We start from the raw sequence: 72,089 nt of genomic DNA on the forward strand, positions 1-72,089 counted from the left end.
GTAAGATATTAAAAGCTTGTTGAATTTTTCTCAATACCTGGTGCAAAGCACAGCCCACTTTTACCATCAGTGGGCTGTTCCGATGAATCTCAGTAAGTCTGTACATGAAATATCTCTCAGGAAACAGAAAAAATACACTATCTCTAAATCTAACAGAGATGTTCATTACTGTTTATGAGAAGCTATATGCTAAAGTCACAAAGATTATATAAGTATTTCGAGAGAATTAATACCATTGTATTTGATAAAATGTCAGTATAGAGATAAAATGCAATGAATAAATAGTAAAGGTTCTAAAATCTGTCTGCCTGCTTCATTTCCTTGGAGAGGCAGGGATCCTCGGGAAACAGCTCATGCTCATGTATTAATTAGTATGCCACCATTTACGTTAGTCAGAGCACATGTAGAAACAGCTGAATTAAATCCGTCTAAATCTTGTCATTGCCACACTTCTAAGTGCCACACTTTGGAGCAACAATATCCTTTGAAGTACAATATATTATTCTGCATATAACTTGAAATGGAACAATTCTAATTTAAAGCATTTCCAATGAGCACTATTTTTCCAAGACACATAAAGATGTTATAAAAGTGAGCTGCTACTACTACTACTACTGTTGTATTAGTCCATGTGTCTGGCACCACCATTTTTGTGTCTTCAGGTCAGGAAATAGTAAGATGTTCTTGAGCCTTTACTTCTCCAGGCTCAACAATCCTACCTCTCTCAGCTTGGCTTATACAGAGTGTTCTGACCATCCTCATTGACATCTGCAGGACTCACTCAGCACGACTGTACCTTTCCTGCACTGGGTAGCCAAAATTGTGGATAGAGCACTCCAGAAATGGTCTTACAAATCCTGAATCACCCTACTGGACCTGCTGGTTGTGTTTTTACCAAGGCAGCCCAGGATGCTGTTTGCCTTCTTCACTGCAAGGGCACATTGGTGGTGCTTGTTCACCTCACTGCCCGTCTTGATCACCAGGTTATTTTTATTAAGAGCTGCTGTACTGCTGTGTGGTATAATCCTCTCTATGGTGCAAGGTTTGCATTTGGATCCTTGACCTTTGTGAGATTCCTGCCAGATCGTTATTGCAGCCTGAGCAGCTCCTTCAGAATCCCAGTCCTGCCCTCCAGTGCACTGGCTGCCCCTCCTCTGGCTCAGTACCACTTGCAAATTTGTGGAGAGTTGCTCCTCATGCCATCCTAAGTCACAACTGCAACAACCATATTCCTTGTCAAGGGTCCTTCCAAGTCAAAGAGCTGAACGAATTGGCCTCAATATGGTGGACACTGCATAAGGAAAAGTGAGGGATTCAAGCCTTTTCCCTCTTCTACCACGAACAAGACTCTTACAGGAGAGCAGTAGCAAGCAAAGCCCAGTCCCACGGCTGCCTCTTAATATCAATTTTTGCAGACTCAATAGGAAAAGCTGTGTGATAGAAGTCCCCTGAGATAGTTCCAGCCTTGCAACCTTTATACAAGAATCCAAGCAAGCAAGATGTTGATTTCTGTGGGACCTCTATCCCACATACTATCTTATCACCAGACTCTGTGATAATATCAGGAGCACTGAGGCAGAAGTTCAGTTAGTTTTCTCTGAAGTGGGGTAGGGTCTGAATTATGCATGGGCTGAGGTCACTGCTGCTAACATGCTTGGTTTTGAATTAGACTCTAAAGCCAAATAGCACCCAAACTGGGCAGTACAGCACCACTAAGAGCTGCTGCATTTCCCTTATCCACAGTGAACCTGTCACTACATGGCAGAAGAAAACCTTGGGTGGTTTGTGACACAAAGTGCACAGTCACTATGAAAAAAATGAGGCAGATATTGAAAAGGATGTGAAAAGTTTATCTTAGTAGGAATGGAAAATAGTGTTATGTCCATGCAAGAAAACAAAATGTGTTTTGAAAACTGTGATGAAATAGAAAACGACATATCAAAGAAAATAAAAAAGGTGAGTAGAAACTACTCTTTGCAGCAGGTGGTACACTCATACCAAGGGGAAATATATGTTTAAGCTAGTGACAAATAGAAAATTCAATGTGACTGATTCATCCAAAACTAAGAAGAGGAGCATCATTGCTACAAATTTTAATATCCTTTTCATTTCTTTTTCTTTTTTTTTCTTTCCTTTTCTGCAGTGGCTGGGATTGTAGGAACATTATCTCCTGATATATTGTCACCCCATATAGCCAAATGAGCTACTGTGCAACCTCCCAGACATCATATCTTGGAAAGTATATTTGTTCTGCTTGTTGATGCCTGTTGGAATTTCTTTCACAATGTTTTGAATCTTTCCCCAAATCGTTGTCATTTGTACATCTGACTGAGTGCATTTCCTCACTCATATATTTTAACACTTTTCATATGCCCTCGAGCATCAACAGAAATGTATTTTTCATTGGCTGAATTGATGTTGCTGTTTTTTCGTTGCATTTGTAATGTGACATTCGTTTTTGTTTTGTTTTGTGTTTTTGTTTTTTTTTTTTTCTTCTAGTACTCCACTTTAAATGACAAAGTATTTAAAGAGGGCAAGCTGGTTCATTTTATTCTGCCATATTAAGAGAACGCTTCTAACTTCAATGTTAGAGCTAATCTAATTAAAATTAATGACAAAACTCAGCAAAAAAGGGATAAATTGCTGTGCTCTTTGATTACTTTGGTTAACATTAAGGTCACCTAGAAAACCTTTTTCCCCCAGCATCCATCCTTTGGTTCTAGCTCTCCTGCTAGTGGGAAGGACAACCAAGCCTGGAAGTTTTGCTGCTATTCCAGGTGTGACCTATCCCAGTTCTGTGCTCCCTCAGGCTTCTTTTTTACCTTTCTGTGGTCCACTTGGCATTTGACAAAGGCACCAGGCCTGTTCTCCAGCAGTGGTCCTGCAGTTCCCTCTCCCTAAACTCCAGTCCTTTTGTCCCCTTGCATTTCCTCTCTTTCTGTATTGCCCTTAGTAGAAATGCAGATGAGGAAGGGGAAGGCTGATTGTTGAGGACAATCCTATTACTGATCTAGTGAGGCTATTGTATTATTATAATATGTCAGAATTTCAGTCATAGGCTTTGTGCTGCCTTCAAGCAAATTGCTCAGTTTTTTCTCATAAATGAGGGAAAGGCCACTCACCTGGCTGGGGTGTTTTTTCAAACCCTGTCTGTCATTTTTTTGGATACCCTGAGATTCTATACAAAGTGTTTTACACCCATTTCTTGTAATCTCCTCTTCTGTCAGACTAACTTCATGCATGTTTAACATTTAGGAAAAAGAAAATTGAGACCTAGCAGTTCCCTTTCCTCCTGCTCCCTCCTCCACACTGTACACTCACCACTTGTTTTTAGCCAAGAAGTGGTGCTTCACAGCTCCAGTTGCTTTGTTATTCATATTAAGACTGCCAGTAAAAGAGTTTCATTTGGTTTCTGTCAGTCATACAAGAAGTAGTGAAAATAAAAGTGAAGGGAAGCTTGAAATCAGAAATACAGCCAAGAAAGTTTTGCATTGAGAAGTCTCAGAAACTTCATTTCTTAACAGAATTGAATGCAAAGCAAAATAAGGTCGTCAATTTTTAGAAGATTGAGAAAATAATGGCTATTTATGAGGACTTTTCTCTAGATCTATTTTTAAGTGGGTTTTTTTTCCCACCAAAATGCTCTGTTTTCATAAGGAAAAAAAATACACACAAAACCAAGATTCAGAATGAAACCAGAAGAATTGTTTTGACTCAAAAAATCAGTTTTAGACAAAGAAAATAAATTAAAACTCTCTCTTGGAAGGTGACTTATATTTTCCTTTAACATGTGTGTCTCTCCACTAGCTGGCCAGGTAAATTGCTCAATCCCCTAGTCCACTTAAATCTGGACAGTGAAATTCCACTCATAAAATCACTGAAAGAACAGTGACTCACTTTTCCTAAGTCTGTTTACAACAGTCCTGTGTTTCTTCCTTTACTGGATGTCTCCACATTAAGAAATATGGAGAATGAAAGGCTGTCATGATCTACTGAGAGTTGTCAAGGCACCTTTGATGTTTTCAGGATCCTTGTTCACTTGAAGTAAAACATTAGTTATGAAATGATGGACCAAAGAGCTGGTGAAGAATGTGAAATTAGTAGAAATGATAGTACAATGCATCTTACAAAAATTAAATTTGTCATTCAAAAGACAAAAATAGCTCATTCTGATGTCCAGTGTATTAAATCTACCTTCACTGGAGCACAAAGCATGTACCAGTCAATTACTGATTAAGGGAAAAGCTGTATGTCAAATACAGTATATGATAGATTGAAGAAAAATCACTTTGACTAGCATGAAAATTAAACCCAGTCCCAGATTCTTTGCATACCCCAGTCTCTTACTGAGTTGAGTAGATGAATACATTAGGAATGCACGCTAGTTCAGAACAAGCACTGGTAATAAATAACCCATACCCTTCTGCAGTATCAGTTCATTCCCCTTTCTCCCCTCTTATCCCGCTACAGGGGGAAACATTTGTGTTTTGGCGTTGTTTTTTAAAAAAATCAATGAATTTTTTAAAAAATCAACTTCCTTTTCAGTTTCAGGAGTGCAGGGCTGCACCGAGGTTTTCCTTTTTCGTTTATCACTGACAGAAACATATAGTCCCCACAGCTTTCTGTCCTTATGGGACCACAGTGGGATGGCAGCCAGCTGCTGGCAGTGGTGCGGCTGGTGTTGCCCTGCTGCTGGAGCCTTGGCTGTGAGCAGTGTCTGCACAGATACACACAGAGCAGATGTCTGTGGCACGCCACTCATTTGGAGATGAACCATTACAGACCTTTCACACTGCTCATCCCCGTGTCTCCAAAACGTGGGCTGGAAATTGCCTCTCTGTTTTGAGTGGGATTCATCTGTCTGAAGAGCCCCATTGGTGCCAAGAGTGAAGGGACTGATTCACAAACGGATGCAGCCTGAATGTACAAGGAGCATCAGGAAGCCAGGGAGCCAAGTGCTGAGGGCTTGCCTCTGCCTGAAGGCAGCTGCAGGTTGGCAGTGCAGGTCTGGGGGCTGGGAAGAAAAGACTCCATGACTTTGTTACATCACATGTCTGGCTCTCTAAAAATGGCACTTGGGACCCAAAACCCAACGGGAAACAGTGACACGATACTATACTGAAAGCAAATTGATTCCGACCACTGTGAAGTAAGGGTGTGAGATGGGAGTTGGTTGAAGAGTTGGATCTTCTTTTCAGCCTACATCACACCTATCCCACTACCCTGCCTCCCCACTTAAATAGCAGGCCTGACAGGGAATTCTCTGTGGGAATGCCAATGATTTTACATCACTTTTGGATTCACCCTCTCATCTATAGCAATTCACTTTGTTTTGGTGGAGAAGAAAAAACTGTCTCGCCTCTTTCAGTGCTTTATAGCACCCATTCCCACTCTGCAAGGAGTACTCACATACTTTAGGTTAGACATGTCTTCAGTGCCCTGGCAGACAGAGGCAGATGTTTCCCTCCTTGTGCTCCATCTGCCAGGAGAACAGGGCTGGAACCAGTCTCACAGGCTGCCAGAAGAAAGCTAGCAGAGAGCAGACACTTTTAAATGCTGAAGATTTTGGCCTGACTATTACCAAAGAAAACAGAAATTAATTTCAAAGTATTTTCCCATAAATCTCCATTCCTTGCTATTTCAAGCAAGCTACACTGTTTTGTTGTGTACGACCACACAAAGTTTTAAATTTATGGGGTTGTTTTTTAGGAGTTTTTTTTACTTTTTAAATAATTTTCAGCTTTATGGAAATTGTGTGACATCCTTGAAGGCTGGGATCAGATCCAAACTGTCTGCGCCATAATTATTTTCAAAACTTGCTGAATTTTGTGGCAACTTTAACTCAACGCCAATATTTCTATTTCGCACAAAAGCATCAGATGGTGCTGTGTATGAACAAGTGCATGTGGACATGATAAACTAGCACCTCCATAATGACTTGGAGTGACTCCATATCCCTGGCTTCAAAAATATGCAAATTTGGGTTTGTCATAGTGAATTTTTCTCTTCTTCCCACTCCAAGAAAGAAGCAAGAAGAATGTGAATTTCAAAATGTAGTAGCAAAATGTGTTGGTTTTTACAAATTGACTACTTTATTAAAATGGATGGATTCTATGGCAAGAAAAATGCTTCCCAGTGTGGGGAGGACACGAAGGACTGTTGTGAGAATTAGAAATACTCATCCAATTTGGAGACAATAATTTCTGTCCAATATTCAGGAGTCTTCCTATCTCACATCCCTTTGAAATGATGACTCTAACTCTATCCATTGGTTTATTTTTTGTACTAATGAGTCATATGGATTTGTTCTTGCTTTTGGTAGCTGTTATATTTGCATTTGGAAACTTTATAAAACAACCTAATATGTGGCAGGAATTTAATAAGATTTTATGAAAGCTCCTGGATCAAGCTGACCTTTCCTACTCAGGTGTCTGGGAACTCTGCCTTTTTTCCATGCTTCAGAACTATGTGGTTTTCCTTTGAAAAGAGACTACAGAGAAATTAAAAGAAATACAGCCTTCCAAACAGCCTTCCAAATCCCTTTGCACAGCTAGTTATGAGGAAAGCTGATGAAATGTTGGGGAGGTAATGGGGAGAAATGCAATGAAAAATTAAGAAGGCTGAAGTGGAAGCTGAAGATGGGTGGGGACTAAATGTCCAGGATACTGTGCAGGAATTGTAAAAAAAAAAAAAAAAAAAAAAAAAAAAAAAAAAAATATATAGAATACCAGAAATACCTTCAAAATGATGAAAAAATTAATATGTTCAAGGAGGTATTCAGACTGTGCAAGAAGTGGCAGCAGGGTTCAAGTGATAACATGAAACTGCAGAAATGTCACTGCAGTACAATGAGATTTGTAATCCATATCCCAGGGGTAAGAGTAGTCAGTTGTGGAAACTCAAGATACATGCAGATGTTACTGAATTCAAAGGTTTGGACACCTGATTGCCTTTGTGCTCTCTGTGCTTTCTGTCTCTCTCGACATGGAAAATATGGATTACTCATAAAGATGCAAAAATTAGTGCACATTTAATAGGCATATCCTATTAAAATGGAATGTTCAAATGGGAATGGAATGAGTGAAAAGACAGATGGATTTTTTTATTATTATTTTGTAATGCAGTTCACAGTGAGATCAAACTGTGAGTATTGTGCTTTAAGAAGGATATGGGCTAGGATAGATAATATATGAAAGGCATCCTAAGTTGTCAAAGTCTAGTACTAGTGAAAGCTGTAATTCAATTGAAAGTATAAAATAAACCAAAACAACATAAAAATGCAGCACTGGATTGTATATGGGACCATCAGAGGAGATACCACATCTGATAACAGCGAGGCTGTAAATATGAGGATGACAGAACTGAGAGAAGCAATGGGACTAAGCTCATATCATGGCAATGAAAAGCCATAAAGTGGGAGGGCAAAGAATATTTATGGGAGGAAAGACATTGAAAACTGCAAAAGATATGGGAAGACACCAGCCTATATTTTAAATAATAGATGTGTCATGCAAAAGAGGCATAATGAAGGAGATGAAATATTGTGCAATAACACATCCGGGTCACCTAGAAACCCACAGAACTGTCGTGGATTAAATGCTGTTACTGGAGGATTATTCTATATCTCTTTATGTGGTACCAGGAAAAAAGAAGAATGAAAAAACTAGTCTGCATTTAGGTAAAGGTGATTAAATTTTATTTAAAATATGAAATTGCAATCTGAACAGCTATTAACCACTGTCAAAAATACCAGCACACAAGGAAGAAAATATGTAAAACCCCAGTGTGACTATTCACTAGCCTATTAACAGATTAATTTTTTTAAGCTTTCAGAATACTAGGCAGTGTGGCATTGTCTATAAGATTATCAGCCATATAAATTCTTCACATATCCCCTGAAGAATCTACAAGACAGTATAAAGCAAAATATCCAAGTGATGTATGTGCAAATCTTCCAAGGGTTTGAATGCAGTGAAAAAAGAAAGGTGATGCTATCATCACTGTCTTTACTTTAAGCTTCCTTGATTTCTATAATAAAGGTGCTTAGAATACCATTTTAATACTAAGAAATAAAATATCCTTTAAAATATTTTATTAAAAATTAAAAATTATTTTATTCCATTTGCATAGCTGAGGAACTAAAAAAAAGATAAAAATGTTTGTAGAATTAAAATGAAATTATGAAATTATAAAATTAAAGGGTCTTCAAGTTTTTGGAAGATAATTTAGGATTGATAGACATTGATAGAGTGAGGGACAGGAAGGAACCTTTTACAAAAATAGGAAGTTTCTTTGTCAGGGGAACAAGAGCTACAGCCTATTTCCAGTAACTTATCTTATCTTATGAGAATGAGGCCAAGAAATAAGGACTAACCTCTTACCAGAAGATTCCTCTCTCTGTTTGAAGCAGCCAAAGAAGACTAAATAGGAGCAGAACAATAGGAAGAGAGGAAAATTACTATTAGCTGCTTATGTCAAATTTCTGGAAGGCACATTTAGGCTCCCTTTCTATATGCTGAAGAGATCAATGTAATGAATACTTGATTTCCTTTCAGGGACTATGAAGTCTAAATGACTTTTTTAGCCATCCTATATCTCTAGGTCATAAAGTTTCTGACAATAGCCATATAGAAGATGATGAATTGATAGATTCCAAAATATTGTAATTGAAATTATGTACATCCTCTACAGCCAGAGAGGAAGATAATGCAGCAGGAGCTTTTAATTAGAATTGGTTTTATTTTGCATTAACAACTCGTTTAAGAAAATATGGGTTCTTCTATCTCTACAAAATGAGACCTTTATATTATCCATATTCTGCTATATTTAAGAGTGATAATACAGAGACAAAAACCAATGCTAATTTGTTAGTCCAGAGTCTTTCTACAACAGATAATGATGTGCCCTTCCTAAGAGCTGAATGTTGACTCTGCTCTGAAAACAGACTTGCAAAAGCCCTCAGTAAATAAGAATTTCTTCTATTGACTCTATGCCCTAAGAAGTCTGTGTTTGCTATTTACTGCTACCTGCATACTGAATAATTACACTCAATAAATTCCTTCCTGCTATGCTTTTCTCAGATGGTTGGATAAGATTAGTCACAGCAGAAGGTACCTTCATCCTTTTAAAAAGGCAATCTATTTTTTTCCAGAAATACAGGCATTCATTTAGACGAGGGAACTGCCTTATAATTTATTTTAAATTGCAGAGGGTTTTTTTGATCACCTTTTCACGTACTTATTGTTGTGAAAAACAGTGTAAATAAATGCAAAAATTCATATTTCATGGGTTTACTTTAATTTTTAATGTATGTATGCATATGCATATAAAAAACAACATATATTTAATATGCTTATAATCTGCCTATCAATACGTATGTTTACCACACATTTTCAGTGGAGGAAGAAAAGAGTCAAAAATTCATGTTCTTCTGTCTTGCTTGGTTAATGCCCCAGATGTTTGCATAATGTAGAAATAATTTAAATAGCATTGATGCCCACTATTCCTTTCAATTTACTTCATTGTGGTTCAGAATCCAACATTTAATTTAAATGGTAAAAATGAATGTCTGCAGGGAGGTTCTAATAGAGCAACATGTACCCAGCAGCAGGATGTGCTAAAGGTTCCTGTCTACCAACATATCAATTTCTTGGTAATTGCATTCATAGGCAATGAGACTTAGTATAATTCAATTAACCTTGATATAGTTCAAGATAAACAAATCAAAAGATATGGGCCTGTATATAAATGGCAAAAAATTTCACAAATGACTGATAATTTTGTAACTTCGTGCATCTTTATGGAACTCCTAAAAAAAGATCAGATATCTTAGGCTCTCTAAAAAGCTCACTTGGGATGAAGGTAAGCTTTAGTTTTCTTGAAAGTGGGATTATCATTGAGTAGCTACTATCCCTGTGTATTTAAAAGGTGTGGGACAGAAAGCACATCTGTAGTGGTTTGAAGGCAAAACAAATGAGAGGCTCCAAGTCAGAGATACAATTTAATAGGAAGAAAGGAAAGAAAGTAAAATAAAATAGATGCAATAATACAAAAGACCACTGACAGAGTCAGAATACAACCTGAGCAGGGTGATGGAAGCAGTCTAGATGAGGTGGTCTTCCTGAAGCAGTGATCCTGTAGAAAGGTCTGGTAGCTCGGGTCCTCTGGGAATCCAGTGGGTAAGGGCCCGCTGTACTGTCCCAAACCTCAGATTATATCCAGGTGAGAATGCTTGGTTCCTCCCCCTGGGCGGAGCATCTCACAATGGGATGATGGGTCATGCAGGGGGTCCTTGATGGCTCATTAAACAGAGATAGCTCCCGGAGGGAGTTATCTATGAGTCATGGGCAAGGCATCTGATGGGCCATTAACAGAAGATAATGGCCCAGAGGGAGGGGGTCTGGGAAAACACTGCCCCACCTGGATTCAACAGTTCATGAAGATGGTGATAGAATACTTTGTGCACATCCTATACTACAACCCAGGACAACATCCCACAGGACAGACTGAGAGGAACTTAAGTCCCTTAAATGAATCATTAATACATCTTCCTGTGACCACTGTGGTACTCTAGTCCTACTGAGATAAGTTTAGCCACAGGAAGTACAACTATTAGCAGGGATCCTGGTATTGTTATCTTCTATCAGACTTTGTCTGTCAGCCAAAGTTCTTTTATAATAGTTGAACTAATAATTTTAGACCTGAACATTGTGCATAGATTGCTATCAGATGGTTACAATGAAGAAATAGATTGCAGTGCTTAGCTCTGATGCTTGGCGTGGCAAAAATTAATCATCATTTCTGCTAAACGTCAGTCTCTGAAACAATCATGGCTCCCAGATCAGAGTCCTTTCTAAGTACTTTTCCCCATGCAGAATCCAGTATGCCAGAGAAATAACAAAAAGTACTTTTGATATCTTAGGAAGGCTGACCTGAAACAGAGACTGGGCAGAGCTACAGAATAAAGTAGGTATTTATTGAAAGGCCTCCAGGATCCACCTTGGGCAGGACAGGAGCCTGACCAGGGCTACACCCAGGGTAGTCTAAGAATTGTCACAAAATGGCTGACCTATCATGAGATCTTACATTTTTATAAATTTTGGTCCATTTGCATATTGGGGTTTAATTGTCCAATTACAGCTTCAGGTTATGAAGTCCCATCCTTCTTGTTTTCTCTCTTTAGTCCACCACTGTTTGTGGTTTTGGGCCTGAAAGTTGTCCTTGTTCTGCAGCAGGAAAAGGATTTGATATGTCTACCTACTCTGTGAAGGGAGCTCAGAACTTCATCCCTAGGCAGCACAGAATCTGAAAAAAACATGAAAGCTAAAACTTAAGGCATCACTTTGATGACGGGCAAAGAGGGTCACAACGTTGGTGCTTCAAGACTTTTTTTAACGGCAATAATTTTGTGCAGGCAAGAGAATATGCATATATTCTTATGTACCAGTGGTAGCCATGCATACTACCAATGGTAGGCTCATTAATGCATCTCTTGTCAAGGTTTTAATGTTCTAAATCTTTTTGCAGCTTCACACATCTTCTAGTTAATTAAAAACCACTAAGCAGAAGCTTGGAAGGTCTCTGTGTATCTCACTTTAAAAACATTTGTTTGGGTGTCAGATATTTATATAGTTGGAGAGTCTTAAAAATATTATTTTTTAAATGCTTTCTTGTAGATATGTACAATCAGACTCATTATGATTAGGGGTCTAAGTCTGCTAATTTTAATGGCAAAACTCCAATTAAAATCACTGGAAAGAACACCAAGTCCTGGTGGCTTTACTACAGCTTATGTATACACACACAGAAATTGCTTTCATCCATCACTGATGCTCAACTGTCACTGTCTGTCTAGAGCTGGCATCATCACCAGTAAAACAGGGTTTTATTATTTGTCTTTAAGAACAATCCCCAGACTTCTTGATGGATTAGTGGTTGCTGTATTATTTCCAGTGTTATAATGTCTTTAAGTGTACATCTTCCAATTTGAGATATGATACTTTTTCTCAAAAAAAACCCAAAACCAAAATAACAGCAACAAAAAACTAAAATAAAATCAATCTCTTCTGGAAAATGAATATTTTTTCTTTTGCTGTATGAAAATAAATACAAAGAAAGTAACTAGGTCTGATTATGTGAATACTAGCACTGGCAGGCAAATGCTCTATTTAGTTGCCCATAGAATGAGGACAAAAAGAATTTGCTCAGAGCATCGTCTACATGTTGGGATTCTTCTTAAAGAGTGCAAGAAACAATTCTCTACCAACCCTCTGGGCAGCTTTAAAATTATAGTTTGTGTTGAATGAAGGGGGAAAACTGGCCCAAAAAATACTGCTGGGTGAAGGCATCACCACCCAGCCACGCAGAGAAGAAGAGATTCAGATGCTGGATGAGGAGCTGGTGGATGTGGCTGCAGCCCCTGCTGAGGCTCACATGTGAAGGAAGCAGAAATCCACTCTGCACTTGCTGGTGACAGCTCTTTGTTGGAGGAGCAGAGCATTTTGCCACAGCAGGAATAGAGCAGCACATCTCCTCAGACAGGCGCCTCTCTCAAGCTCCAGCCCAGGGCTCCTGGGCAAACACAGCCCAGCTCTGGGAAGGCAGCTCCTGGAGACACGTCCAGCAGCACATGGGGTGCAGGATTGAACCCCTCACTGCAGCAGTCAGAACTTTCACTCCTGGGAAAGGAAGATCTGTTTGATAAATCCAACTGTGACCAAAACACAGGGCTGTTTCTCTGTAATCACTTGTCTGTTGTCTCATGTTGCAGCATTTACTGTGTGTTTTTTTCTTTTTTGCTGTGTAATAATTATCCTTTATCGGAAAATTAGAAACAAGCTTCTTAAGCTCTCAACCTCAGCTCAGCTCCACAGGATTAGATATTATCACTATGTTTTCTGACAACTATTTCAAATTTTTCATTAAAAAAAAAAAAAAAAAAACCAACAAAACAAAAAACCTTTTCTTCTTTGAAACCAAAGGAGGCATTCTTGACTTTATTTTCTTCTCCACTAAATGAAGAGTAATGCATTTAAGATTAACGGCCTGTTAGGTCAGGCAGAGCAACCAACATTCCCATGACTTTGGACACCAGATGGTCTCTAGGAAAATGTTGTGACTTTGAGTTTAGAGAAAATAGTGTGATATAAGCCCGGGACCTAAAAGGAGAGTTGAGCAGAGTAGAAACAACTGCACTGGCAGTTGACATCAGGCAATGCTCATGATTACTCACTGAGATGGGAATTTGTAGTGTTCTACAGCAGAAAACCTTCATTTCCTGCCTATCATTTAAAAGGTTTCCTGCAAAAGTTGTATCACAATGAAACCCAGTCATAAAAGGTACTTATTACTTCCTGATTTGATATCATCTTTAATTTGCAACTTACAACACACATTTCAAAGACACAGCTAGGGACTTGAATTAGAGGTTGGTTATGCATTTTCTAATTCCTGCTTTTGTGAATTCTATTAGTTACAGGGCAAATTCAAATGAATTTGACAGCTTATCACAGGATTTTGTGCTAATAAATCTAATTTAGTAGTATGTTCTTCAGTGCAAATACATAATTGAGATTTCCAATATTTGGTCTGCTGGAGTATTTTGAAAGTACCCACTCAGATCTAACAAAAACTACATGCATTCCTCACTTCAGCAGAATATGCATTATTTATAAAAGGTTGGGTTTGGTTCCCATGTCTAATATTTTCATTTTGACTACTTGGGAGATCTTTTTTTAAAGCAAATACTATCCAGATTGCTTTTTTTTTTTTTTTTTTTTTTCTTTTTTTTTTTTTTCTTTTTTGGCTCAATTAAATCTCAGCCATGGCAAAGGTGATTATTATATATCATGGAGCTGGAGCACTAAGTTGGCTTACTTAATAGTTTTTGAAGCTATTTACCAGTTGCTTACATCTGAAGAGAAAGCTAAAGGAATAACTGCTTGCTTTCTTTTTAGAAATCGAATCGGAATTAACTGTTTAAAAATAAAAGGTCAGAATTAGATAAAAGGAAACATTTCTTAGCAGAAAAGCAATTTGATGATGGAAAAATGCTTTCTACTGATGAACCTGAGTCACTTTCACTAATGGTGTTCAGAAATAAGTTAGGTACATTTCTTGTTGGCGTTCTGCAGAGGAACACTGTGCTCCGCACCGGTCGTACTGTGTGATCTGAGAAATCTTCTCCAGCTCAGTAATCAAAGCTTTTGCAAGAAACAGGAATCATTACAGATCAGTGAGTTTTCTTCATTTTTTTGTTCAACTAGAATATAGTGATTTGCCACAAATACTACTTGAAATAATCACAGCATCTCTCATTTGGCTAATTAAAAACTTTTGCAGTCCTTCTATATGAATTCACTGCTTTCAGCTAAATTCCTAAGGTAAATTTAGGGGTCATAACCTGTGGTATGTGTATAGTACTAGTGGTACAGAGCTGATTAGCTGATTCAGAAATGAAATAAGGCCTAACTGAAAACCTTCACCATGCTGCATACTGCCTGCTGCCATCACTACTTCTAATGGTGAGAGTTTGCAAAAACAAATCTGCCAAGAGGTTACAGTTGGAAATTAATATGATAGCGTGCTGATTTTGGCTGGGGTAGAGTGAATTTTCTTCCCAGTGGCTGGTGTAGGGCAGTGTTTTGGATTCGTGGTGAACACAGGGTTGATTGTGTAGAGATATTTTTGTTATTGATGAGCAGGGCTTGCACAGGCCAAGGCCTTTGCTGCTTTTCACACTGTCACACTGGTGAGGAAGTTGGGGGGTGAATGGGAATTTGGGAGCAGTCACAGCTGGGACAGGTGACCCAACTGATCAGAGGGATATTCCAGACCATGCGATATGATCAGTGTAAAGTGGGACCTGCTCTGGCATTGGTTAGCGAGTGGTAAGCACTTGTATTGTGCATCATGTATTTTTCCCTTTTCTCATCATTCTTATTACTATTTACCTTTATTACTATATTTTACTTTGTTTTTGATTATTAAACTCTTCTGATCTCAAGGTAAATGTTTTGCTTTGATTCTCCTCCCCATTCCAGTGGGCTCAGGGGAAGAGAAGGTGGTAGAGTAAGCAGATGAGTGCGGCTCAGTTTCCAGCAGGACTGAACCCATGACAGCTGACAATTTCTGTACTGACATCTCCGACATTGTAAAAAGTACATTATAAAAGTGATATTTCCTCATATCCTGTGCATTAAGAAGTTGAAAAAATGAAGTATTGGAGACTCAAGAAGTTCTTTTAATCTTTTTGTTAACTTGTGTTCAATGCTAGTGCCTTAAAGTCTGTCTGTCAGGAAGAGTGATAGAACTGAACAGAATAAAACCATTTCTTTGTGATAATTCTGTCACTGTTTTTTTTTTTTCTGTTACAGTAATACAACAGAGTTACATTTCTAAAATTTTACATATCTGCTTTTCTTTCCTCAGTCTTTTGTATTTATAATTTTACAGCCAGATACCATGCTTAGAAAAATGAATTGTGTGTACTAGTATGGTTACTTATTCTTTTTTGCTACTTGGTAAGCAAGAATTCAAACTTGGACTCCTATGTGAACATGCAGTTTTTGTCCTTGGATCAGAGGGCATAATTTTTACACACTTTTCTCTGGTACTGGGTGTTTATATAAATCTAGATATATTTGCAAAAATATGAACCTTTTTCAGTATTTTCTAAGACATCAATTATGAGATTTTGCATGAAAACCTAATTTTCTCATGTTCACTTATTGTATGTGGTAAGTTACAGATCCATGAACTCTCACATTACATACAACATTCACAGAATTCACAGAAAAATAAGAGATATAAACAGATCTATGTTTTCACTGAAAACAGGGCTATAAATTTAGCAACTCAAGGAAAAAAAGAGCAGCCTTCCTCAGTTTTGATTTTTAAATGAAAGATTGTCTTCCTGGGTTTATCTGCCTTTTTGAATTATAGGAGAGTAGGATATATAGAGAGATAGATGTAGATACAGATATTTTCACTTCTGTATAACTATGGGCTGGAAGACTTGTCCCATTTGAAAATTGTGAAAGTGCATTGAAGCTTTAGAAAGCTTTAATTTCAGTTCCATAAAAGTTTTAATTTCTGTTTCATAAAAAATTTTGATCTGACATCCTGTATCCACTGCTGGAACTGAGTAGCCAGCTTCAACTGAACTGAACAGAAAGTCAAGGCACTGAAAGGAAAGACAAGACAAAGTGAAAGACTGAATTTACTCAGCAGGAAAATCAGTTTGGGGGAAATCAGGAAATAATTTGATCTCAGGGGAAGGAGACTTGAGACCTGCTATGCTGGCTGCCAGCAGAGGTGGGAGACAGGGCCCTGCTACAGCTGCCATGGAACTTGTCCCTCTCCCAAGTCCTAAATCCCCCTACCCTGGCTTCACATTCAGCCTCTCCTTTCTCAGCACAACCACTGGGGCTCCTTGCTGAGGGAAGGCTGCTGCCCCAGGCCATGGTCAGGCAGTGGAAGTCTCTTTCCCTTTCTAGATCAGCCTCAGGTTAAGAGGTTGCTCAAGGCAATGAATCCCTCATGGGATGGATGTTCTATGCCTCCTGTGCAGTTCGCTCACCCTTCTGTTTGCACAGCAGAGGAAACTGCACCAAAACACAAAATCAATGTTGTTCAGCTGCTCATAAAATGTGGCTTCTTAATGCACATATAACATTTTTATAGGCAAATGTATTATTTACATGTCTCTGAGAGTGAGATGCATTATTTGACCTATACCATGCACATTGCCTTGCAAGACCTGGAGCTGCAGACACTTCAGCAGCTCTGCTGAATCTGTACTTGAACATAGTTTCTTCTGCTTTCTTTCAGTCTCAGGAAGATTTTAGGATAGGAATTACACGTGATTTCTTCAGCTGGAGCAGCAGTTCACCCAAGTCAGCCCTAGAAAACAGACACAAACTGTGCAGCCTTTAAAGCTCAAAGCTTAAAGCAGAATAGCCCAACAAGCAAACATTCCAAATAAAAAGCAAAACCAAAAACCACAAGAAACCAAATCAGTCTGAACAATATGGGCTGGTTTTGGCTGGTTTTACATGAAACCTGTGTGAAAATAACTCATTATTTGAGTGGAGTGTTATGAAATTACTATAGCAGGAAGGCTAAGAGCAAGGGGAGGATTTAATTGTAATGTTAAACCTGGCCCAAAAAAACTGGCCCTGACCTGGCCCAAAATGATCAGGAGTGGAGATTGTACTGTATACACCTTTAAACTGTTGGAAAGCATAGGATGTGAGCATGACATAAATGGTACAGAATAAGGGGTGGAGAACTTTACTCCAACCAAAAGCAGCCCAACACATTTCCTAAGCCAAAATGTATTAAGCTAGCTGTGTTTTAAGGACAAATCTGAATTATTTTCTCCTAAGCATATATAAGGATTTTTTTTTAAATTTCTTTTACCCAGATTATGCTGGGGCAGGATGATAAGATCAAAAAAAAAATAGTATTCATATACACATGTGGAAGATTAATCTCTCAATACAAATATTTAGCTCCATATTTAGAATAGAATCAACATTTTCAGATTTTCTTCATATGCATATATACAGATACACGGTCATGTGTACACACGTGCAAGCACACAATTGGTACCCATAAATATTTAAGAATTTCTATATTTAGATGAGGATTTTTCATATAAAACACTTTGCAAGCCATGTTTATAGAATTACATCTACAATGTAACCTGCAGCAGGACTGCTAATCAAGCAGGAAAAGAAACCATCTAATATTTGGTGATGAAAATTGCTTTAGAGTGACTGATTGTGCTAATCAATCTTCGCCAAGTAAATCACCACTAAAAGATAGTCGATAATTATAGGATCTTTCCCTGTAACTGGGTAAGAAGAGGAATAAAAATAAACTCTCACAGGAAAGCTGTCCTCTTCAGTAAACACAGCAGTTTGCTTTGCTTCCAACATGTTGGAAAGAAATTTGGAAAATGTGCCCAAGTTGTCTTAGCTTTCAGAAATATAATTCTTGTGCTGATTGAGTTAAAAGTGGTAAAATTGGCCATTAAAAATAATGTATGGAATGATCCACACAAGACATCTACAAACAGGTTGCAGTCTTACTAATTTCCTCATGATTCACAAAACTTTGACAACTTTTATAAAAATGAGGCCACTTATGGCATTTTACAGTTTAAAAGAAAGAATTTTTCCTTTCTCAACTGTTCACCAAACTCTTAGATAAAATTAATTGTTGGAGGCCAGTTCTAGTAGGAAGAAAACACTTTTTCTAAAATTACTTTGCAGGTTAAGATTAATAAGTATATATAAATAAATCAGTGAGATGATAAGCTCAGAAAAACAAATTCACAGGCTTCAGCCACAAAAGATGTCCCAAGGAAAAGAATTCATTCGATTGCCATCAAAAGTACAGGACACAAATGAATTGTGAGAACTCATACAGACCAGAGCAGAACCGCACGTGAGCAAGACAGAAACACTGAGAGTTGCAACAGGGCAATGGTCTGAAGGAGTTGTGCACAGCTCTGGACACTTTGTACACTTAGGACAGACAAAAGTCTCTTGGCTCAGGCACCTGGGAATGCCCGACAGACCCTTATTCATGTCCATGTCCCAGCACAAAGAGTTCCCATCTGGGTGGTGACATTTACCACGCCAGGGATGGAAATGGAGGGGAGTTTGTACGTGGCTTATTAATGATCCAGGAGAGCTGCTGTGTTGATTACTCTGTGAGCTTCCTGCAGACTTTTGATGCCAACAAAAGGTTCACTTTCAACAGCTTCAGCAAAGCAGGGTCAAACTAGCCAAGTCTTTGACCATAATGTGCCAAGGTGGTTGCAATCTTGTGGGAAAAGTTAAGCTAAAGAGCCTGTTTCAAAGTATTCAAGAGAGGAAAATGTTATTATTTCAGCTGAGATATTTAGTTGATAAATGAACTTCCAGACTGATGATGGCATTCAGGGTGTGCTGAGGGATTCTCTTTGAAGCAGCTTTCTCACCATTGTTAAGCTAATGTGGGATGGAAATGAGTAAAAATGCCATGTTTACCCTTAGCAAAACCTGCTAAACTGGGAAGCAGGCTCCCAGTAAGGAACCTATCTACATATATAATTACCCAGAGAATATCACAAAAAAACCTAGGAAACAAAAAGCTCAGAAGCTGGAAAAAAAAAAAAAAAAAAAAAGAGAAACCTGCAGGCTGTATTGGCCAAACTTCATGGAAGTTTCACCACCCGATATTGTTACAGGTCTGACTTTATTGCATAGTCATCCACTACAGTGAAGTAGCAAAACTCCAAAAGTTATTTTCTTAAACCAGCTTCGAAGGTGGCTACCACCCATAACATTAAAATGCAGATAACATTTTTCTGGATGAATAGCTCACACTGCACTTTTGTGTCGCTCCATTAGTCCACTTCACTTATCTATCATCCCTGGAGATGACAGGAAGGTCATATATCTTATTCCCAGCTCCAGAACAAATGCTGCCTTGGCATCTTTGGACATTTCCTGTCTCCCCTTGTAATTTGTAGCTCCTGAATTCCACTGTAGAGATACCACCTGCATATGTGAGGGGAAATTTCAAGTAGTAATGAGAAATATTTTCCACAAGTGAACCATCTGAGGTGAAAATCTTGAAGATCATGGTCTGCTTTAGCCATTTGAACATTTTGAAGTGTATTGAACATGAAAGAGCTTGGCACGTGTCTGATTCTCTCAGATTAAAGACCTATTTTAATAGGTGGGTGCAAAAATTTGTGCCAGTTTATTTCTAAGAAAACTACTTTATTGCTCTTTCAAGTTCCCATTTGTAAAGGTGAGAGAAAACCCCACTGTTATTTTTTTATTTTTGGTGTACTGGAGTTGAAAGTCTGCACTTTCCCTTCAAAAAAGTAGCAGAATTTCCCATTTCTGTTCAGCTTGGGGTATGAGCAATGATGCATATTTCCCCTTTGTCCTTGTGGAACAAGCCAAACATCATGGCTTTTTTAAAAGCAATTCCAGTGCTGACAAGACATTTTTTCCCCATACTGCCTTTTCAACTGTCATCAGACACAAGATCCTGGTTACTGCTTTTGGATGACAGCACTGACACTTTCTTGGAGGCACCTGCTCTGCTCTTGAGTTTCTGTTGCTGATCACTGTCCTTTGTCAAAGCTGCTGCTGAAACCTGGGTCTGCAGAAAAGCTATCTTACAAGAAATTTATAGCTAGATTACAGCTCAGATTTCATTTTCTTCAATGGATCCCTTTTCCCTCATTCAACTAGCCCTTGACAGTGCCTCAGTCCAAATTTCATCACTCAAAGCCAAAACGATTTGCATTTTTAGAGATCTAACCCCACCATCTCTAAAGACTCTTTTTTCAGCGTACACAGTAATAAGTGTTACATTTCCACCTGTGACAATCAATTACATGCCCTTGTCAATTATCAAGCTCATCCTGCTGATATTGGCAACTAAGTCAAAAAGACCATTAAACAGGGCAACATTGGATGCATTAAAATTAAATTTCTTAATGTGCAACAGATGGTTGGTGTTGACTTGTTGTTATTTATGCACCAAAGAAGTACATGAAAAGAGTTTTAAAAGCCTGTTTGACAAAAAAAATCCAGAGATGAAAGAAATTCATAGCTAAGCCTGGGTCTTCCAAATGTGAAGCATTCTCCACACAATTCTCCACATGCCTCAATTTATTTGCATGATCATATTTTAACTCTAAGTCTCCAACATTTTTTGTATCTTGTGTCATGTCCTTATATGATTGCATAAAATATAATCCCAGGTAAACGACTTTCCTTGCAGGCAATAAAACAATCACAGCAGAGCAGTCTAAAACATTTCCTTTCTCAAGGGCTGAGCAAAACCTGGAGTGTCCTTAACGAGATCAAGAGAAAAAGACCTGTCTGTCTTATGGCTGCTGAGAGCAGCAATCATCCAGGCACTAGAGGAATCTTCTAGGCTTTATATTATGCATCAGATTCAATAAGAGGCTATATTTTGCTTTATGAAGGATAACCATATTGCCTCTGACTTCTTTAGGTCTTTGTCAGGGAATTTACTTCAGCCCTGGTCTTCTCTGTTTTCAGATTGCATTCTATTTTGTCAACACAAGCACATAATTCCCAGAAAAATATTTCCATTTTTCCTCTGAATGTTTCCTTGTCTTTTAATATACTGACAGATGAAAATAATTCAAATGTTGCAAGTGTGGCAATTAATAAACATTTCAGAGCTATTTAAAATCACAATTTAATAATTTATTAAACAATTGTACATTTGAACATATAGAATAAAAATTGATTTGCAAATTCAAACGCTGAGTAATATCTAAAATCTCTTGATCTTTTTCATTCAGATTAAGAATCTGAAGTTAGACTGTCATCTTTCTGATTAAGGGAAAAGACAAGACGTTTTTGAAATCAGTGGTTTACTAGAATTTTCAGTTAAAGTGAGCAAGGCGTTCATCCACAGGACTATAACAGGTTCTGTAGACAGATTCCAGTGCTTGTGTAATGGAAAGAACTGGCTATCTGACAAGGAATTCTAGTCCCTGCAGAGCTGTAAGCTTTTGCACAATACCCTCTCAACATGACCATCCCTCAACTCGACAGCTGAAAAGGCCACTTTGCCCACACCCCACACCAGGTTTATGCCAAGGGACCTGCATGGGGCCTCTGCAGAGAGATGGGAGGGTGGTGAGGACATACAAGTTCCCAGCCCACAGGCAGGGAGCAGGTAGCATGTTCCTGAGAGGAACACCATGAGCCAGCACCAGTGTCCTCACTGGATGTTCCCTATCACACCCTTAGCTGGATTTTCATAAATGGTCATAAATTCATCCAGGGATTCCTGCAGCTGTTACTGAACTACCCTGAAATTTATTTCCAAATGTTTTTCTGCTTGATAGACACATCTTTTAATCTGCTTTAATCTAGCTAGGCTGTGCAATGCTTCCCTCCAGTTTTGGGATGGGGTTGTTTCTGAAGCACAGCCATTGCAAGAGGAATGGCTTCAGTTTATATGGATAGCTCTTAATTTATAAATAAAAGTACAAATTTTAAAAAAAATATTCAGTATGGAAACAAAATCTAATGTGATGTGGACCTAAGCAAAGCTTGCCTTTATGTCTTTTCTTAATGCATTCTACTCTTTCCTAATCCATAGCTTCTGCTGTCCTGTCTCTCCTGTCTTTCTCATTGTGCTTTTACTCTGCAGTCTAAAAGAAATCGAGGTATCCACCCACCAACAAATCACCCTGCTTCTGTGTAGACATATTTGCTTTCTAATAAAAATACAGAAAAATTAATTATATTTTTACGGCTTCCAGACATGTAATCACAATTTGACAGGTATAGCATGTGTTAATAGGTGACAATAATAAGCTAGTTTATTTCGCAGTGAATGTCTGAATTTGCTGGTCGACTCTGTTATCTGTCCTATGGAGGTCACTTAAACATTAAACAGCCTAATAAGCCTGTTTTCCCTTAAACCTTTTAAATACTCAGGCAGCTTAATATCTTATTTACATTTTTAATTCCAAGGCTTATAGAAATCATATTATTAGTAATAAGTACAGAAAGTAATTAATAGCTCCACTAAGTCATCCAAACACAGCTTTTGAGATGTCATAATAAACTATTCAACCACCAGTATGTAATTCTTTAGAGTTTAGATTTCACCTACCTTGAAGCTTTTATTTGAATGCTAGAGGTCTCTTCTAAATCCACTGAATTAATTCTAAAACGTTACCAAAAATAGTGCCAAAAGTAGAAGACTACAATTTACAGTGGTCAAAATATTAGACTTCATAGGCAGAGGATAAATGCTTACTGACCTTTGGCTTTCAGAGTTCTTTTAGCAATATATCCTTCAAGAGTGGCACCTCTTGAGTATATCATGCATCTGTGTGAAAACAAAACACAAAAAAAGCTCCCCAAATCCAGTACTTCACCAAGAAACATGCAATATATTTCAGTTCTGTACATGCTGAGAGCTGCATGGCTTCTGTTTCAATTTTCAGGCTTCTACAAAAAAGAAAATCCTTCTCTATGAATAATGGCTCCCTCAAAACTGTAGGTTTTCACAGGTGTTGATTAAAGACAAAGGAGCTTAGAGGCCTGAACCAAGCAGCTCAGACTGAAGAACAGAAACAAACTGTTGCAAATTATTACTATTGCAGTATTTCATATTTATGGATCAGAGCATATCCCAGTCTGGACATTTTCACAGTTTGTACCTGTAAGTAACTGTCTGTCAATTTAAACATATTTTAAACAAAAAAAGGAATATGAGATTTTGCTATGTTTTGTAAAATAATGACTGGATTTTTTTTTTCTCAAAAATACTAACTCTAGCACATATATACGAAAATGAAACAACCAGTAGGGAGATAAGCCAACAAAATTATTCTGGAACACTTCAAACCTCTGTGGAAATGGATTAGGATGTCACAAGAGGTGACACCATGGTATAAATAGTTTTGTGGTTACAGAATTAAAAAATCTTGACTTTCACTTTCCATAACAAGATGAATAATAATACATTAGCTACAATCAACAATAACTAACATGATCTTATCACTAAACTTGAATCCTAAGTGTGTTGGAAAGCAATATGCTTTTTTAAAAAAGGTAAAAAAAAAAAAAAAGAAGCAGAAAAAGAGACATGGAGCCAGTAAACAGTGCTGCAGGGCAGATATCAGAGCATGAGAAGATGACAGCTACACCCTGCAGTGAGGCACACATGAAATACACTTTTGTAATAATTTGTGTATTTCATAGTTTTAATATTCATATCTTAAGGCTTCTTAATAATACCAGAATTGAATACAAGCCCAGATTCTTCATATCTAATGCACATGATAAATTGGCCAGTATTCTACTTGCTTTAGGGGAAAACTTGGAAGACCAGGTTCCAATTTTGTGAGTTAGGATACATGCAAATAAGACCTTGCCACATCTCATTTAGGAACCAAAGCTCTTTTAAACAATCTAATTCAGCCAAAACGCTTAAATGCACGTTTAATTTTCAGTCCATGCAACTCCAGTACGAAGTAAACACATACTTAAATAAGCTGATGAAAAGCAGCCTGTGTGTGATCTACTTGCAAAACTACTGGCCAGTTAATGCCTTAGGAGACCAAAAAGGGGCAGCTGATATTTGCCCCCCACTCCCAAAGCACCTGGAAATTTGCAAGTAATTTTCACCTTAATGTCACTCATTACTAAAAACAAAATGAACAAAAACTAACCCCCACCTTTCAGTCTAATATCTCAGCTAACTACTGAGGCAGTTAAGGCAAAAGTTAATGTTCTATAAACTTGGTGTTATCCTGTGTACTGGCTGGCTTCATGCAGATTATTGCTATTATAAACCATACTCAGCTGTTCAAAATAATCAATAACGTATTAAAAACACCCCCAAAAAGCAACAAACCAAAACCAACCGTGATATGTCTGGAGCAGCTCCCATGGCAAATTGATTGTTTTCCTAGACACAAAAGGTGAGATTTGTTTAACTTCCTTTACAGTGTGCAGTTGACTACTTGTATTTCTGATTTTTATGTTTTCCTGCTATCAAAATACCATTAGACACACTGTGAGGTCATATTCTTTCAGGCAGCAAAATCAGTTTGAAGTAATGGACTTTAGAATAATTGCAGAAAATTACAACAGCACAGACAAATTACAAAAACCTATGTGAAAGATTTTTTCCAGGAGAGAAATCTGTTCAATGCCAATCAAAGGGAGAAAAATCTTGTCAGCAATCTAATGGTTAATCAGAGCTTCATGTACTTATTTAATGGAACATTTAGAAAAAGTGCAGAGCTGGGTAGGTTACTAATTATCCAGGGGGGTGTGGGATTTGCATTTTCTTCCCTTGTAATGCTTTAGTTATGCACTGAAGCATTTTGCCTCTAAGTTAGGTTAAAGTCTAGTCTAAAAGCTATTGCTTCTCATGCCTTCTGTGTTAAAAAATTATGAGAACTATATTTCACCATCTATCAGTGTAGTTTGCCAGCCAGGCAGATGAGGGAAGCTCAGTACAGGGGAACTTGTCTCTGTTTCTTCCCTCTGTCTTTTTAACCACTCAGAAAACACCAAACAGGCATCAGGGAAGTGCAAAGCATGTGCAGGTGGCTCTCACAGACATGGTGAAACCTGGGCATTCTAATAATTACTGAGCCTTCAGCCAACAGTTAAAATTATTTTTTTCAACTGATTCATAAAATGTAAATACTCCACTAGTGAGGGACAGTGATAGCACAATGTTTATGCCCTTACTGGGGCTATTATTTATGATGCTCTTTACAAGGTTGTCTCGGAGCTGTCACTTGTGGAAATGCAGGCTCGAAAAATATACAGTAATGATGGTTTCAGTGTGACAATACAAGCCATGTTTTGTCAGAGTACATTGAATCCCTCATCTTTAAAAGAAAATAATGCAGTTCCTTTCCTGTCACTGGATGAGTAACCAGGAGGTATTCACGATGAGATGAAATTCGAATAATTGTTCTCTTCAAGTTAGTCCGTTAAATTAATGGCATAATGAATAAATAAGCATGTGTAAATCATTAATTGAACTGACTAGTTAGAAAAATAACAAATTATCTGCATACATGGTATGAAAAGCAGATCTATAGGAATACCTACATTTAGTAAATGTGCCCATGTATTTTAAAAGAACACTTTCAGCATAGTATAGCTTACTCATGTTTCCTTCATAAGTTTTGATTTCTGTCTTTGATAAAAGGTGACAGTAAAATTGGTCTGAGTCAGCTGGAATTGCAACCTTCCCTTAAAACCAGCTGCCTCTGAGGCACATTCACTCACTTGCTCATTCAAGAAGATCCACATGGGAGCTTGTCACAGCGACTGATCAAAGACGCAGGCATCATGTAATGGCAAATAGCAAACAAAACATGCTGTGAGTTCTGGCTGCTCCGGACTGAAACATCTTGCTCCGAATCAGGGATGCTCTCTGCACGTACACACCGCTGAGAGCAGGAAAGACACACAGGGAGGGAAAAGAGGGAATCAAACCGGGAATCTGCCTGGCTCTCACAGCCTCTGAATTCACACCTGGATGAACAACTCCACAAACAGCAAGTGTTTGTGAGGCTGGGACTGGTGTTTGGTGCACGCCATGGTTTCACAGCACCGCAGCCACAGCTCTGCTCTCCCGTGCTGAAGAAGAGATCGGCTTTCACCATGGCACCCCTGGCTCTGGGGCTGCCTGCTCCCTCCCCACCCTGCGCAGCTAGTCTGCAGGTGATTTGGAAACGTTTAGACCCATTGCAAAGAGAGGTTACAGGAGGAATTAGGGTTCTGTGACCAGCGCTGGGGCAGATGCCTCAGAAAATGCTGGGTGAACAGAGTGGGAAGGACACCCCCACCAAAAGCTGTGCGATGCCATCCATTGTGCACCGAGGAGGGACACACTGAACGGGAGGGCAGCCGAGCCTTATGCCAGCCCCTCTCCCCCATCTCCCTGTCCTCCCCCGGGGTGCTAGAGGAGCTCCAGGTAGGGATATCCAGACAGAGCTGCACCTAGCTCCTCCCGATGCCTGCGTCCCACGTGGAATTCAGCTGGACCAGAGACAGACCCACCCCAAACAGGATTAGACACAGGGATTGCCATGCTGGAAACTGCCCTTTATATTCCTGGCTGTTGGAACCCTGGAGGCTGAAAATTTCAGACTTTCTATGCTAAAAGGTGCTGGCCCTCAAGCAAGTACCACATTTAACCTGAGGCCATGGAACAGGCTCCCGAGACTGAGTGACAGCACGGGGGGTGTGGGTGCATAGTTTGAGTAGTATTGTGTGATCTCACAGGGTGAAAAACTTAGATTTAAGATTTTAGTATATAGTAATGCATGTGGGTCAAGATGGAAGATTTTGGGTGTTGTCTAACCCCTTCTCCTTCCTTCTTCTTCACCTTCTTTTTCCTTCTTCATGGGTTTGGGTGGTTACCTGTAATCGGTTGATGGAGTCCACATTGCAGACTTCAAGTAGTTAGTTATTTGATTTAATATAAAAATAATTTAGGTGGCATTTCATAATTGGACAGGTTGTCCTTGAAAAGACCTGGTAGAGATAGAGAAGCGCTCCATTTTACCTCGTTTCTCTAACTTGCTAGTTGGAGCTCATGCCTCATGAGTCTGTAAATAGATAAGAAATAATAAACATCCAAGTCCGAACTTGAAACCTACATTTCCCGTGTATTATTCATCCTGACCTCAGCAGAGGAAAAGAAACCAGAACTGTAACACCTATCTACCAGGGGAAAAAGACTGGAATGATGGGGGTGGGAAGGTGATGCAGATATTCCTATTCCAGTCCTTGCATAGGGTTTCATACATAGTGGAAATGTATTTAAGGAACTAAATTTCAAGTGCAGCGTATATTCAACAGTCAGTGACACTAACTGCCTTCATTGGAGACAAATAAATAATTGCAAACTATTTATCAGATTAACTTGACCAGGAACTTTGCTTTTGGTTTTCATGTCTTTTTCATCAGAATACATCAGCTGACAGGGGTGATTTAATCAAATTTACATTTGGTAAAAATGTCAAAGCTGTCAAAGTACATTGATTTGTCATTTTCTGAAAGAAAAAAGTTGGGTTAATTGAAAATATTTTTTTTTTATTTTGAAATTTATTTATAGTGAGAATTAAAGCAGACAAAATATGACTGAGAGATCCTTATATTTTAAAAAGAGTAGACATTTACTGATCTTGTTTTATGATAATGTTTCACCATTTGAAGCCCAGAGAGAAAAATCAGGTGATAGGTATTGTATTCTTAGTGACAGATAAAGATGGAAACGAAATCTACATTTATTAATTTTAGTAGGTCACCACTCAGCCCCTTGCATCTTCCTCACTCATTGTACAAATAGGTCTGTGGCTATGCATGGGTCTCTGCTAGATAGATATAAGCCAGATTCTAACATAAATAAAAAATACAGATTAGTAATCCACCACCTCCAGATTTCATAAATCCAGTGCTGAAAGGAGTGTTTTCTCAAACCCAGACATCTGTACTGGCATTGGAGTCCTGGGATTTGCTCAAGTTCTCTGCACGACTCCTAATTCTTATGAGGTGCAAAAATGTATATCAAAAGGCATAAAATCTGAATTTTAAGACTCCTAGCATGACTTATGTAAAGTAAGTGAAAACTGATTCATGACTATGCCCTAATATATTCTCCCCAAAAGAAAAGAAAAGCCCAATTCACTGATTCCCTGAACGGCTGCTGGCGTGCCTAGGCTTCGTCGTTGGTGTTCAGCGCCTGTGGACACGGAGATAACATTCTCTCAGCCCTCCAAACATGTTATGTCAGGTTGCATCATGTCATATGTGAAATGACTTAATGGGATATGACACAGTGTGGACCAGCACTGTTCCTGGCCTTGAGAGATGAGGAGGGAGTGGAAGTGACTCTCAGCCACACCTGTGGTGATTTGAATCCTTGTGTCTGGAGGAAACACATGGCTCAAATGTGACAGGGATTTTAAGCAGGTCTCTCTACTACTACTACTCTCTCTCATATTGTCCTGATGGAAATCAATGGTACTATCTCAAGCTGGTGATGGACATTTACTCCTCGTGAGCTTGGCCACATCATCTTCTCCATTGCAGAAACCAGAGAATAAAGGGAAACATCACATCTGTAGCAAAACATGCTGGGCACAACATTTCACTGCTCCCTGAAGCAGCTGTACTGTAACCCTATACAGCAAGCTGAAGGTTTGAATGCAGTAGCACCTTACTTGCATCAAAACTGTCATGATTACTGTTTTATAAATTTGCATATGATGTTGTAAGATTCATGGTCTGACTGCAGGGATTCGAGTTGTGCTGCTGTTGCAGATTTAGCTCCCATTTTTGCCTAGTACCTATGAGGGTATTGTTGTAGAAGGGCTAAACTAGAAGTCCATCCCAAGTGCATCAAACAACCTGTTTTGTCAGATAACATTTACCGGAATGTAAATATAGCAACAATTTGCAGATTGCTAGAAATAAAATTCACTATCCTCTTCTCCTCAATCCTTCTGCTTTTTTTAATTTTTTATTTATTTATTTATTTTATATTTTTTATTTTGCCTGAAATGTTGAACTATGTAGTGTCAGCTATGGGGTTCTTAATTTTCTCTACCTCCCTTTTCATTTTTGACCTTTCCACAGGGGATCCAGAAAGAGAGAGATCACATATTCCTCAAAAAAAAAGCTGTCCTTTCACTTGGATTACCAGAATTGGGGAAATTTTGTAAAGTTCAGATGCTGACACATCACTAGAGACTTAACAGCACCAATATACACCAGCAGTCACCTTGGCTGCCCCCCTCACAGAGAGAAGTAGGAAATATAAAACTCCCTAATTAACTAGATTAGGAATGCATGGCTCTCCCAGTAAAGCGTGTTTGTAGACAGCACATCTCCGGCTGCCTGAACAGGGACACTTATCGATGTGTGCTGATTACATAAATGTAAATTGTAACTATTCCAGTGTGGCTCCTTACACATGGCTGCCCAGAAATCCTGAAATTAAGGATACTACCCAATTTCACAGGCGAAATAAAGAAACTGATACCAACACAATCAGCTCCAAAAGGGAAAGAAAAAACATCCATCTATGTATAATCTTTTTTGATTTAACACAATCTAAATAATATAGAATAGTAACATATATAAAATAAAAATAAACACTATTCTTAAAAATAAAATAGGTTCAACTATTTTCTGTTTCTTGTGGATAATTCTCTGTATATGTACAGTCTTTTTTTTTTTTTTTTTTTTTTTTTTTTTTTTTTTTTTTTTACCCCAAGGCTCTGTTCCCAAGAGTCCAACAAACTGTTGAAGTTTGTGTTCAAAATTACTGACTGAAACTGCTTTCAATGATTAGGGCAATTTGTCTTATGCTAACCGTGCTCTTGCAAACCTCAAATGAGCTGACTGATACACGAGTGTGGTACTGTAGGATTGACACCTAGGAAACCTGGTTAATAATCAGGGTTGGCATTTTACACTCTGTCCTATTAAAGATAAATAGCAAATCCTAGTTTAGGAGCTGGAGACTCTGGAGATGGCTAGGATACAGCAAAGGAGTAAAAGAAGCAAAAATTCAACAGAAATTGAACCTTTCATTTTGCTACATTTGCATTTCTTTCTAACTCTGCTCAGATATTCATCTGTTGGACTTAGGTTCTCTGTGTAACAGCAACTGAGCCCAGGCCAGGTATACAAGTGTGGGCTTCTAAATTTTTTCAGGGTGAATAATTTTCAGAAAAATTCTTCCTTATTCTGTGGACTATGAAGTATGAAAATACTATACTGCAGATCCCAGAGGCTGGTAGTCAGCGACACAGGGTCCAGTTGGAGGCCTGCTACCAGTGGTGTCCCTCAAGATGTCATCCTGGGCCCAGCAGTATTTAACTTATTCATCAATGACTTGGGTGAGGGCAGATGCCTCCTCAGTGAGTTCTCTGGTAGCACAAGGCTGGGAGGAGGGGCCAATACCCCAGAGAGACCTGCAGCCCTCGGGAAGGACCTCAGCAAGGTGGAGAGATGGGCACAGAACCTCCTGAAATCCAGCAAAGGCAAATGCAGGGTCCTGCACTAGGGAAGAACAACCCCAGGCACCAGGACAGGCTGGGACTGACCTGCTGGGAAGCAGCTCTGGGGAGAAGGACCTGGGGGTCCTGGTGGACAATGACCTGCCCCTGAGCCAGCACCGTGTCCCTGTGGCCAACAGGGTCAGTGGGATCCTGGGGTGCATCAGGGAGAGCACTGCCAGCAGGTCAGGGAGGGGATCCTGCCCCTCTGCTCAGCCCTGCTGAGGATCACCTGGAGTGCTGTGTCCAGTTCTGGGCTCCTCAGGACAGGAGAGACATGGAGCTCCTGGAGCGGGTCCAGTGGAGGGTGACAAAGATGATGGAGGGACTGGAGCATCTCCGTGAGGAAAGGCTGAGGGAGCTGGGCCTGTTCAGCCTGGAGAGGGGCCTCATCCCTGTGTGTCAGTGTCTGCAGGGAGGGCTCAGGGCATGGACCAGGCTCTGCTCCGCGGTGCCCAGCAATGGGACAGGGGAAACAGGCAGGAACTGATGGCCAGGAAGTTCCACCTGAACATGAGGAAGAATTTCTTCACTGTGCAGTGACCAAGCACTGGAAGTGATTGTCCAGAGAGGGTGTGGAGTCTCTTTCACTGGAGATATCCAAGAACTGTCTGAGCACTATCCTGTGCCACTTGTTCTAGAGTAATCCCACTTGAGCAGGGAGGCTGGACCAGATGATCCCCTGGGGTCCCTTCCAACCTGACCCATTCTGTGATTCTTTACAGTCTTTAAGCTCTCATGATAAGGGGAGGTTTTGAGACAAGGGCTTCAGAAAGGAGTATGGTTTCAGCAGCAAGACAGAAGTGAGTGAGCTCTAGTGCTGACACAGCTGCGTTTCCAGCCTTCCCCAGTCCATGACCTCATTTTCAAAAGAAACCACTGATTTATGTTGCTGTTATGTTCCTGTTTTCAGCTTGGAGCTCTGCATGTATTTCTCCAGTCAAGCACTCAAAACTGGTGGCTCCTGCTGAATTATTTGTTTTCAGCCTTCTTAAGGCGGAGGTTTCTCCACCTGTTAACCCAGGATTATGTTTTGGCATTTGACCTGGAGTTTGCAAAATTTATTTTACTAGAACTACTAAAGTGCTTTGAAGTTCAGGTTCATGTCTACAGTCACCTGTTTTGATTGCTTTGTTTTCTCATTCTGGCCTAAAATTCATTTTCCCAATTAAATGAATCTCTTCATCAGGCCTTCTCACAGCTGAAAAAAATACACAGAGACAGAAGGTGGGAAAGGCTCCCAAGGCCCATATGTTCTACAGCATGTTTCTTGCATAAATATGTCATGGGTATTTTAGTAACCTGCTGCCTTCTGGCATGAGTCGTATTCAGCTTTCCATTGTTTGCACAGACACTCAGAGCAGGGGAGGGATGAAAATCCACAGAGGAAAGTCTGATACTCTTCTGTCTTGTCAGGTCATGTTCATTTTTTGGAGAAAAACAGTCATTCTCCTACTTGCAGATATGAACCACGGTCTTATAGCAAGTCATATACCAATATATCTCTTGCTGCAAAGCTTGCAGAGAAAGCAGAACAAAAGCTGGTACTGTGGCCATTTAAATAGGAGAATCTACTCATGCTTCTCTCAGTCTTTAATATGTACTCTATTTGTATGCTAAAGTAGAGACTGAATTTAAATTCAATGCTTTTTTTCTTTAGGATGGGCTTTCTGAAACATGAACATCTGAGGAGATAAACATTATTTGCATCTAATCGAGGGATGTAAATTTGTTGTTTGTTTGGCTACCTCCAACATTTGTAAATCCTTATTTATCATCAGAAACCACACACTTTAAATTCAGTGTTTTAATTTATAGATCTTGCTCAAATCTTATTTAACAGACTGATTTATAAACATTAGACAAAATGATCCAAATTATAAGTGTTAACTTTGCTGTCAGATTTAAGCATTCCAGCTAAGAACATGGATGTATTTCTTTGGTTAGTTTACAAATTATAGCATTAATTAGTTCTCTAGTTGACTGATTAGAAAATACCTTCTATCCTGGCCATTAAGTTCTTATTTATCTTTTTGATGTATAACTACGCCTCATAATTTGTTTTCACAGGGTTCTGATTTATTAATGCAGTGTGCTAAACTGTAAAACATAAATTTCCAAAGCTCTAAAAAAATGCAAAAAATATCTAACTAAACAATAATCCTTGGGAGCACAGAGTAGACTTTTTTTTGCAATTTTGATTGAAACTTAGGGAAGATATTGCAGGGGTTTTCCAGCAAAATTTCCCTTTTTTATTCTTTTTGCATAAAAAGACTCTGCATTTCAAAGCACTGGCAACTGCTAGAGGCAGACACATAATTCCAGTGTTACAAGCAATGACATTCCAGCACTGGATCTGAATGAACTGAGACAATTAGAACCTACTGGACTCAATTTAGGGACCTGGATCACAGTTTGGTTTCAATATACCAGCACCTCCAGTGTTTTCCTTCTTTGGGGGAATAACCAAAGTGTTTTTTGACTTAGCAAGATTTGTGTATTTTTCCCCAGACACCTGGTGCAGATTTATAAGTACCATGCTCTCACCTACTGAGCACTGAGTAACTCTCTTCTGCCAAAGGCACTTGCTGCTCTAGGAACCCTGAGCAGTGCTGGAGAGCACTGGGCAGGGATTAGCCCAGCAGAGCCACTTTTTAAACTGTTTTATTTTCATTCTTCTTCTAATTGAAGCTGCAGAAAAATGCTGTTCTGCATTTAATTTTTTTTTTTCAGAAGATTCTGACTTTCAAGGAGATCAAGTGTTCCTATGCTTTTGGTTTTCACACTTTGCAGAGGATGGATTGTGCTGTTTTGTGCATCTGGTATGTGCCTAGATAGAAAGTTTTTCTGCAAATATTAATATAGACATAACTCTAAAAAAACAATTCCCCATACATGACTAATAGAAACTTTTATAGCTTTGCTACTCCATGATTGGAAAGCTAACGTTGATTCAAGTAGTAGAAAAAATTAGTACGGTCCCAGTTTTATGCTTAAGTAACTAGACAGTTTCTCATGCTTGAGCTAGCACATTTAGAAAGAATCTGAGGTTTCTGTGGGTATGTCAATATTTCTAAATGAAGGAAGAAAGAGGAGGAAGGCGGAGTACTGCATTCCAATCCTCCAAATTGACCACCCAAAACATGATATAAAATTTGATAGACTGCTCATTCCCAGAACTGGTACAAAAAGATACTGCTGAGCAGACGATTACACTGTTTGGTCTTGTTCACCTGAAAAAGTCTTCTAACATGTCTCCAGGCTTTATGTCCTTAAATACACCTATATATCCTTTTGTCATGCCCTACAGCATGCAATTCATACTTTTCTTACATGTTATAAAGAGAACTCTCCAAAGACCTGCAGTGGAGCCCAATTCCTTGCAAGTCTTTGGGCTGCAAAGAGCCACACACAAAATAATCCCTTTGTTTTAGGACCACGAGTCTCAGATGACATGTGGGGCCTCAGGGCACATCAAAGACTCAAACTATCTGCGCTTGTGGGGTCTGGTCTTGTGGCCACAAGCCAGCCCATGCTACTTGGATCTTGGGAGCCAGAAATCAGCCCCTGTTCCTCTTTTATTAGCAGTGTAGGTAAAGTCAAGGTGTGTTATGCAGTGCTGTGACCACTGCCCTGGGCAGCCTGTTCAGTGCCCAACCACCCTCTGGGGGAAGAACCTTTTTCTAATATCCAGCCTTAACCTCCCCTAACACAACTTGAGGCCATTCCCTCGGGTCCTGTCGCTGTCACCACAGAGCAGAGATGAGTGCCTGCCCCTGCTCTTCACTTCATGAGGAAGTTGTAACTGCAGTGAGGTCTCCCCTCAGTCTGCTCCAGGATGAACAGACCAAGGGACCTCAGTCCCTCCTCATAGGGCTACTCCTCCTCAAGGGTCTTTGCCATCCTTGTGCAAAGAAAACCACATGGGGGCAGAGAAAGAAAGGCAGCAGGAGGAGGAAGATCAGGTACCATTCAAATGATTTTTTTTGAATCCCAGGCTATAACTGATCAGAAATTGAATCAAGGAGAACATTGAAGAACTGCTGCTTGGAGAGGATGGAGTAGGAAAAGGGAGAAGAAGCACACTTGTTCTGGAATTAAGGTATCTGGTAGTTATTTCAATTGAACCATGCAGATCTTTTAGGACACTAGCAAAGCACAACACTTCCCAGCCTAAAACAGGTGTCTTAAATAGGTTAAACATGTACTGTCCCATACTTGATTATAAGAGGCTCTTAGAAAACCAGGTAAGACAGAGACATTTGCATTACATTTCCTACTCACACCCCTCCCCGCAAATCCAGGCCACAAAACCCCAATATAATGTCCCTGAGTGAGATGAACCCCACTTGTATGGACTACCAAGGAGATGGTTCAGGACTAAGACTTGGGAAAGATCAACCACAACAGCTTAGAAAGTGTGGGTTGGGAAAGGAGCAATGAGGGAAGTTTCTGTCCCCTAGAACATATCACCCCTTGTTGAGACAGAACCAGAAGTTCAGAGTCCCAAGTCTCACCTTTTCTTTGCTGTCCAAGAAATGCTTATGAAAAGCACTGGCAAAGCTGTTGTGGGCTCACACCAGTACTGCTGCTGGCAGCAGTAACTACTTCATTAGCTTAAAGTGACACGTTCTGCTGCTTTAATGATTCCCATTCTGCTGCTGACCTATGCAAATATCAATATGAATCCCTGAGATGAAAATAGTTTTGAGAAACAAAACACCAAGTAAATTGCACACATGCACAGAAACACATTAAAGAACATTATTCATCTCCACAATCTTAATAACCATCTTTTAATGTTGTTTGTGTGCACAGTAATGGTTTAAATTTCTCTGGCTCTTGAGCATGGAATTATAAGTTTCCAAAATAAGATTGGGATTTCAATGAATATCTATCACTTCAAAAACTATATAATGAGATTCAAATCCAAAAACTGAATAGAGCTACAAATTCATTATCAGCAAATTTTGAATACTGCTGCACAAGGTTATAAACTGGTTCCTTCTTCCTGATCTGTTCTCTCTGCCCCTGTGTCCAGATGGCTTCATCAAGAATCTTGTACTGTGCTCCAATCCTTCAGCATTGTCCATGTACTCATTAAGGTAACTGTCTTTGCCTGCAAAACCTGCTACATTTTACTTGTCCTCAGCCTCTCAACTCCTTAGTGCCAAAACTGTCTCAAACTCCAACGTGTGTAAGCACAGCGGCTGACTGTCATCCTTCTCCAATGCTAATGGAGCTTTTTAATTCCTTTGTTAACCCTTTGAAAATGCCAAGTAAAGATTTACAATCTCCCTGTCCCTGCAGGGCCTCTGGAAAGGAAACCATCCAGATGGCAAAATGCAGTTCTGCCGTAACCCTCTCCCACAACTGCCAAACGCAGGAATGTGCTCAAGGCACTGAATTCTCAGCACAAGAAATTTCACAACTCATTAGCAATGCCACATCAAAATAATAAAGAACAAAACCCACACTGAAACCCAGCAGGCTGTAGTCCCAGGGGTTAGCTGGCAGCAGCCTAGATGAGAATTTCATGTCACAGTTTGCACAGATAAGGTTTCTTGACCACTGTTTAGCACTTCAATAATGTTACGGGTGTAAATATGCAAAAAAAAGTTTCCAAAATTATTGACTCAGTCACCTTTTGAGGATGCAGCAGCTGAAGGATTTAGGACTCCCATGGTATCTTTTTAAGAATTGGAAGCCAAATCATTAGATTCTCTTTTCCCAAAGTGAGGGTACAGCTGCTTTTGCCACCCTAATTCTTACATTACTCTTCCCTGAAAGAATGCTGGGGGAGTGTGAAACTGATTTTAAACTCCTTTTGGCAAAAAGAAGCAGCAACTCAGCTCTGGGAAATCTGAATTTTTTTTCCCCAAGAACTCCGCGCTGTAGTCTGACCTTTTCTGTATTCAGCACTGAGGACACCATGCTATCCACTGGTTACCCACAACAATCTTGTTTTTCCCTCCTCTCCAGATTTTCTGGAGGGAGAGAAATCAGTACATTTTAAAACAAGCCAGAATATTTATCATTTGTATTAGCTACTTGTGCTTCAAACTTCAGATTTCTGAATTCAATTAGGATTGAAGGTGAGCCAATAAATACCTTCTGCAAATGTATTTCAGAAAGTGGGAGGCTCTTCAGCGGCTCGGTACAGTCATTTCTTGTAGAATGCATGCAATTATAATTTAACTTTCTCACTAAAGGGTTAGGGGGCCACTCACAAATCCCCATCCCTGATGTTTCAGTGATTATAGAGTTGACAGCTGGCCAGTTTCCAGGTATTCATCTGAGCCACTGCATGCACACAGCTGATTAGCATGGGGCCATGGACCTGCATATCTCCTGGTACCCTCTGATTTACTATTTATTTGATTTGCAAGGTAGGAGCCTATACTGGGTAGTCAGTAAAACATTTTTTTTGAGCACAAGACAAAGTTATCGGTAACACAGAACTGCTTGTCTGACAAATTTCAAAACATACTGAATTTTAAGACATACTTAATAACATACTGAAGTTTGTATTTACACATTGATTTCTTGAAGGATTACCTGAAGAAAACAGAGCACTCTGGGTGCTTCAGAGTGAAGCAGTGGGTGGTTTGCATCATTATGGAATTTGTACGGCACTTAACTTGCATGAGCTGAGGATACTGACACTTTTTTCTTGTTTTCCTGCTTCAGTCCCCACCCTCCTCTGGTTCTCTCTGTCCTCCTCGCCTCCTTTGCTGCCTCTCTCGATCCCTGACTCCTTCATTTCCACTTCTGATCCATCTCTGGGATTCCAGTCATCTTTGCCCACTAGGCCTTGCCTCTGTTCACTGGCACAGAGATACCATGAGCAGAAATCAGCTCCTGTGTCATTCTGGAAAGTGTGAGCCTGGTTTCCTGGGGATTCCAGTCATTACAGACTCTATGGCAAACTTCATTATATAAACCAGTTGCTAACAAAAAAATCTTTGTAGGAGTGTGGGCTGGTTTGGGCTGGGGTAGAGTTAATTTTCTTCATGGCAGTCTGTATGGGGCTGTGTTTTGGGTGTGCTGGAAACAGCACTAATAACACAGGGATGTGTCTGTTGCTGCTAGCACAGCACGGAAAGGTGCTCAAGAAGCTGGGAGGGGACACAGCTGGGACAACAAAACCTAGCTGGCCAAAGGGATATCCCACACCCAAGTCACCGTCACAGGGGGCAGAGCCCTCGTCTCCTTGGGGTGGCTGAACATCTGCTAGCCAATGGAAAGTGGTGAATGCTACCTCTTTTCCTTTGCTGGCATACAGGACCTTTATTTTACCTGCTAAATTGACTTTATCTCATTCACCGTTTCAATTCTCTCACCCATCCTGTCAGGGGACAGTGAATGAATGGCTCTGTAGGACTTAGCTGCTGGATGGGGTTAAAACTTGACAGAGCATATCAGTTGATTTCCATGATGGAAAAAGGGGTAATTCCTACACTGCACTGTGAAAATCAGCTTCTCACAACTTCTAAGTAAGCCCTCGTGTTGTGTGAAAGCTGGTATTTAATTGCTGTCTGCAGTTTCACATGTGCCTCCTTGGGGAACTCCTAAATTACCCTAATATTTTGGCAGGCATGACAAGGACATCCTTGAGGTAGGGTTTTAATTAGGTCACATAACAGGACCAATAGTAGATTATACAACAGGGGGGCTGCACCTTTTTATCCAGGTACATGATCATAACATTAGAGTAAGGGTTGTTATTTCCATTATAAATCTATTTATGCTCGGGGTTGCTATCTTGGTTGCAAATATTTTCTTCAGACGAAAATCTGACTGACAAACCTACAGCTTGGCAAGAAATATTTACACTGTATGGAAAAAAAAACAACCTGCAGTAAGGTGCTTTGTTGTTTCATTCATTGCATTCACAGACAAAGAAAATCAGCTTCCATTTAATACAGTGATCTAAAATGATGTCTCTCTGGGGAAGCAAAGAAAGATATTCATAAAGGTTAACATTAGCCTTGGGAAGAAAGTCTGCTGTATTCCCTTTAAGGCCTAAAGTAATGAAGGCTTCTCCACAGGATGATTTGGAGCAAGAGACTAACTTTAGGAATGTTGAATCCAGCCCCCTGCAGTAATATCCCTCTCTGCTGCCTGTAGGCACTTGTAGGCTGCAGAGAGTCTCTCTGAATATGCTTCTTAATGTTCTAATAATGCCCTAATAAGAGACAGCATCCAGTATTGGAAGAATTAAGCCATTGCAGCAGTTACAAGGGTTTAAGGAATAAAAATGAAATTAAAAAAAAAAATTACTCCTTTTTCTTCCTTTGTCTCAGGTGTGGGCTGAGAACCTGCCTCACATAGCACTTGCCATGCTCTTACTCTTACAGATCAGGCAGTGAGGACTTGCCAAGTTTATTGATCCTCAAACACCCATTTCCATTAGCAAGCTGAATATTTCGGGGAGAGGGAATATATCCCAAAGTTAATCAGGTCTGCCAGCTTGCTTGCCTATAAAACCTGAAATGACAATAAGGTGGCTCAGTTTTTAGTATTCTTAAAGGAAGAGCAAGATCGCAGAGGACTGGAGCTTATCATAACAGCACACACTGAGGTCCTTTTGAGGAAATGCCCTGAAAGCTCTTCCTAAGCTGGCTTTTGGAGTGTAACCAGTATTAATTCATGGGGATGTTTTGTTCAAGAGAAGTATCTATTCAAGGAACTCTGTATTTCAGAGGCAGGAGCAGACTAAGCTTCCTTCAAAGCACTCTGCTGGGCTGTGGAACATAACAGCAGGGCTTGTGACACACGTGCATTTTCAATTCCAGTCTCATAATTGTAGGAAAGGAGTTGCTTTTAATTCTTTGAAGGTAAAGCAGGACAGAGCCCAACCCATGTATTTTCCAGCTTCAAGGTACTTAAGCGTTTCCTCTTTTTCATGTATTGTTTTTGTTACTAAAACCATCAATTCTCCCTTATCCCTAAGCCACTGATGCTTTGTGCTTTGAATGTAAAATAAGGAAAACTCATCAAATTATTTTGACTGGTTGATGAAAATTTCATTTCCCTGAGTCCTGAAATCTTTTCCTCCCATTAAATTGCATATGAAAAAGATTCTAATATCCCTCATTTTCAGATATAGTTACACAAATAGTTTTAGGTTAATACAGATGGTAAACAAATGCTACAAATAATAAGATCTTAAACCATTTCATGAGATTACTGTTCCTCTAATAAGGCAGAACACAAGTCTTCCACAGCACTAACTAGTAAAGCTGAAAGATGTAATCAAACATTCTGGATTATAATTGAGGATTTGGGCAAAACAGGATTAACACATATTTGTCTGGTGAGTTGCAGGGTCAAGTAAAGCTCTTCTGAGGGAACTACGCCAAATGGCGACTGGATAAATCTCTAGACCCATGGAGAACTGTAGGATTTCATTATACCTTAGCTACACTGAAACTGTGAAAATTCAAGGATAAGCAGAATTCACATGACTTTTTTTTTTCTCTGCAGCTTTAGCAAATCTCCAGTGAGAGAATGCTGATAGTACTGGGTCATGTAGAAGATCTGTTTCCAACAACATACATGCTTTTTTCTGGGAGAGAATAAAAACATATTTTGCTACTCCCCCATTGCAGTCTCACAGTTTCAAGCATTTTTCAACTGAAAGGTGCTTTTTTTTTTTTTTTTTTTTTAACTCAGATGTGGATTCCAGGTGCTCGGTAAGGCTGGAGGATTTGTCTAGACTCCCTGACTTCATTTAAACATTTGGGTTTTCTTTGATAGCAAGGCCACAGGTATGGCTACAAATTGCACGTGTGTGAGAAAAAACTTAGTTGGTCAGCTTAGATCTCTTCACTATCATATGCAGGCATTGACATCCCTTCATTGACCACTTAACTGATGGCCCAAACTAACTTTGGCACCTGTAGTTAAAAGCATAAACACAGACTAAAGTTTGTAGAGTGAGTACCCAATTTGTGTGGGAACAAAACTAGTTTGTGTGAAAATAAAAGTAGGAGTTTAATTTATTTTCCCTTGAGGTGTGGTGGGAAAGGAGGAGATTTGGAAGGTAAAGGAAGATGACGAAAATAATTTCTCAGAGTCATGGTGTGCTAACCACAGGTGAAATGCTCTATACAACGTGTGAAAAGGTTGGGAGAGCAGCTCACCCAACCCAAGCCTCATTAGCAGCAATATCCATCCCTGCCTGGCCTCCCAGCATTTGGGCTCAGGAGTTCACATCTATCTGGATGTTGGTTACAACAAGGAAATTTCTGGCCCAGCACAACAGTCACAGGCCAAAGTCTGTGCTGGAATCTATACTGCAGCACATACTCCTCCTAAGAGTTACTTAGGAAGGGAAGGGTGAAGAGTTTATCTTCTTCTTCTTCTTTTTTTTTTTTTTTTTTTTTTTTTTTTTTTTTTTTTTTTGACTGAATGTATCTGAAGAGTTGACATCATTGCCTGGAATTATTGGTTTTACAAGAAACTGTGAACAGACCTTATTAATTTTTATATTTTACTTTCTGTATTTTACGATGAAGTAAGCTGTATTTGTTGGAAAAACATACTTTGTAAATATACATAAGATCTAATAATTACAGATTCTTCTCAATTTTTTTTTCAGTAAAAACCAGTGAATCCATGAAAATAAATTTAGAAACATACTTTAATTTTATTTTTTTAAGTAAAAAAAGAACAAAAGAATATACATATATATTTCTGCTGTACCAAAACCAGAAAGGAGCATGCACCACATCTAAATCTAATCTTGTTGCAGTGAAATCAATTCCACAAACCACATTTAGATCGTTCCTTTAGTTTGTGGATTTAAATTGCTTCTAAAATCTCATTAACGAAACCTCTGTACGGAAAGATTCTGGCTTTGCTATGACAATAGGAGCCTGTTCCCGACCCATATACACCCTTCACAATCATTTTCACACCTCATGCTGCAGAGATAAAAATGCCCTATTTTTGGCAGACATGATCTGAACATTGTGATGACCTTAAATTTTGGGACAGCTTTAAAATCAGAACATGGAATTGCAATTTTACATTGAAAAAAGTATACTAGAATGATGAAATTATGTATGCAAGTGGTTTATTTAGGATTACTATTAAATTTTTCAGGAATTCCTGTATGTCGATTAACTCTACTCGTATGTTTCTTACCTTGAAGATTTCTCATGTGGCTTCTTTACAATTTCAATGTTGGTTTCTGTGTTTTGAACTTGTTAGAGATAATAAAATTATGGGAAAATTTATATAAATCTTGCACTTTTAAAATTAGTATATCCTCATTCTAATTGTAGAAGGCAGAGTCCTCAAACTCCAGAACACATTTAACCTTCATACTTGTAACCACTAATATAAATTTCTAAAGTATTGCAGAAATTCTCTTTAGGAGGAGAATTATTTTCTATAGTTGTTTCTCTCCCCCTCCCCCCCCCCCGCCCCGAATTATTTGCCACATGAAGGTGTCAGCTTTGAAATGTAAGTAATTTGGAAGATTCAACAGATTCAAACCAAATCTCTGCCTTTTCTTGTTTCTCTTCCGTTGGATTTGTACGGTTGCCCAGATAGTCACAGTGTCTTTCCTGGTGGTTTGTTGCCTTTGGTATTTATTCCTGTATTGACATGATTTAAAATTGCGGAAGAAAAACCAGGTGCCTTATGCCTAGACTGAGCAAATCTACCAACCTTAAATCTAAGAGATTATCATCATGCCTTAAGATTCTACACTTGCAGCTGTATACCAACAAGAAAAAATGGTTACCTTTAGAATAGCAGTATTGGGTTACAAATGTATGATTTCTAATAACTTTTTCCATAAAAGGTAAGAGATAATATTTGTACTTTAAAGAGAACATAACCCTGGACCTTCCTATAGATATATTAAAAGTCATTGGGTTATAGTGATAGTTTACCCTTGATTCATATAATTAAAATTGTTTAAATAGTAATAGAACATGCAGAGGTGTATTTGGGCAGAAGATACCAAGAATTAAAGCAAAGGCAGAAGAGTTCTATGATTGTTCTATGAGAGTTCTATGCAGGAGTACTATGTCAGAACTGAATCAACTATTTTATGAATAATTCCATAAAGTATTTTTAGTCTTTAAAATATTGCTTTGGTAAATGAATGCAGCTCACTATAGGTGTGCACCAAGAAATAGGTTCCATTCACCTGCTCCTTCATCTTTTCTATCTGGCACTCACAGCCTCCTGTGCATTTCACAAGACAGTTCCACGCAGCATTTGAACATAAATTAACTCAGGGTTTCGTGACAGCCTCTCTTGTGTTACTGCTGGGCTCCATCTCCCCATTCTTCTCTGGAAGCTGCTAATCTCAGCACTCTTCTCACATTCCTGTCACTCCAGGGCAATGTGGATCTCAGCTGCCAAGGTCTGCCTTGTCCTTCCTTGAGTATTCCCTTACAGAATGAAGCCATGGACATTGAGTTTTCTTAAGGACTCTGGTTGTCCTTCTAACAAGATTTCTCATCCTACTGCAAAGTCAGATCCTGCCTCTGACCTAAGGAACAGTCAGATGTAAATCTGTCTGAGACAGTATTATTGATGAACTAGCAACAAGAGATGATGGGTCCCTTAACACTGCTTCTAAAAAATGGCTTCACGCAGCAGAACCAGTGGTGATGGATTGCATTTCAAAGCAGCAGGAGTGTGTACACAGGAGTTTTAGAACTGGAGGAACTTTTAAATGTTGTCAGAATGAGATTTTTGACATAGGGATCAGGGGTTACAAAACTCATTGAGTTAAAATCCTGTGCAGGGCAAGGAGTTGGACTGGATGATCCTTCTGGGTTCCTTCTAATTTAAGAGGGTCTGTGATTCTATGAACAGTGAACAAAAGGATGGTGAGGAGCTGTGAGGGCTGTTCTCTCTGTCCCCTCTACCTGCTCAAGAACTGGATCCTGAATACGTGCCCTGATGAAACTACACGGCTCTCATGACAGAGGTGGTGATAGACAAAGCTCTGGGAAATAGGCAGAAGTGGTCAAATGATCTCCAGGTCTGACACAGTTGTCTGGTAATCCTGCACATTATTGCATGAACTACAGGGCTCAATCTGAGCTGAGCCCAAGAAGAAAGAGCTGTAACACAACTCTACAAGTAGCAGAAATTAGATGAAATGTGGAAAACTAAAAGAGGGAAAAAATTTGCCAAAAAAAGTAAAAATAGTTTCCCAAGGTAATTGCTGAAGACCTACAGGTTTAAACGTAGTGAGATAAAATATATACATTTAAATACACAGTTTACACAGTCTCTCACAGGTTCCATCAGCTTGGTTCTGCTACCATTCTTATCCTTCCCTCTGTTTCTCTTCCACCCCCAAACCCACTGCACACCCTTACTTGCCATTTGAAAGCCCTCCAATGAACACTAAGTACCACCAGCACCTGCCATATTTTGTTTCTTTTGTCTTCTTTTACAGGATGGGAAGATCTCTTGCAATTTATGCCTTTTCCATCTAAAATTAATGACTTGTAACATTCTTATTTTTTCCTCAGTTTGAAAATGTAAAATAGGAAGGATGTTATTTTTTTTCTCATTTTACATAAACACATGCATATTTATTAGGACAAAAGTGAACCAAAAGAACAAATAAATGAGAGAACAGAAGAAGAAGAAGGAACAACAATTGTTCTATTACACTGACATATGCTTTCTGCAGCCACACTATTAGCAATTGCTATAATAAGGGTCTCTCTGCCTGTATAGGGACCTTACTCTGGTAGATGTAAAAGCATGAAAAACCTCAGAGAACAGGATTCTCAGGATGATGGCCCAAATAAAGAACTAGTTTCAGATATCGGAAATGGAGTTTTTCTTCTTTTAGGACTTTCAGATCTCTACATCTATTTGAGTTAAGTCATATTGACGGTTCCACATTTTCTTTCCACTGCCTAAATGAGATTTTTCTACTGATATAACATTCAGAGAAGCCCATTTTAACCGTGCATATAGAATCCCTTTTGCATTTGAAAACCTGTGCTGAAGTGCACAGGATGTATTATTCAGATCACGCCTGCTGTAATTTACATACTTCAGGAAAAAGTATTCATGTTCTGGGTTTTCATTTATTGCACAGACAATCCTGATAATGCTCACTAGACTTGTGTGGCTGTCTTAAAACTACAGTTGTTGGTCACCATGGAAATTCAGTGTAACTAAATAATCTTAACACAGTTCATATGTCTTTATACATTAGTTTAGCATTCTTTATACTTAGCAGCAATATTTCCTGAACACTTGGCAAACACTGTGATAATGGTATCCACTTTCCCAGGAAGAGTGAGCAAAAGGGATCACTTTAGCAGCAGTCACTTGCAGCAGGTACTTAGGGCTCCATACGTATTTCCATAATGGATCAAAGTTTCATAGTTTGAAAACAAAAGAGTATTTGCCTTCTATCTTCCTAATTATGAAGTTTGCAAATTAAATTTGAAATTTGAAATTCAAGATGACTGTTTCCGGCTTTGACTATGAAAAATTGTGCCACAAGAACTTTATTAAGTTTTTCACAAGAAAAGAGCTGTATAAGACAGTACAGCTCCATATCCCTAATGTAGTTCCACTAGAAATAATAAAAAATTACAAGGCTCAATTTTTGTTTTTTAAAGTAAAGGCCAAACAGAGGCTCAAACATAGCAAATAAAAATTTGCTATCACAAACTGAAATGGGAACCCAGAGAAAATACTCTTGGGCCAGAAATAATATTCCATTTTTTCCCAGCCATATAAATAAATTCCAAAGGAGAAAACTGTCATAGCTCTTCCTCTTCCTTCTCTTTTAATTAGTGAAGGATACAAAGCTGCCCTTGGGCCTTAAAGTTCTTTACAGGAAGATACTGGGACTCATGTTAAGTGTTTACTGGAAGGTATTCCTCACCAAAAAAGTTCCTGTGCCATCAGAGACCTTCTTTCTCCTTTCCCAGCTCTAAAATGCTGGGATAGACAAGGACCTTTCTCTCTGTAGGCTTAGATCGAGCCACAATGTGCATTCCTCTCCTGCATCCCACCAGATACCTTCAGGTCAGACCCTTTTCCTGGAAGTTTGTAGCTACCCCCTGCTCTCAGAGGTGTGGATTTGCTGCAGCTGCCTCTTCTTACACATTAACACCTACTTTACCTCTCAGGAGGGGTTTTGTGCTACTTTCTGCCCCTTGGCAGACTGACACACTCGTTTACCTCAAGGCATGTTCATTAAAGAGGGCTCCAGGCCTGCTCCTACCCCATTATCAGCAGCTCTGTGGCTTACACTGTGTTCATGCCAGGCTTCCTCATCTCTGCTTTCCATGCTGCTCTTTCCCCATTTCCTTCCCTGCACCCATCCTAACTCTGTCTGTTATTCTGGAGTCTGATTTTGAGCTCTACACTTTATTATATTTTTGCAAGAAGTATTAAACAGTGAAGTTCTGAACTCAACTCTTTCGCGATATCAAACTAAGCCCAAAAATCCATCCCACAAATCTGCATATCTGTCACTCAAGCTGTTGCTGCTGCTTGTGGAACACTCCTCTGTTGTCTCTGGTATTCTATAGGACCTCAGAAACAATCTGGTCACTATCAATCAAATGCACTTTAAATGCAGATTTTGCTCTTCTGCTTTAGAAAACCAACTAGGCTCTTTAATACCATTGGAGGCTTATCTCCTTTGCTTGAATTCCCCCTGTATTTGATGAGAGGTAGATGAGATCTGAGCTCCCTGTTTCCTGATACTATTCTTGGCTCAATAGATTCTCTTTTTGCCAGGACCTGTAAGTGTGAAACCAGATGTTCCCTGACTAAAAACTAATGTGTTTTAGCAAGAATTGTTTCAGGCAGTAATATCTAGAAAGTGAAGAGCAAAGTGTTCTTCTGAAAAGACCCTTAAACAAGAACTCCTCTAAGTCAGAAGCCCTTCCCCTAAACCACCTGAAAAAGTTTCTCTTTTACACAGAGTTTTTAAGGTATCAGTTATGTCACTTTAGAGTTTTCAAAGATCAGGCACAGAGTGCTGTTCCTAATAAGTGTTGACACTGAAGACAATGGATACAGACTGTTCTTGCAGTTTCCTGTGGCTGCACAGCTTTGTGGGGAAGGAGCCCTTGGTCAGAAACCAGGTGCTTGTCATTTACCAAATTCTTCTTCATTTAGGGGATGAGCAAGCTACTAAGCAAATCCAGCTGTAAAATTTAAATCTATGCATACTGAAAAATATTAATACAGCCTTATAGCAAGTACTTGCCAAATTTGTGCTCTGACAGAGTATGTAGAACTGTCTCCCATTATTTGTTAGTCTGGCATAAATAATTATGGATATTTGCGAGTTGTTTTCAATTCCCAATCCATTCAGAGGAAAAACTATCACAGTTTAAATGAAAGAAAGTATAGGCCTCATGTGAGTTTCATTCATTGTACTGCAGAAAAGTTTATTGCAATAGGGTCTTCTTGCTTTGCACCAATGACTGGAGTCTACTAATGAAGTATTTAAAGCTAATGCCTAAAAAGCATCAATAGAACCCTTTAATGAACCCACTCAGATGAGATTTTTCCAGTTATCTTGACAGGTGAGTTGAGTTTAAGCAATTTGCACAGTGTAATACTTATAAAGCGATTTACACAACGTAACACTATAAAGGAAATGTGCTGTAGCATATCTTGTAGGACTAACAATCTCAATAAGATCAGCCTTCCCTAAGCACACTGCTGTCAAATATATGCTATTTTTAAAGTGTGTTTCCACATTACAGAAGAAACACTTTAAAGAGAAGCATCCAAATTTCCACGTTACAGAAGATGACCTAGGAAATGCTATAGCAGTAAAGAAATATTGTTCCCATTGATATAATCAAATTCCTCTTGGTGCAATCATGTTATTCCAGTTTTATACCTGTTTAGCCAAAATGGGAATTGGTCTATTCATCTTCTCCAGGCTAATATTCCTGCAAACTGCGCTATGCCCCTGTATAAAGCTGGGATAGTCATAGCAATTTTCATAAACACTCTCTACATTGAATCTTACAAATCCTTTAGAAAGTGCTGGTGTCAACTTCTATTTACAGTTAATGCTTGTGTCACTGAAGTGCAGGGTTTTTTTCTAATCATTATTGTAAAACTGGTGAGCCAATGGAGAACCCATATTATCAGTTGTTTCCACACCATATTTTCCCACTGCTTATTTAAGATAATGAGGCATATTTTTGCTACAACCCCTGAGTGCTTCCAAGAAACATTAAAATGGGAGTTTAGAAGTGATTGCCCTAAAGTCCTGTATATTCAGCAGAGAAATGGTGAATACACTACTTTTTTAGCGACACTAGTTTTAGTGACAACTAAATGATGGCAAGCAAAGGAAAAGAAACTTAGAGGAAAATAAATCATATAAAGGAAATGTGGATTTATTTCTCAAACTATGCACAAGTTCTGCCATATAGAAGCCTTGGAAGGAGCACACATTCTTGAGAATTTGAATCTAAATTATGGGAAATAGGGAAAGGTACATCTCTTGTATCTTAAGTCCATTAGGAACATCTATCCTACCTTTCTGATCCACTGTAGGTACTTGCTCCTATTTTTCTGGGAAGCTGGTACAGACTCTCATCAGTGTATTTATTTATGCAGATAAATCCTAATACTAAAGGGGAAAATATTATGTCAGCTTTAAGGTTTTCTAAACAAGCCTGTATAACAGGCTGGTTTTATTTGTTACTTACTTATTTTGAATTCATGCAGCTCTGCCAAAAGACGTGTTGCCATGACACGAGGAGACAAACACTGTGGAGTACCAGAAGGAACAAAAGCAACGAGACCTTGCAGTATCATTTATACAACCTGGTCAAGCATCCTGACAGCAATCTAAGGACTGAACCACTCCCAAGTTATGTCAGGGACGAGCAGAAGCAGGTGGCTCTGAATCGGATCTCAACAGACGCAGTCATGGAGTTTAGCAAGAGATTCATCTCAGGGACAGGTGCCTCTGATCACCTCTAGAAGCAGCTATGTTTGTCCTCTTTTCCTGGCAGAAATTTATCAAATCATTACTTCACAGGTTCCTCAAAAGGCTTTATATCACCCTGAAAGAATTCCTGTAGACCAAAGCATTAGTTCACAATGAAAAATGGACTATGATAAATGCTTCTGCAACAAAGTAGTAATGACTTGCAATGCACTGCAGTTACAGTTTAGGTGCCTTATCTCTTTGATTCATCTGAAATCAGGCACTGAACTAACCACTGCTAATTTGTGCTGTATCCTTCTGGATGTCATGTACAATCTCATGAGACTTCTACTGCAGCTAAGCAGTAATTTAACTAATCATTAGAAAGAGTATCTTAGCCTAGTGAAATAATTGCACATTCATCAGAGTAATACAGATCATAATGGATTCATGTGATATTACTGTCACTATCATATGTATTGATACAAAAATTCCATTAAAATTCTGTTATACCATACCATTATAATAATATTTTGTTATACCATACCATTAGAATAAATTATCAGTAGTAGCAGGGTGAGATGGCATTGTAAATCTGTAGGATATACATGTATTTTCATACAGCATCTTTACACCCTGAAGAAGCATAGAACTTCTTATTTTCAGAGAACACCAGCTGTAAAGCAGCACCTATAGGTAAACTATTTCTTAAAACAGGGTCTCAATTACACTGAGATAAAATCTGAAAAGGACGATGTTTTTCATCGGTTTTATTTTTGCTAAAGGAGAAATAGAGTACTTGGAGAACTTATTAACCTGTTATTCAGAAAAGGCTTGAATCTCATGTCAAACCCTTCAGAAATTTTTAGGTTCATATTGTAGCAAGTAGCTAGTTCTGAGAGCTGTAGCTCAATAAAGTCTTATCTGCTCAGAGGCTAAAAAAGTCCCTCCCTGAGACATGAACTGCAAGGCTATGTGTTGGGTTAATAACCCTATCTCCTTTTTCATATTTTTACCATTGGTAAGGTTTCCTTCTTTTTGTTGTCAACACTACAGTGACTTTGCAGTTTAGTTTTGTACTTACACCTATGAAAGCCGAGCCTGTTGCCACCCATGTTCTTTTACTCAGGCCTGGACAGCTGTCATTTCATTCCAGATGACAAGGAGTTGAAAACAAAATCCAATTAATTCCCAGGTAAACCACTGCGAACTGTCAGTATTGAGTAACAGTAATTACTGAGCAACTGGTTGAAGCATGAGAAATTCTAAGCCAAACAATTCAAAACATTAGTTACTGATACGTATTAAAAGATTAGTCAGAGGAAAATAAATTATTAAGTGAATATAAAATAGGGCAGGAATTTGCCTGATGTACAAAGGAGAGTGCTGCACTTCAGCATCGTGCCTGTTGCAGTCTCCTGTCAGGTGTCCCTTGATCCTCTGCCAAGGGATATTAACTTTCCATTCCTCACCATTGACCTTACTACCCTCTGACTTCTCTATTTCTTTATACTTAACCATTTCTCCATTTATTCTCCTCCACTTTCTGCTGTTGCCAAGAAGCATCTCGTTTCTATCCTGGCTATCAATTCCCTTTTTTCTCCACCTCTTATCTAGTAGCTCATTTTTCTTTGTCCAATTATCCCCTTCATCACTGTCTTGCCACAAGTAGCTACAGTCTTTCTTATTTTTGAGAATCTGCCACCTTGGCAAGCCTGAGAAAGATCAGGGCTGTGATATTTCTCATTTTCTTCTTCATTGATTGCAGAGGAGTTGAAGTTGCTGGGAAAGGGGTTCCTTTAGCTGGAACTCAGACAGGCAGCTGCCATGACTGCTGTGATCCTGTAGGGATGGATTTCAGTGATGCAAGTGACAGCTCCAGCCACCGTGCCAGCACGAGTCAGTAGAGGTCATATTGGGAGGAAGAAGACAGAATTTTACTGTTGCTGAAACTCTCACTAGGCAGCCTGGTTATCAGTGCAGGCAGACACCAGTGGGATGGAGATAGACACCATTTACCACAGGCTGTGGTCTTTTTGGGAGAGCTGCCTGCACTGCTGCCTCAATCTACTTTTCTCATGTAAAATAAGGAAAAAAATGTCTGGAGGCTGCAGGAATGCAGAAGGAAAGGCAGAGGTGTCTGGCTCCCAGTGTCTGGCTGCAGGCTGACTGGCAGGTCTGAATGGTGGATCAGAGACTGTAAGGCTGAGTTAGGAGATCCTGCTGGTATATGAGAGGAGAATCATGTGGATATCACACAACCATTGGCCCCAGGAAGAGGGGGTTTGAAGCTTGAGAAGTCTTCCAAAGACTGATACTGTGAAGACATGCTGTGAGAGAAAAGCAGCAAAATCCTAGTGGGGTCTCCAGCCAGAGACACAGGTTTTAGAGGTCGCTGGGTGACTCAGGTTGTAAATCCCTTGCAAAAAGATATAAAATACATGTCAGAGGAATGATCCAAACAGCATTTGTGTGCTGAAGAGAGTCATGTGGTGACATGGGTCACAGCAGCACCCAGAGGCACCAGCCAGAACAGGGTGCTGCAGGTGCTGCTTGCTCTGAAGGTCTCCCGTGCTGCACTTCAAGGGCAGAGAGGAGCACTGCAAACCCTGCAGCTTCAGCGGTGTAGTGACCTGCCAAAGTCTCGCCCTGACAGGTGAGAGCCAGGAATAACACCCCTCTCTCCCAACTCCTCGGTCAGAGCCCTACCTGCTAGACCACATTTCCCAACCACAGTCACACTCTAATTAGTCTTGTTTCCTTGGAAACCCACAGACCCAATAACAGCTTTGTTGAGGCTCTCTAAGGCCAGCTCTTGGGGTGACAAAAATATTCAAGGCCACAACCAGCCAACCACCTAATGTTTATTTTTTTTTCTCCCCTCTGATAAATCCCTTTTTTAAGAAACATAAACGGCTCAGGAAACCCAGGTATTTGTTCCCTTTAAAAATCAAGAGAAAAAAACATTTGATTGCTTTCTGCTGTTGCCTTTTCTGGGCAGATGATTCAGACGTGGTCAGTAGGTAACACCGTTTCCTAAGATTTCCCTTTTGTGGCATCTCAGTGTCAGCAAGTGTCCAAGATTAATGTGATTTGTGAGCTGAACCTGGATAAAATTTATAAAAAAGAGCAAATCACCCCCTGCCTCCCTTGTCTCAATTCCCCCCCCCCCCCCCCCCCCCCCAATTATGAAGCTTGCATAATGCTTCTGTGGATGCTATAGAAAAGACATTTGAAGAAAATCACTGCTGGCATAAAGATATGGTTTTGATTTGGCTACATTTATTCTGCAAGTCAAACAGCTTACACAGATCTTGGCAGCATTGTGAACAAGACATTAGCTAAGCCACAAAGCCAGGATGCAAATTATGAATGCCCTGAAACTCTCAGGACACTGGACCCACAAGTCTATTCTTGATAACACACACTAATACAGTTCATTTGAAAAATTCTAGTACATATTACTAATATGCACAAAATGTCAGTTTGAAGGTTTTTGCTTGGAGCCTATTGTATCAAAAAATTCAAAATCAAACCTGGCACTTTAATCTTTCATAAACAGATTTTTCAGGAATGTTATTGTGATTTAGATTGTTTACAAACTGCAGGCTTTTCAGCCATTACACAAAGTATTGGACACTATCATGGTCAGAGCATTTGCTTAGGGTGCCAGAGAACAGGAAATTTGCACTGGAAATTTGCAAAAGATAAGATGCTATGATGAAAAAAAAAAGATCATACTGTTCCTTTTGGTTTTCTTGCTTTTCTCCTCCTGTTTCTTAATAGGAATTGGGGCACTGTGTTACTTAACTGATTCTGACACATTGTGGGTAGCATAAACTTGCAAATTTTGCTATTCCAGGCAAATTTTACAGGCAGAAGAGAGTCAAATACAGTATCTGAGAAGTGAGTGTTTGAGGTTATTTCCAGGAACAGCATCCTCGTGTTCATGGCCGTGCCTTCAGATAAGTTACCTGAAGCAGAAAGCAGAGGCAGAACAGAATGAACAAACAAACTATACTGAATTGAGAGTGCTGCCAATAGGGTAAGAACGTCTGGAATAAAATTTCCAGCATAGTTTTACACATGCATGTAACCTGTAACAGTAGCAGTAGTAGCAGAATCCCTGCAGCTACTGAATAAATAGCAGGCTGGAATTTTTTTTTTTCCTTGGGTTGCCTTTTTTGTTTGTTTGTTTGTTTGTTTGTTTTTGTTTTGTTCTGTTTTGTTTTGGTCCCAATAAGGTATGCTTCAGATTAGATAGGGAGAGCAAGTCCCTTTTGGGAAGGACCGTCTTTCATTTTGATGTTCCTTTGAACACTGCATTAGAGAGTCTCCCCATTTATTTTTATAGCAAGCAGTAACAGTCAACTAAATAGTCTATTCCATTGTAAGACGCTAATTATATTTAATGATTTTTTCCCTATTTCTATTCAAGATATCACTAGGCAAGGATACACACCAGTTATGTACTTATCTTTTTCCTGTTTTCCCTCTCACTCTCTGCTTTGCAGACACACCACCATCCCTGCACAGCACTGCAGACTCAGCAGTGGCTCTAAACAACTAGTCAAGCATTGAGAAGGTGGAATTCCATCTGGGCAGGCTGTTTCACACTGACACCTCCTAAAAGATGTACTAACCAAGAAAAGAACAGCTGAAGTAGCTAAAGACATGTTTCATTTTCACTTAAGACAACACAGACATTAAAATCACATATTTTATCCTCTCTGCCCCCATATACCTCACGTGACAGAGAGGCAAAATCCCCTTCCTGGATGGGAGTGCTGAATTACTGATGGAGATGCACGTGAGGAGAAGGCTTGTCTCTGGTATTTGTTAGGCTTTTTGCCAAGACATGAATTTCAGCATGATAAATTTATAACATAAGCACATATTCTCCCTCACACAGTTGTGTTCCAACAATGGAATTGACCATGTAACCAGACCCAGCATTTCAGCATATATGGACACCATAACTCTGAATCACATCACTGCAATGTTACCCGAACAAACAAACTACTGTTTGTTATGCCGTTATACTGTTGTATAACCATTCTGGTAACAGCTCCCTGAAACACAGCAAAATTGGTATCAAACTAATTATTGTAATGTGAGTGTGCATTAAACAGGAGACTGGAAAAGTACTTCAACATGTATTTCTTTTTATTCTGCAGGCACACAAGAGAGCCCAAGGGGTGAACAGAACTCCTTATTTCCTAGTCCACTGCACATCTATATTAGGCGGACAGAAAGATTGGAAAGGAATAAATGGCAGAGGGAGAAAATAGCTGAGTAATGAAAAGTAATACTTAAAGATAAGAAAAGAAACAGAGGAACGACGAGGCAAGAAAACAACAACAACAAAAAAAAGGGAATCAAGAAGGAAGAAGAGGGAAGAAAGATGATCAAACAAGAGAAGTTGTCTTACAGCATCACCTGCCTTAATACACTCTTAGGAAGGGTGGCCTGAAAGAACAATCAAGATTTCCTATGGAATTATGGCATGAGAAATGAAACAGAGATGTCTCCCTTTCACCCCCTGTCCCAGTATCCATTAACAGCTTTGCACAAGGCTGATTAATGTGTATTGACAAATGTCCCTTGGGATAGGGAGGCATCACCCTCCAGTCTCCAAAGTAACACACAGGGAGACTAAGCAGCTTGTTATAGGTCATTCAGGATGTCTGTGACAAAGCTGGAAACTGGCCCAGTCTCCTGGGTTTCAGTGTAATGCTCTTAAACAAAAAGATCAATTGTGGGGAAGCATATCAGCCTGGGGACCACAGTCACAGCATTACACACTCCAGTGCACTGGAAAGACACACATTTCTAGAAGATTGTTTTGTTCATGTCTGCACATCCCTAAATCAAACGACCTTTTTCTGAAACATCTAGAGTTAAAATTTTCCAAACTTACCCTGCTCCTTCACAGGTGCTGAAGCCAATGGGGGAGATGTGGATTTGGCAGACAGTGTAACAACTTTGTCCAACATGAAGCACCGGCCCAGGTGCAGTGACATCCTGGCTGAGCTCCTGCAGTGTGAGAGGAACAGCAATGAGCACTTGTCACAGGCTGTGCCCAGGGCTAAGCCTGCCTTCTGGTAGTCTCATAATTACCCTTACAGTAGGCTTCCCTTCTTCTCGTGTAAATGGGCTCACATCCTTGACTCTGAACTCTCCTCTCCCATAAGGCTGAATCAAAGCAATGCTGATGGAGTGGTTTCCCTGGGACCTTCTTCAGGATCTGCCTCAAATCAAACATCAAAGTTTTGGAAAACCACCAAGGTTTTTCCAAATTCTTCAAAGCTAGAGATTTCCCCTCTCACCATCAACAAGCTTTCACTTTCCCCAAATGATTTCTCTGGTTCAAACAGCAATACCCCTTCCTCTGTTGTGCTGTTCTCATGGGGGGTAACACAGGCAGATTCTTGCTTTTCCATATAACTGGGTTTCATCCATGGACAGGCCAGTAGGCATGGGATGCCTTATTGGTTAGTCCATGTACCATCCTCTATGGCTGATCCCACTACTGCACTCTATGTGACCCTTTGCTGGGGCAAAGCCTCCAGTCTGAATGAAGGGCCAGACCTTCAGGCATCAAACCAGGTGTTTTGGAGATACTGAGTTATTGTCTACACCTGCTATGTAGCTACTACAAGTAAGGCGATTCATCTAACTCTGAATGAACCCTTTTGAACAAAAAAACAGTTTCAATCTGCAAAGGAAGAGGCTCCCTTAGACTGACACCTTTGTTCAAACTGTTTGCCAGAGGGGGTTAATGAAAGGAGGGAAGAACCATGACGCTGCTGCAGTTTGATTGGGGAAGTGGTACATTTAGTGAGATGTGTTGTAGTAAGGGTGGACCTCATTACCAGAATGTAGGAGAGAAATAATTTGAATGTAGACTTTTCAATATCTGTTTCTGGGAAGGGGACATAAATACCTTTTCTTAAATGAAATATGCTTCCTAAATCTTGATCAATCCCTACTCTTCATGCTACCAAATCCTCAATCTTATCACAAACCATCCTAGTGCTTTACCGTTTTAAACTACTTGATGGAGAATTCACAAATACATAACAATTGTGCAGTGATAACTTACAGGACCAAATTTCAGAGTTCACAGTGGTCAGACTGATTTCTTTTTTAAATTTTGTTTTGCTTTTAGAAAGCAGTGTTTCAGGGAGGAAAGCCTCAGAGCAAGTAAAATTTGCAGGGAAACTGAATCTGAACTGTAGTCTGCCAGCCAATGATTCTTACTGGCACTCTATGGTTTACACAAACCTCTCCCTCTATTTCACAGTAAAATCTGGTGACACAGGTTTAAAGACAAGCCAGTATTACAGTCAGCCAACAGTTTGTAGCAGCCCTGTTCCTTTCCCCAAATAATATCTAGCTAGTTATGACTTATCTCATTTAGGAGTGATATGATCTGTTATTTTAGTCTGCAGTTAAGAACAACAGCAACTAAAGAAATAGAAAGCAGGCAAGAAACCAGATTTATATTGAGATCACCGTAGCAACAAGAGCATATTTCCAAATACCCAAAGCCAAATAGCAGTTGGTACTTCAGGAGATAGGATTTTGTCCCAGTGAATGCTGGCATTGTGTCAAACCACAGAAAAGTGCTGTGGTAGATAGGGAAAAAATACCTCTCCCTGAGAAGAGTAACCTTGTCTCATTCTGCATTTATGAATTCCTTCTCTTTGCCAAGAGGGGAAGAACTCTTGTCACCCTAAAAGCTCTTCCCACCCTAAAACCTAGCAGTGGCTCTGCATAGATTGTTCACTTTCTTCATTTCTCACCATCTAACATAAAAGAAAAACCAAGTACTTTAAACCAGGCCAGATTGGTTTCATTTTTTTCTCCCTAACATAAGTCAAAATAAATATCCCTCAGGAAATAGTATTGGCATGTAACTGAACAGCTTAGCTAATTTTTTTCCTCCTAATATGGATGTAATTATGGACAATACAGTATGTTCTTATTGCAATCATTGTGATAGAACTGCATTTGCACAGTAAGCTGCTCTGAGACAGATTTTCTTGTATCACAGCTGCAGTGAGTGTCTTCTTGCCTAAAAAGAATGACTGTTGAAATAATTTCTAATACTGGCTCTTGACCCAGAAGCATTTAAGGAAACTGACAGCAACTAAAACCTCTAGCTGCTGGAATGTGAAAACTCTGAAAAGATAAAAAAATAAAAAAAAAAAAAGAGGAATTTCATGGTCCCTTCTCCCCTAGCCCAGCTACCAAGTGGTTTAACTGTGGATGTGTGCTCATGGAGCTGTGTGGTTACAAAAAATAACAGACAAAGCTTACATTAATCACCCCTCAATCCAAGCTGAAATTAGACTTGTGGAAATTTTTGGCTGTAGCTGTGTTTCTGCCTCTGTCTTTTTAGTACTTGTCAGGATATGGCACTTAAAATAGTTTTATTACATGAGTGATCTGTTCTCCATGGATCTGGATATGCTTCCTCCACTGTGTGATGTCTTCACCTTGTGAAAGCCTCCTCTTCAGTTTCCAAACATACAGATGGTAGCTAAAAGGTACGGAACTTTGGCAACGTTTTTGGCTATTAATTCAGTCATGTAACGCATTTTGCCCTTTCAGTGTATAACATTTCAAGTTGTTATTTCAGTAAAAAACATGGAAAATTGTTTGGGGAAGTGTTTCGGACTCAGTTCTTGTTGGATGAATGAGTCCTATGACAAACCATGTTATCCTCATTACCTGTGCCAAGCAAATCCCTGGCTGACAGAGCCCTCATGGCAGGTGAGAAGTTGAGCTTGGAAGAGCAGAATGATCCTCTCTGACATCAGCAATCCTGCAAGGCAGCCAGCCCCAGTGGAAGATGAGGAGTGTGTAATGGCATCTGGTTCAGTGCTTCTACTCTCTCTTACCTTCATATCTGGCAGCAAGGCAGTTCCCTCTCTCCTTGCTGAAAGGAGTCACAGCCAGGGAATGACCTTTGTATACAGAGGGTTTCAAACTGGCCCCAGAAGTAACTGTGGCTTCAATCTCAGTGTTCTGGCTGCTTGTCAGATGACAAGGCCTAGGAGGAATGGGGTCAGACCAGCTGTGGCCGAGTTGTGTCATGGTTTTGCAATGAGTCCCAGCTGACTGATAAGGAACCATGAAAACAGCCAGACCTTTTCCATCTCCTCCTCTGAGGCATGATTCCACTTTGTGCTTCAGTCTGAGCCCATGACCTGTGAGCTCCTGCTGGAGATGTCTTCACTGGCAGTAGGAGAAAAGGAAGAAGGCAGAAGCACAAATCCTCACCTCAGCTGTGTTGTTAGATTTGATGTAGTATTTGGGTTATGCTAAAGATGCTTATAAATGACAATGCCAAATGACTCCTCCATTACATATGGACGTGGAAAAAGCAAGGTCTGTTCTATTTCTCCCTGTTCACCTAAGCTCATTCAGTCCAGAGATCCATGAATTCTGATTTTTTTCATTAGATGTACAGTGATGATGGCTCTAGGCTCCTGTTTCAGACTGATGAGCATTATGTGAAGCTTTAACCAAAGGTTAAAGCCTGCAGCCTGAGATGGGAGTTGGTGAATCACCCCAAGCAGTGAAAGCAGCCAGCACTGTCAGGGCTGTGGGACAGTGACCAGCCCTGGCCTCAGCTCCATCTGACTGAACTGACATGGGGAACTGTGAGAGATTGATGGATGTGACAGATAACAATGACAGGAGCTGACAGGAACTACCGACAGCACCATGAAAAATGGCTGAGTTTCACAGGTGGTTCAGAGGGAGTGATGGGAGAGATGGACAAATCTTCCTGAAAAGGAGCTTTGGGACCTTGGGCAAGACCAACAGCAGCTTGATATCCACATCAGCCACAGGATATAAAACTGAGATTAACTGTGCTACTAATGGGGTCAGGAATACTATGGGTGGGCTATGGATGTAATAAAAATGGAACCAATAGTAAAAAAGGAAATGAGGCTGGGTTGTTTGTCTGGAGATGACTGGGGAGAAGAAGGAGAGGAGCAATGATGGTGAAAGAAAAAAACAAGAACTGGAAAATAAGGTAACAAGATATTTAAAAGGTGTCACTGTGTTGTCCAAGGGTACCTTGCCAGGCACTCCTGCACTTCCTCACTGAAAATACAGCAGGACAACAAACTTGTTGTCCTTACTACACCACAGGTGTCAGGTCTGGAGGACCACAGGACATGGGGGATGCCTTCCCTTGCTGGCCAGGGTACAGCCAGGATGGGTGTCTTGAGCATCATGGAATCAACTGAGCCCATTCCCATTTCAGGCCTGAGAGCATTATAACTACATCCTCAAGGGAATAAGGCAAAAATGAGGTGAGCCTTGCACTTGAGACAGGCAACTGTGGGGGTTCAGGGTCAGGGTTACAGGGTTCATTCCCTTCAGGAAATGGGAGCTGAGCACTGGGGGTGAGTGAGAGAGTCAAGAGCTAAACTGCCGGGTTATGGAGTGAGAGAGTGGAATTGTCACATCATTGGCCCCTCTTAAAGAATCAATGGCTGTAACTGCAGTTTTTGCAAGGCAGACCTTGTTGGAATCTTTCAAGCAAGCTTTGAGAATTAAATTTGAGTTTAGCTCCCTCCAGGATTTTACGATTCTTCTGATCCCATCTGGACTAAGGGCGACTGTATGTAGCAGTTTATTGAACTGAATCTCCATATTGCCTCCACTTACTGAGCTTTAGTTCAACTCATGGAGAGCCCTCAGGGAAAACCAAATTGGATTCTCTTCAGTTAACACCAAAGAAGAACTTAATTCAGGGGCAGCTGGGAAGGTTTCACAGTTTCTTTTTACAGGCAATTAAACCCCTTTGTCCAAAAGTGTCATGCAAGCTGCACGAGCCTTTTCAGGTCCCTTTTTCACTGTCAGCCATTTTTCTTAGGTGGGTTTGCTCCCTGTGTAAGGGATGCTCATCTTCTGAGATAGTGAATTCCTCTGTGCACCTCCATCTTTCCTTCTCATCCCACTGCAAAGGTTCAAAGAGCAGTGGTGTGAATCTGTGAAGCTTCAAGGTACTTGAAATAGTAACACTGAAAAAATTTAGAGCAGAAGTGCAAGGAGATTACAGAGAATATAGGAGAGCATAAATGTCAAACATCAGAATTCTTCTATTTTCTTATCAAAATTAATTGGTTTTATGAATAAACATAAAAAGTGAGTTTTGAACAGCGACATTTCTTTAAAAATGTTCTATATCATCACTGAGGGCAGTGTCTCAATTTTTTTTCTTATTCATTTTTCCTTCTTTATTGCACAAAATAAATATATGGGCCTTCCCAACTGAAAAATTTCTCAAACATGATGTCAGAAATATACCACAATTCTGCAATGTCTGTTACTCTAAAAATGTAAACAAAGTCAACTCGTTAGTTTCAAATTTTGTCAGCTTCTGTTTCAGACTTCACTGAGGAAACAGAGCTCTCTATTAAGCAGATATTTCTTTCTCTGAGTCTGCGCTGAAATAAATGGTGAATAACGTATTTTAATTTAGTTTACTTTAGTTTTTATTTCAGTTTTTATTTCATTTTATTGTTTTCTGTTTATTTCTATGGGTTAGATTAAGCCTCCCTGGACAAAATCAGAACCTCTCCCAGAAAGCACTCTTATCACTTTGAGTACAAGAGAATCTTAGTCACTTAGTGGATTCTTAGGTACTGGAATTCCCAGCCATAGAACAACAGAACTCACAAAGACAAAACCCAGAGGGCTTAAAGTTGTTTTGTTTTTTTTTCTCATTCAGCAAGTCCAGATTAACCATGCAGCACTGACCCCAGAGCCCTGGAGCACCAGCCTCATTTCACATGCACAGCTCCACACCAGGCCATGTCTTCCTCAGTCATAAACATGAAGAAGAAAAATGAGAGCCCTGCAGAGACCTTGCAAACTACGTACAGAACAAGCTCCAACAAATGGAGATGAACAAACAGGGGACTGCAAGAGAGTTTGTGGTCTCTGCACACCAGCAGCTCTTACTGACTAGGCCCTAACAGGCTGGTTGAGAAATGGTGATGATGAAATCCTGTCCAAAAGATCATCAACTAGAGTGTAATCCAGCTTGGAAAATCAGAGCTCCACTGAAAAATATATTCTTTGTGTGGACAAAGAAGACAAGCATAGTAGCTGGAGGAGCCTAAATAGGAAAGGAAACCTTTCACTGAACCTTTTAAACAACAAAAGACTTTACAAAGAAATGCACCATGACTAAGCAGGAAGCATGAAGTGTGTACTGTGAGCAAATTAAAAGCAGAAAAATAGTTTTACAGTGAAAACTATTTATTTGGTATCTTGCCCTTCAAGTGACTAATACGTCATGCTCTGGTGACATGTAATTTGCTGGATCAACTCTTAGTTGGCAAAACTGGAATGAAGGTGGAAAGAATGTTTCCTCTTGACATGCCCAGCAGCTGAAATCTCTCAGAAAATTTAGAAACACAGGATTATTTCTTGTGAAGAAATAGATAAGAACACTGCAAAAAAAAATAGACTGAGAGGCAAATATTTTTGTTTGTATGGTAAGTTTTTGAATCCAGAAAGGATTTTCTGGTGGTGGTGGTGGATTTTTGGGGTATTTTCTTTTTCTTATTTTCCTTTCATTATGAGTGGAAATTGTCCTCTCATCCTTTGTGTTAGAAACAGAAAAAGGTGAAGCAAATTTATCAACAAATCTGGCACACAGAAAAAAACCCCACATATAATTATAATCACTGTCTGATTCCTGAGAGGTAAGTGATTCCTTACCTCTGTCTCTTCTTGCAGTCTTAGACTCATTAGAAAGCATCTGATTGACCACGCTGACACATTTAAAATCTGTCTCTCCACAGCAGAGATTTGCAACAGAAGGAGAGGGATTTTAATCTAACACATGATCTCATGTTCTCCAAGCACATCCCACAAAGCAGCCAGCTGGGGGAAAAGGGGAAGAACTCAGCATTCCACAGGTTGGGGGTCCCCTCTCAGCCCCACAGGCACAGCAGGCAGGAGAGTCCTGACCCCCAACCACCACAGCACACACAGAAATAATACATGGCCTCCAATATCCCAGACCAGGTCTATATATGAGATGCAGATGGAAAAGATGCCAGTCCCATGTAGTAGCCAGGAAAATTATTCCGCTTTGGACACTGAAGTTCTAAAAACCTTTAGGAAAGGCCAGACACTCACCATTTAGCATGGTTGTTCTGAATTTATAAAACCTTTTTTTAAAAAAATACTCATTAAGATTCGTTCTTTCAGCCCCTTCTGGCAAAAGGCTAAAAATGAGCCAAGTTGGTGGAGAGGTGGGTGGGAGGAACTCATGTGCTGGGAATTGCAGCTGTAGCTTCAGTGGACCTGTGAAGCTGCAGGACCCAGGGAGCACTTTCACTCAGCCAGAGACGACAGAAAGTCATCAATGTGTGCGATGGCCTTGTCAAGGTTTCTCACTGTTATGTTTCTTCAAAGAATTTTTCTGCCTGGAGTAGCTGTCCCTGTTTCAGTCTGATTCACAACTCCATTGCTACAGTTTTATGCTGATATAACCCTTCTGAAAATCAATCAGCTAGACTGGCACTGGTATAAAAGTGGAGTGATGCAGTGGTGAATCAGACCCATAGTTACAAAACAGTGTTTGTAGGAAATTACATAACTGGATAGGAAATATTTTTCAGAAATTAATCACTTAAGAAAAAAGAAACAAAATAACCCAGATATGATGATATTTAAACTTTCCTGACAACAGAATCATAAATATGTTGCCCATTGCTTAATTACATACTGACCTGTTTTGAAAAAGAACTAGTTTAATTTTAAAGTTGGCAAGATATGAAGAAGTTCTACTCTGTCTGGTTTGTATTGACAAAACATCTGGTATTCTCTCACAATGGAAGGCAATGCTTTGCCCATGAAGAAAATTTAAGAGGGGGAATCAACATCTTCCTCACTAAGTGAGGATACAAAATGCATCAGGAGGAGGCTTAGTGCTGAGTTGAGCTAGCTGTAATGAAATAAACACCCGCTTTGTGTCTCTGGGATGGGATCTACTTTGTATGACTGAATAGAAAACTGATATCCTGCTTCATTTCTTCTACTCCATCCTTCTGGCTCTCTCTTAGCAACAGGTGCTGATCACCAGCAGAATTCAATCTGTGCCACTCTCTGCTCTCACAAGTAGAAACCAGGGCAGGATTTAATTCAAATCCTTTTGTATAAGACAGGGTTTGCTGTTTTATCTACACACATGGGAGGACGTGGATCACATCAGATGGTACTGCCCAGCAGAAGTCTAATCTAGTATGGCCTTCTGAAACTCACCAGTCATCAGCTCAAAAGCTTTGTTATCTATTCAAAATGAGATCAAAGACAGGGCTAGATGTAATCCTGTATTAAGCACAACTAAAATGATTACATCATATGTACTCTGGCACAGCATGTGTCAAAGTGCCCAGTTTTTTTCTTCAGGATGTGTCTGTCCTCATACACGTTGGTGTCTCGGGACACTGCAACATTCCAACAAAGCAATGGTGGGTAACTGTGCCCTGTACAGCTACTGTGCCTTCAGGTGTTACAAGGGGGGTTTTTTGCATTGTAGTACTGAAAGATATCCAACATCTGTTTGGTTCCAGTATTTGCTGCTTTTTCAAACTGAAAACCCAAACCTAGATCTCTATACAGCCTTTTGCTGTGGCTGTATTTTACCAAAGGTGCATGATCCATATTCAGTCTAGCTCACCTCCCAAACTGACAAGAAGTGACAAGTTTGACTTTCCTGTTATCTTGAAATCACTTTTTCAGCTGCATTAGGTACTTTTTAGTTGTAAATCCTTGAGCACCCTGAAAGTGCTTCTCTTATGAACTCCTTGTGATGCCCACAGTAATTTTTCAGCTGTCTTAAGCTGTGATGAAGTCAAAGAGGGGGTTTTTGTTCTTTTTGCCATAAAGAGTGAATTCCCAGCTTTAGGCTTGGAAGTGAACATGGAACTCTTGCTCACTGAACCCTTCAGTACCACAACTAAGGTATTTTTGAGGTATCTTGAAAGTAATAAAAGATTGGCTTAAACCATTAAAATAAGTACTTTCTTTTTGCAGAGAAAAATGGGCATTTACTGGAATATACTGCCATAGGGGGTTGCAGTGAGAGATATTTTTATCAAAGATTCAGGAAAGGATTAGACAAATTCATGGATATCAGGTCTGAAAAAAAGACATGAAAAAGACAGCATGGCATTCTCAAATATAACCATTATGGATGCTAGAAGAGAATGATGGAACAAAAAGCCTCCCCTTGCTATTTGCTGAAGATAAATTCCTGGGTTAAGTGGACTGTTGGTCTGACTCTGCAGGGCATTTGTTCTGTTTTTATAGGACGTGTTTACTTTCACCAGTCCCATTCTCTAGATGGACACACACACCATGAACTTATGACCCTTCACCCCAAAAATTTTCAGAAAGAGAGCCTGTGTTAGCTTTAAATAGCAAGACTTTGTCTCACCTTCTTTGCTAAACTTCAGCCCACACATTTCACTGTAAGCTGGATTTTTTGCTTTTTATTCCATGTGTACAATATCCAGGCTACTGCTCTACTGCTGTCTGAAAGGGAGTGTGTTTCCCCTCCACTTAGCCTTTGTGCTGTGTTTTCTGTTCTCATTTGCAGTCAGTTTTGAAAGGATTTCTTTTTTCTCTCTTTTTTATAAATTCCTACTCTTTGTCCTGCCTGATGTCCATGACTTTTCAAAGCCACTGATATACTCAGAGAGTACTTTAGAAATCAATATATAGTGGTTGCTGCAAAAACTTGCTAAGTTGTTTGTAAAACATCATCTGGGACCAGGCATGGAAAGACAAGGCTTTTGTCAAGCATAGTCTCTTAATATTGATTGTCCCCAGATCAAAGTAAATATGTTGTAAGATGTATTAAGATACAAGATAATTTCCAGCTGCTGGGAGCGGGAGAGTCCCTAAATGCTTGACAGGGAAATGTGAAGGCCAGGAGCTGGAGACTGGTCTGGTGGGTGGCACACAAGCATGCAGAAAGTGGTCTTTCCAAAAATATTTCTGCCATTGCTGATGAATGCATCATTTCACTAGTTCTAAAACTGGCCTCATGTGCTAATAAATACTTGCTTACTTGGAATGTTTGCCTTTCATTCTTGCAGGCCCTAATGATTTTAATTTGTTCCCTCATTTGCCCTTTTCTTCCTTCTCTCTGAATAGACATGGGAGGAGCTCCAGCATATTAATCTAGTTAAGTGTGCTGGAGCTGATGGTCTAAAATCTAAACCGCTTGATTTAGCTGCCAGAGGTAAGTTTCGTCTTTATTTAATCTCTCTCTGGAGAATGATGAACTGCTCTGAAAACACAACAAGGTCATACTTTTGCATAACCGTGAAAGCAAATTAAATGTGACCTTTTACAGATCTAGTTCATGATTTCTTGTAATTCCTGAATCCCATGGAATAAGAAAATTCTCAGAGAAGTGTGTTTTGGGTTTTTTGGGTTGTATTTGTTTTTCTTTTTTATGACTCAGTGAGTTGTTTTTTCTACTTAAGACATTAAATCTTTCCTTCATGGTACATATGTCACAAGTATCCTGCCACTTGTTGGCTGTGGCCGTCATCCCGGGATAATAGGCTGCAGCTGTTTTTAATAACTTATAGCTGAAATCCTCAATATGGTAAATCACTAATTCCTTTCATGAGAAAACACTCAAAAGATGGAATCAACACTTACTCATTGTTACAATTAGTAATTCAATATTCACATGCATACCACTCCCTATCAACATCACCATATTTCAGGTTTGCTTTGAAGGAAAGAAACAAGTGTTTGTTACACAATCAATTCTAGGATGGCTCTTTCTTGAGAACAATTTATCCCATGGTGAAGAATTGTGGATGTGTTCAGAAGTTTACCATGATGTCCAAGCTGAAACAATAAAAAACTTCTTGTATCCCTTTGCCTCCCTGCCTCTCTTCAAAAACAGCATATTTTTCAAGAACCAAAAAAGACATTGCTTTGGAGTGGGATCCTGCTTCATTTACTCTGTCTGTGAGCACTTGATATTCACTCAGTTTCATTGTTTCTGTTGTATAATGGTACTGAAACGCCTCTTTGTTTTGACTGATTACAGCAGCAGGGGACAAAATTCAAATCTCTCTTCCATGTATGTGTATATATTTAAATGTATACTTTTATGTGTCCATGTATATGGGCATTAATCCATATATATATGCCAATATAAAAAATCCCAAAGTGCACAGGAAAAGTGTAGGCACAGGTGTAGTGTTGGAATTGAAGTCCCAGTGAGCTTGTAAGACAGAAAAACCCCTTAATCTTTCTTTTTGCTCTAAATGTAAATAATATGAATAATAGGAGACAACTTGTCCTACTGTTTATTGTCCCCACTAACTATAACATTGATACTCTGTACAAAAGAATTCCTCAGTATCTAAACTTCCTGCAGAGAAAAGAGAGTAATTTTCTTGCAATTCATCCTGTTGCGAGCTTTATCCCTTTGTTCAACCAGGAAAACCAATATTCTGTAAGTGCAAATATATATTTATTAGAAGAGTTCTCCAAGAAGGCTATTCTATATAAGTAGCAATACAACCAGCTCAGCATTTCCCATCCTTGCCAATCTGCTCTCCCCCTGGGCTGCAGGCGCAGGGGGCAGGTGAGTGTTTACTGTGCTGGCAGCTAACAGGCAGCGCCATTATGCAGCTCTCTTGGATGGTTAATGGGCAATATTATCCAAAATTGACCTTGTTTAGACATCGAGTGCCTTTGGCCTCACTTCAAGACACTTAACATGAGCGAGTATCTGATTATATAGGCTTTTAAAAGACTGCATTGCTTAAGCAATATCTCAGTGCAAAGAAGCTCTAGTGTGCACCAGAGTTTTCCTTTCAAAAGGTTGCATGAAGTATAACTTCATGTCATTTAGTTCGTATTTGTCAGACTGATGCAAATTGAGGCCCAGGAATTTAGCCCTGATAAGTGCATTTTAATCTACTGCAGAAAAAGCTCCTCAGTGTGTGTTTCTCCTTATTGCCCACATTTCTTAGCACATAAGCAAGCCTTACCTTTTTGGCAGACGACGCTGTGCTGAAATTTCAGATTATGCAATGGTTTGGACAAAAACTGAGATGAGACCAGATGAGAACACAAAAAAGCTGCTCCCTCTCTCAGGTATATTTTTTATCTTTTTCTAGAGGCACAAGTGCCTGCTGTCAACTGCATGTTCTCATGGGGCTCCATTTCTTAGACACAGGAACTACCAAGCATGCTGTTTGAACAGCTTGTTTTAGGACTGGTATTTAAATATCTAAATAAATTCTTAGAAGAGACTCATGACAAAAAAGAGGATGATAATAATTCTTGCATATTATCATTTCACCTGTCTGAACTAAACAAAGCTGTATCGGGGTGTCTGTAACTGGGATGCGTTAGGCTGACAGAAGTTATTATTACTTTTAAAATATAAATATGCAAACAGTAGATTACACTTTCTCTACAATGTGTAATTATCAATGGTGACAGGTGAGATGGTGCTAAGTATGGTGAAAGTACCATTGATGGACAAGCAGGAATCTGAATAGTCTTTGTAGCTGAAGCAAAGAGAGAAGTGCAAGTCCAAGCTTCTCCCATAAGAATATTGAACTCACCCCAGAACTTAATTCCAGTATAAATCAAAAGCCTGAAAAATGTTATTCTGGGAGCCAATATAAAAAGAGAATCTCCTAGACTTTCATCTTACCAAATGGAGAGTCCAGATTTTTTTAGAAATGCATAGGAACATGCTTTAATTCCTCTACCACACGGAAATATAAAGTATATGGTGCCTATGTTCTTTCAGCAGTGTGCTTCAACTGGGATAAGCTACAAGTCTCAGCTGCCCTGTCACTCTTTTCTTGAGGGACAAGGCATTGCCTTGCCCTTCTATAATGTTTTGGTTTCAGTTTCAAGTAATATGGATTTATTTAATTGTACTTCCTCCATAGCACAGCTTCCTTGGGCTTAGCTGTTTTCCTGGTTCTCTCCAGAACATGAATGATCTGGGGTAATATACCCTCAAGAACCTCTCTTACCCAATTTAAAAGGCCAGCATATCTCGTTACAGAAATGGTCATGTCTTCCTAATCATTAATGGTTGTTTAAATAATAATTTATTCACCTTTCCAGGCTATTACAATTACAGTTCATAAAGTCACCAGTAAACGGCTAATTCTTGTTTCTCTAACCATATATAGTATTTGACTGCAGGATGGTCAGGATCTAAGCAGTAAGAAAAATATTAGGTAGAAGAAATGTCCATCATGTCTCACACACAAAGAGCTAAATGCAGATAAATTGTTCAATCAAAAGACTATGGCAAAACCAATAATTGAAAGTGTAGTTTCCAAATCCCGGGCCTGTGCCTTAAACAAAATTGCTGCCTTCTTCCAAAATATCAGTGCTTCATTTTGGTTGTATCTCAGCATTCCATATCAGAGAGGTGAAGCAGCTTTCACTGAAAATAAATTTGCCACACAGCAAGATCAAGTTTTTTAGACCCATTTTTACAGTTTTTATTTCTTCCATCATTATTTTTAAAAGAATTAAACTGTCTGATTACATCAGTCATCAATTAAACAGTTATAAATGGCCCCTCCAGTGCCCCTTTACTCATGTGCTGTGCTAAAGTACATGCAAGAGAGATATGACACAATGCTACACACAGATCCAGCAAAGAGCCATTCCTCTTGTCTTTACCTGGAATTTAGGAAGGAGTGAAAAAAGGGGAAATCGTGACATATTAACTCAACTGTATTTACAACATCATGAGCTCTAGTAGAGGAAGAATTGCAACCATTACCTAGGAACCTAACGGCCCATGAAGCCAAGAGCCAAGGTTAAACAGGCTGCCTAAACAACAGGGTTTTATTGTCTAGTACATCAGATTTGCTCAAAGAATAGGAATACAGTTTATGTGAATTATGTGTTAATCAAAGGGCAGTTGCTAGCAGACCATGGGATGCATAACTCCCAGTGCATCCCATATGGATAAACATCTATTCTGCCTTTTGGGGACAATTTAAATGTCTACTGAAACATACACTCAGGCACTGGGGAGACTAAATTATTCCAATTCATTTCACATGTTCCACCAATAGCAATTTTATTTCATTAAGAGTGTGGACAGACCCTAGAGATCTGTAATGAACTTCAGTTATAGCTCAAGGTGTTCTTCAAAACTTGCACATGAAAAAGGGACACAAAACAGAAAGAAAATAAGTACAAGGTAGGAATCAGGTTAAAGAAAGAAACAGTGCTTTTGACAACAAAAATAACTACATCAGACAGAGTTTGTGCAGAATGTTAAGAAATTGTTGCATGCCTAGAATAAATGTACTGGAGAAAGGATCAAGGGGCCATTGTGCAAGGTACCACAAAGATTTTGACGAGCTGGTTCCTAACTGTAGCGTTTTTATCTTCATTAGGTTGTTGTGGTTTTTTTTTTTTCTCCATCTATACCCTAGTCTCTGAGGGCCAGACTGCCATCTGTCTGATGCTCTGCCCTTGATGGGACTCCTCAGGATAACACACTTTTAAATGCAAGTTAGTTTGGGATAAGGAGGTGAAGCCAGGTAACACATAGCTTGCTGCACAGTGAGTCAGAAAAAGGTTCATGTCCTTGCTTAGCTGAAAGCTACAGGCTACCTGGCCAGCCTGGTGCCTCTGCACAAGACCGAATTTCACCCTGAGAGGAGAACATAGGTAGCAGGATACACCACTGCTAGGGCATGAGGCTGATCCATCTGTTTGCATTTCTACCTGAAATGTGTGAAATTATCATCAGTTGGAAAAAAACCCAAAAAAACAGTACTACAATTTACTCAAATGAAAACATACACCTGAGCTTAAAAGGAGGAGACAAACTGATACTCAGCTTGAACCCTGAGTCTGTAAGGCTTGAAGGTCAAGATGAGAGATCTTGTGAAATGCATTTGTGGCTGGTCATTCTCTAGCATCTGTTCCCTAGGACTGCCACTGCATTTTCAATATAGTTTCATCTGCTTCCTGCTAGAGAAAAAATAAATCTGTGCCAATGCAGAATTACCATGGATTATTCTTTATTTCTGTAAGTGACATGATCTAAACAACACCTTAAAAGTAGCTAGAGAAGCAGGAAGCCTCTTTTTGACATGGCAGTAGAAGTTTAGATACTTTTCATATAGCAGAAATAGCTGACAAAACTCAAATTACCATGACAGATCTCAACTGTCTGATCCAGTGGGCTAATGCCAACTTACAGTTCAAAAACTGGGCCAATGATACATGAACAGAATATAGCTGCTTTTTGCAAACCAGGATATAGCTCTACATCTACTTAGTGAGCATACTTATTTTAATATTAAAAAATTAAGCCATTTCAAATGAGGCTTTTTTATAGGAAAACCCATGACTCACTAAGAAGCCAGTATAATGATGATTGCTGTTCTTGAAATCATGAAAAACCTTTGATTTAATGTGTTGATTCACTGCAAGTACAAAACCACACACTTAAATTGAACAAGTCCAGTCCAGACTTCATGATTCTGAGGATTTCTCTCTCCACAGAGATCATTAATTGTGAAATTCCTCACAGGCATACCTGTGCTTGACAGGAGAGCAATGTGATCTTCCCAGCCAATGTTAAAGATCACCAGCTGACAGAACAGTATTCATGTAAAATAAAAGGCACAGAAAGAAACAGCCAAGAACTTAAGCAAACAATATTGTTATAAGCAACTAGCAATTATCTTCAAGCATTTCAAAGCAAATGAATCACCCTCTTGTGATTTCCCTTTCAAAAATGCAGGCAAATTGTCATGGTTATTGTGGTTGTTTCTGTAATTGATCTAGTTAAGACTGTACAGTGGAATGTATATATGGGTTTAAATCAGCTGCTAAGGAGGTCTGATTAACCTGCTGGATTTGCTGGAGTAATTTGCAAGCCTGGAGGCAGCAGGTTTGCCAAGAGAATGCCACGACACAGAGCTGCTTTGCCTCTTGTTCTTGACACAACCCCCAAATGCACTCAATACCAAGGCAATGGGAAATAAGCTGATTGCTAATGAAGGAGTTAATACTTTAGGCCCCCTGCAACAGGCCCTACCTGTCCTTCTGCAGTGGGACCTCTCCCAAAAGGCCCCAAGGATGGTGGACACTGAGCAGAACAGATTCTATTCCCTATGTTCCCAGCCTGGCTTTCTGCCTCCATAACCAGGAGCTGAAAACTGCAACTGGGAGTCAGAACCAAGCCCCCTGTAATTTCATATTTTCCAGAAAATTCTCCAAGAACACCAGGAACAGGAACTGGTAGATGGGTGCAATTTGCCACTTTTGTACCTTATTTCTCCTGTTTCTACTTAACAGAACTGCAAATAAAGAACTGGATAACTTAGTCCCTGGCCTAATCAGGCCCAAGCTCAGTATTCCACCAAGTTTTTGCTATGTGGAAAAATGTTGGTTACTTTATAGCAAAGTTTTCTAACATTTTCCACTGTAGAAAATCTTCTCTTTACGCTGGTACAGGAAAATCCAGCAAGATTTGAGAATCTTGCTTTCTTCGATTTTCCTCACTTAATTCACAGAGATTTTCAGTATCTATCTTATTTGTTGCCTCCTTTTCATAGTTAAAAAAGCCCACACTCTCAATCATTTGTAAAAAGAGTTTCCCATAGCTCCAGTTATCTTCCTCACCTGCTTTGGTGCCTGTCTTAGTCTGAATTCAGAGGCATTACTAACATCCATATGTGCATTTTTATATTCCTATTCTATGCTTCATTTCGTTAGTTAAATGGCTACAACTCAGCAAATCTTAACCTGTGTTTAACAGTGCATGAGTCCTTTTAGTAAGGCCCAGTATAACTTACTTTCCTATGATAATTTTATAAATTCCTGGTTTAGTCATCTGCATATCAGCTTGTGTTCATCAACTCTTAAGTTTTACCCGTGGAATGCTGAAGTTTCTGTTGTGCCCTCAGAGGCTGAAGAACAAAGGAAGGTACTTGTCCCATCTGCTCAAAGAAAATCCAGATGCCTAAAGGACAGTTCAAAATGTCAGGGTTTAATATTCATGTCTCTTTCATGCAGGCATGGAAGAAAAGTGAATTCTCACCCGGTGATTCTTAAGGGCAGACCAATAAAATGTCTTAAGCATAATTATTTGCCAACCTGAATAATTTTATCTGGTGCACAATGTTCTATCTGATTCCCTTCTTCCAAATTAGCACATACTTTAAATAGAGAAATTAATATAGAAATATTTCTTGGTTGGGGGTTCTTAACCTTATTTTTAAAAAATTTTCTGTTGCTTGTGGTTGATTTCCTGTTGCAACTGAGTTTCAAAGAACCTAGTGGAAGGTTCTTGGATGCCCTAAATAAAGTATTGCCAGTTACCTTCCCCTTTCAAAAGGGACGATGACAGAACCACAGAATCCCAGAATGGCTTGGGTTGCAAGGGGCCTTAAAGATCATCTAGTTCCAAGTCCCCTGCCATGGGCAGGAACATCTCTCACCAGACCAATCTCC

At 39.5% G+C, this 72,089-nt stretch overlaps 2 long non-coding RNA genes across 4 annotated transcripts; both read right to left on the bottom strand.

Moving 5' to 3' along the window:
- Window positions 1–15,268: 15,268 nt before the first annotated feature.
- Window positions 15,269–25,029, bottom strand: LOC136286115 (uncharacterized). Of its 2 annotated transcripts, none has more exons than XR_010719771.1 (4): window positions 24,992–25,029; window positions 24,440–24,483; window positions 22,829–22,896; window positions 15,269–16,902 (listed from the first exon to the last, which is right to left on the bottom strand). It is a non-coding gene; the product is annotated as an uncharacterized lncRNA (long non-coding RNA). The 2 variants fall into 2 exon arrangements; XR_010719770.1 differs by lacking the exon at window positions 15,269–16,902 and adding an exon at window positions 19,314–19,553.
- Window positions 25,030–51,822: 26,793 nt separating this feature from the next.
- LOC136286116 (uncharacterized) lies at window positions 51,823–55,109 on the bottom strand. Of its 2 annotated transcripts, XR_010719773.1 has the most exons (4): window positions 54,869–55,109; window positions 54,660–54,786; window positions 54,460–54,575; window positions 51,823–52,513 (listed from the first exon to the last, which is right to left on the bottom strand). It is a non-coding gene; the product is annotated as an uncharacterized lncRNA (long non-coding RNA). The 2 variants fall into 2 exon arrangements; XR_010719772.1 differs by having other exon boundaries at window positions 54,660–55,109.
- Window positions 55,110–72,089: the final 16,980 nt, after the last annotated feature.

The sequence above is a fragment of the Chamaea fasciata genome, unplaced genomic scaffold, assembly GCF_029207755.1.
Source record: "Chamaea fasciata isolate MVZ Bird 193981 ecotype frontalis unplaced genomic scaffold, bChaFas1.0.hap1 SCAF_2, whole genome shotgun sequence".
Classification (NCBI taxonomy): Eukaryota; Metazoa; Chordata; class Aves; order Passeriformes; family Sylviidae; genus Chamaea; species Chamaea fasciata.